The sequence below is a fragment of the Canis lupus genome, chromosome 22 (assembly GCF_011100685.1).
Source record: "Canis lupus familiaris isolate Mischka breed German Shepherd chromosome 22, alternate assembly UU_Cfam_GSD_1.0, whole genome shotgun sequence".
NCBI lineage: Eukaryota > Metazoa > Chordata > Mammalia > Carnivora > Canidae > Canis > Canis lupus.
Window position 1 is genome coordinate 30,320,712 of NC_049243.1, and position 72,089 is coordinate 30,392,800.

Sequence of the window (72,089 nt, forward strand, 5' to 3'; positions counted from 1 at the left end):
AAGTCTCTCTGATTCATGTTCTAAACTTATATCTAAAAAGTAATACATTTGAATTACTCTTGCCTTTAAGGTGATTTATTTTGAAATATTGAAATTAAAATCTGTATGGATATTGAGGAAAGCCCGAGACCCAGATGACAATTCCCATTCCAAAGTATAGAAGATCTCAGAGAAGGCCCACTTATAAATAGTCCCATGACATGAATTTTGAGCATCAGAGGAAGCAAGATGTCCTTTACAGTCAAGAGATACAATCCTGCTTTGTTCTAGACAGACAGTACATCCATTCAGGAACATTATCCCTAAACATATTAGTATTTTATTTGTAACTGATATTGCAGGAACAATTGGATAATCTCAGGCTAATTATCTAAATTAAAGCCATATAAATCCCATTGCATACTTTTAATATTTGTTCTCAGTAATATATGGATTACTTTTGTGTAAAGAATACGTTTTACTCTTCAAGAATTTAGACTGTGGGATCCCTGGGTGGCGCAGCGGTTCAGCGCCTGCTTTGGCCCGGGGCGTGATCCTGGAGACCTAGGATCAAATCCCACGTCAGGCTCCCGGTGCATGGAGCCTGGTTCTCCCTCTGCCTATGTCTCTGCCCTCTCTCTCTCTCTCTCTCTCTCTGTGACTATCATAAGTAAAAAAAAAAAGAATTTAGACTGTAATTGACTCATCATGGTATACAAAAAATATTTTTCACTGAAGTAGAGTCAAATTTCAAAGCTTTTTCAGTTTCTAATTCCAAGTTTGATAAGATAGAGGTAAGAAAGGTAGGACACAGTGTATCTGTCTTTGCCAAGAAGACAAGCATTCAGCTAAGTGCCATCACTGAAAGAGCCAGCAGCCACATACCAGATGCATGAAGCAAATTTTCTGTTCTAAAAAACTGATATTTTTATCTGCAAGGGTGGAATAGGATGAGATTTCACACATGATACTCTAATAGTACAAAAAAACAAAAAGTTCCTTTCCTTATTGTTCAAAACATATTTCATTTTGTTCCTGTGTGCCTTTTCCTCTGATGACAGGTTTAGGGGAGTGATTTAAATTTTCTAACTAAAATGAACTTATTCTCTTTTGGCTAAATATAGGGGCCAGGTCAAAGTTTAATCTCCCTCCCAGAGTCTGTCTTCCTCCTCAAGAGGACTCCCATCCCTGCCTGGTACAGAGGGAAGCTAGTGTTCTCAGGGTCTGGGATGATCAGAGATTCAGATGCTCTCCTGAATAAATTTAGCTTGTCCGCCTGCCTGGGGCGTCTTCTTGCAGCCTCTAATGCTGACCGTCCATGGCTGATATCAACTGTGAATGACTTCCTCAGTCAGGGCAAGGCAGGCTAACTGCCCCCAAAGGCATCAAGCCGCTCTCTCTGTTGGCCAGCCTGCTCCTCAGTGGCACTGCTGAATTCCTCACAGGTAGCCACTATGGCTTTGTGGGTCCACTGGGGCTATCAGCCTAATTTTATCCTCGTTGAGCTTATATAACCCCCATAGGCTAGAAGGGCACCTGTGGAGGCCACACACTCCAGTGAGAGCTGAGATTCATTCAGTGTATCCATCGTCCCAAGTTCTCTGCCCTTACCACACCACACCACGGTTGCCCTCACCTGCAGAAGCTCCAGGGGGTTCCCAAGAGGCTAGTCTCCCACTGCTTCCTATGTACCACCACCGCCACCACCACCAGCCCTGTCCCCCAGGGAGGCAGGGGGCGGGGGGCGGCGGAGTTTCTTCTCAAGGCTCACACTCAAGGCCAGGACTGAAGAAGAAATGCTGGAGACAGGGAAGAAGGGTTGTGAGGGCTGCTGCTTTGCTTAGGGGACCTGGATAAAGTCTATCCTCTTTCCTCTGACTCTGCATTCTCCACACTTCATTCTTATAAAAAAACAAAAACAAAACGAAACGAAAACCTCGTGAACACTGGCTAAGAGAGTAGAACTTGAATGTTCTCCCCAAAATAAAAAATTTAATTTAAAAAAATTAATTATTTTTATTTCTCTTTGAAAAAGACACTTCATGTTCAACCTGGACATATCTTGAGTTCTTACTAGGTATGCCTTAAAATCTCACTTCAGATCACCAACATTTACTCTTGCTATGTAAAGAAAAGCTTTTACAATTTACCAAAGTTTTGTCTTCTAACACGGTGAGGCTTTCAGAACTATTGCCTGTCTGGGCTATAAGATCCTATGTTGTCAGTTTAAAGTTGAAATGGACTTTTTTTGCCTTCCTAATTATTGTGATCCTTATCTTCCTGAGACAATAGATACCTCTGGCTGAAAGGGAAAAAACAAAAAGATCAAATTCAAGTAGGTATGAAAAGAAAAGGCACATTAATTTTTTAAATTCCCTATTGAACTGACAGTGTTTTAGGAATTTCTTATTAAAAAACAATGAGGCTAAGGACACACTCTGGGTAGGATCACCATCATCTAAAGGCTGTTTTTAGCCCTTCAGGATAAGAAATGTTTAATTGCATTAGTTTACTCAAAGACATCCAGACTTAATAAATTAATTCTCACAATTTAAATCCATAAAAAGCCCATTTGAAACCATAAAGCTAATGTTATCATTCATAATGTGATACATATCTTCTTTGTCACCCACCAGCTGCAATCTTAGGAGGCAGAGTCCACAGAGACCAAAACGATAAAGTAGATAACTATTTTTAATTCATACAACAAAATCTGATATTTTTACCTTTAGATTTGTAGTTATCTGAACACTTTTACTGTATACACAATATGCGACAAAGCAATAAAATGTAAGTAATGTTGACTAATAGGTATAACCATAGATATACCCTGAAATGTTATGGTCTATGAACCAGGAAGCTAAATCAGGTCTTAGGCATTTTTCTATTCCATTTATATAAATACAAATTACTATCAAGAAATCTGATACTCTATTTCATACTATAAATATGTTATTTAATTCGGTATTAAATAAACACTTCACGCTTGGAGATATTCATTGCAATAAAGTTAAAAAGAAACAGTATCTCAGACTATACACAATTATTTACTGGTAGATCTGGGAATACATGCTACTCTGATATTGTTTAGTATTTTCATATTTTTAATTGAATACATTTATTAAGAAATGGAAATAAGGTGAATATCTCTGCTCTTATTATTTCTGTTCAGTGTTGTACTAGATATGCTAATCTTTGCATCAGGGCATGGGGTAAAAAGGCATAAAAATGAGAAGTGAAAAAATAAAACAGTTTTTAGTCACAGATGACATGATCATTTAAATAGAAAGTCCCAAATAATCTATAAAAAAAGGTAATAACTAGAATAAGTGAATTTAGCAAGGTTGAATAATAAAGGTCAATATGCAAAAATCAAAATTTTTCATATTTTGCCAATGCATAATTAGAAATTTAAATTTTTGAAAATAGTGCCATTTATTTATTTTAGTTTTAGTTTTTTTTAAGATATATTTATTTATTCATGAGAGATACAGACTGAGAGAGAGAGGCAGAGACATAGGCAGAGGGAGAAGCAGGCTCCTCTCAGGGAGCCCGATTCGGGACTTGATACCAGATCCTGGGATCAAGCCCTGAGCCAAAGGCAGATGCTCAAGTGCTGAGCCACCCAGGGATCCCAAAAACAGTGCCATTTATAATGTGCCATTTAGCATATGAAATTCTTAAGTATAATCTAACAGAATAATTTCAAAACCTATATTCTGCAAATTATAAAAATTAATGGGAAAATTTTAGAAGAAAACATAAATGAAAATCTTTTTACATTGAGTTAGGAAAAAAGTTCTTAAAAAAGCATGTGCCATTGAAGAGAAAAAATTTGATAAACTGAATTTCACAACATTCAATTTTTCTTCTCTTTAAGAATGCTGGTAAGAAAATGAATAGATAGGTATTATTTTTTCTTTAAATGATTGGTAGAATTTCCCAGGAAGCCATCTGGCCTTGGACTTTTGTTTCTTGGGAGGTTTTTGAGGACTGCTTCAATTTCCTTGCGGGTTATTGGCCTGCTCTGGTTTTCTATTTCTTCCTGTTTCAGTTTGGTAATTTATAGGTTTCCAGGAATGCATCCATTTCTTCCAGATTGCCTAATTTGTTGGCATATAGTTGCTCATAATACAGTCTTAAAATTATTTGTATTTCCTTGGTGCTGGTTGTGACAAAGATACAGATGTAGTGAAACGAAGAGACACCTGCAACCCAATCTTCATAGTAGCAATGTCCACAATTGCCAAATTGTACAAGAGGCCGAGATATTCTTTGACAGATGAATGGATAAAGAAGATGTGGTATATATACATAATGGAATATTACTCAACCATCAGAAGGGATGAATACCTACCATTTACATCAGCGTGGATGAACTGGAGAGTATTATGCTGAGTGATATAAGTCAATCAGAGAAAGACAATTATCATATAGTTTCACATGTATATGGAATACAAGAAACAGTGAAAAGGACCATAAGGGAAGCAAGGAAATTGAGTGGGGAAAAATTAGAGAGGAAGACAAACATGAGAGATTCCTGACTCGCAGAAACAAACAAGAGGTTGCAGAAGGGGAGGTGGGTGAGGGGATAGGGTAACTGGGTGATGGCAGTAAGGAGGCACATGATGAGATGAGCATTGGGTGTTACACTATATGTTGGCAAATTGAATTTAAATAAAAAAAAAAAAGAAAATGAAAGGATAGGGGCACCTGGGTGGCTCAGTTGGTTAAGCGTCTACCTTTGGCTCAAGTCGTGATCCCAGGGCCGGCATGGAACCAGCCCCGCATTGCATTGAGCCCCCTGCTCCACAGGGAGCCTGCTTCTCCCTCTTCCTCTGCCTGCTCCTCTGCCTGCTACTCTCCCCGCTTGTGCTCTCTCTCTCTAAAATAAATAAAATCAAAAGAAAGAAAAAGAAAAGAAAGAAAGAAAGAAGAAAGAAAGAAAGGAAAGAAAGAAAGAAAGAAAGAAAGAAAGAAAGAAAGAAAGAAAGAAAGAAAGAAAGAAGAAAGAAAGAAGGAGAAAGAAAGAAAAAGAAAAGGCAAGCCACAGCCTGGGAGAAAATATTTGCAAAATACAAGTGAGGGGTAATCAAAAGTAAGATAAAAAGAGTAAGTGAATAAGGTTAACTAACAATATGGCATTTCCCATTAAATGCAAGGCTATGCAGTCATGCTTCTCTTTCCAGTTTACACTTGTATCTTTTCCTGTCATGTATTCAGGTATGCTTTGCACCACATTATTTTCAGGTGAAGGAAGTTGTGACATGGTTACTGAGAAAAGTTAGTGAGAAAGCATTATGAAGTCTGTAGAGATAAAAGTCACTAACATTTTATGGTCACCTTCCAGTCAGTAGGCATGTATTTACTTACTCACTGAACACTGTCAAACTTTCCACAAGTTCATAGCGTGGTACAATAAAACGGCATGACATATGGATCTGAATGTTTGAATCAGCACAAATAAAATGCAGAAGATACAACTGCCCAGATTAAACATGGTTCTCATGACTGTTACTTAGAAAAGCACACTCTTTGGCTCAGCGGCTGAGCATCTGCCTTTGGCTCAGGGCGTGATCCCAAAGCCCTGGGATCGAGTCCCACATTGGGCTTCCTTCATGGAGCCTGCTTTTCCCTCTGCCGATGTCTCTGCCTCTCTCTGTGTGTCTCTCATGAATAAATAAATAAAATCTTAAAAAAGAAAAAAAAGAGTCAGACTCAGAAAAGCACACTTTTCTTCAGGAAAGATCTTTAATCCTCGTTTCCCTTAGCGTATCTAAAAAGTAACTGCATAAAACAATACGTATGTGATTGTACTATTAAATTGTACTATTAAGCCTATAAAAAATGGAAATGTAATATATTTGAAAATAACGACTCAGGAGGAGGGTGGGGCAGAGCTGTATTGAAATAAGAAAATGAGAGATGCCTGGGTAGCTCAGTGGTTGAGTGTCTGCCTTTGGATCCGGTCATGATCCCAGGGTCCTGGGATTGAGTCCCACATTGGGATCCCTGCGAGGAGCCTGCTTCTCCTTCTGTCTGTGTCTCTCATGAATAAATAAAAAATTCTTTTATAAAAAAGAAAGAAAAGAAAAAAATGACACCACATGAATCCACATTAACAAATGAAAAGAACCAGAAAAAGTGAACAGGAGGTTAATTTTTTGATAAGATGAACATGTTTGCTCAGCCATTTGAGTTCAAGAGTATATAATTACAGTAAAGTTTTGGGCACTGTGTTTGTCACTGCAGATAGGATGTTCATCAAGACCAAATACCATCTCACATGTATATGAATAAACAGTTCCTTGATAATATTAAATTTCTATAACAGAGTATGTGCAGAGTGCTCTGTAGCAAGAAGGAAAGTTTTTATACTTGTTCTTTTCTAGGATAAGCATGAAATAATAATTTTCTTTTTCATAGAGGAATAAAAAATGAGTTTCCTAGGTCATGAATTTGTTTATTCACAAAGCATGTTCTCTCTAATATTGTATGTTTATTCCAAAAGAGCTCTTATACAATAAGTCCTTTCTGTTTCTTCTTTATACAAATAGATGCTCTTAGTTACAGGAGTTCATACTATTGTTAGGAGCATTTATCTAACTTGATCAATTAATTTCACTCTTTTACCAGTCTCATACTACATCCTTCTTTTCTGATCCCCATCTCAAAGTGAAGTTTTGCGTAAGCCCAGAACCACTGCTAAAAAATTAAGGCAAATGTCTTAATAGAGACGGAGTATAGTCAACTTGAATCAGAAGAATCAGGGACATAGAGAGAAGGAGACTTACCTGCTGATTTTTATTTGTTATTAGTAGTATGATTAGATCAGAGGTCAGTTTCACATATTTAACGTACTTAGTTGAATCTTATCAACTCAGCTGGCTCAAGATTGTATGAATGACCTCCAATGTTTTGATGCTGCATCTCATTGGCAACCTACTATTATATTTATTCATTCAATATTTATTAAATATGTGCTCTGTGAAGTAATGTATCCAGCAATGGGAATACAATAAATATTTATTTAATGTGTATTATGTTTATTCATTTATTTAACACAAAATTTTGAGTGTCTATTTTGTACAAGACACTGTATAAATTGCTGGCTATATACATATTGATGAAGATGACAACAGTTCTTTCTTTCATAAGACTTATTGCCTGTGAAGTTGGGAAGGATAATTAAAAGCTGTAACAGAAAATAAATCAGCATAGATGGATATTATTCTGTAATAACGACAAGTGAGCAGGTCTGCTCTCCTTTTCCTATCTCATCATCTTTAAGAAGCAGCAGGCTCTGTGTTCACTGATTGATGGGAGGTTTGAGGCAAGGCAGAAAGTAGAAGTATATTACAAGACTTTTTGGATTTTATTCCAAAAGCCTAGACCCACTGATGGTATTTAAAATTAAGTAAAGTAGATAGGGCCATCAAATTCAATAGATAGTTTTCCTAGATGGGCGAGAAGAAAATAATTCGAGGACTTTAGAATGAAGAGTAATAAATCACTATTTTATGGCAATACTCCAAGAAGTTGGTCAGACTTGGATGAAGTGGTAGTCTCCTAGATACATTAGGGTTTTCAGACTCACCATGTGCCCTGTGCATGATATAAAACATTGGAACCACCACATTTAAGGGACCACTATAAGGCTTGAATGACTACTCATTTTGTCAGGATAGATTGACATTTACAGGCTTTCTCCCTCTTTTCTCAATATCTCTCTCTCATGAGAGAGAAGGGGGAAAAAAAACTTAGTTATGACCAAGATGAAAGTTCCTACCAATTAGGTGGGATACAATAGAGGCTCAATGTCAAAATTAGGTTAATTTAAAGGAAATACAGAAAGTGAGTTTGATCGGTGAAATTATGCCACTCCTCAAGAAACCAAGATACAAATACAAAATATAAACTCTGACTGGTACTACAAAGAAGAATGACCAGGATGGGTTCAGATCATCCAACAACGGCTCCTAAAAGTGAGAAGAAATTTCTGATACAGGGAAAGTCCAAGTGAAGGATCAAACAGAGGAAAGCACAAAGAAAGATGTTTAAAGAGACCTAGCATTGGGTATTGAAGAATGAGATGTGATATGATAGTGATGGGGGAGGTAGATCCTTCAGGGCTTCAAAAGTCATGGTAAAATATTCATTAATTTAATGGAAAATCAAAGAAGGATTTAGCAATAGAGTGACTTTAACCAACTTAGATTTTTTTATAAGTCACTCTGACCAATACAACTCAACACCCAAAAAAACAAATAATCCCATTAAAAAATGGGCAGGGGGAAAAATGGGCAGAAGCCATAAACAGACATTTCTCCAAAGCAGACATACAAAGAAACAACAAGTTTTGGGGAGGATGTGGAAAAAAGGGAACCTTCTTGCACTGCTTGTGGAAATACAAACTGGTGCAGCTATTATGGAAAACAATATGGAGTTTCCTCAAAAAATCAAAAATGGAACTAACCTACAAGCCAGTAATTGCACTGCTAGCATTTACCCCCAAAATGCAAAAACATTAATACAAAAGGATACACGCTCCCCTATGTTTATTACATCATTATTTACCATAGCCATAACATGGAAGCAGCCCAAGTATCCATTGATTGATGAATGGATAAAGAGGACATAGGAGGGTGTGTGTGTGTATGCGTATAATAAAGATATTATGTTTAATGGAATTTTATATATAATGGAAATTATATATATACATAAAATGGAATATTATTCAGCTTTTTGAAAAAGGATGAAATCTTGCCACTTGCAACAACATGGATTGAGCTAAAGAGTATAATACTAAGCAAAATAAGTCAGTCAGAGAAAGACAAATGCCATAGATTTCACCCATAGGTGGAATTTAAGAAACAAAACAAATGAGCAAAGGAAAAAAGAGAGAAAGAGAAACAAACCAAGAGGCAAACCCTTTATTTTTTTACATTTTATTATTTATTTATTTATTTATTTATTTATTTATTTATTTATTTATTTATTTATGAGAGACACACACAGAAAGAGAGAGAGGCAGAGACACAGGCAGAGGGAGAAGCAGGCTCCATGCAGGGAGCCTGATGTGGGACTCGATCCCGGGACTGACTCCAGGATCATGCCCTTAGCTGAAGGCAGACGCTTAACCACTGAGCCACCCAAGACAAACCCTTTAATAGAGAACAGACTGACGGTTACAAAGAGGAGGTGAGTGGAGGTATGGGGGAATAGGTGGTAGAGATTAAAGAGTACATTTATCATGATGGGAAACATTATTTTTTTTTTTAAAAAAAGTTTCTCTGCTCAGTGACAAATGAACTGTATGGTGCAAAATTGAAAGAGGAGAGAACAGTCAGATTTTCAAAAGTCCAGGTAAGAGATGATGGCTATCCTGACTAAGGTATGGTGGAAGCAGACTGGAGAGAAGTGGGCCAATATTACATACATACATACAAACATATCTGCACACGTATAATTGGGAGTATATAAAATTGTATTACATTCAATATGAAGATGACTTAGAATCAATTGAAGAAGATAAAATTTTATATAAACCTCTAAAAAGTTATGACAGCACATGGTAAGTTCAATCTTATGCATATGTACAATACAATGTTATTAATTAAAAAGCAGGGTGTGAATGTCCAAGTCCTGTAGGGTGTCAAGAACTTTACAATTTGAACAATTTAAAATATACTGCTACTCAAAATGGATCAACTCTATCCCCAAAGAAGAAATTGACAAATTAACTAAATACTATTCCACTAATTAGAATAGTTTCTTAATTTAATCTTGTGTGTGTAGGCGTGCAAGAGTGCCAATATATATCACTTCATAACCTTCCTGTAAAAATTGGATCTCAATTCCTTCAAAAAAAACCTCCCTTTTAAAAAATGTATTGTGTGTTTATAACAATATGTATCACCTTCTAACCTTCTTGGGATCTCAACATCCTTAAACAAAATTTGCCTTTGAAGGAAAGAAATTGTGAAACTTAACTCTGAGATTAAGTTGAATATGACACTGAGTGTTTATGCTGAAACCCTCCATCAAGTACATTCTATATCAAACAAAGATTCAAAAAGAATATCTCATATAATTGTTTCTCTATCAGATATTTGATAAGCACCCACTTTGTAACTGAAAGTGTTCTAAAATTATTTCCTGAAGCAGAGAAGAGCTAGGGCAGCATTTCAGTGGATATACATAAGAAATGTTGACTTATGAGGTAGGTTCTAGACATTCAGCTATGAGTCCACATAATCTCATCTTTAGACTTGAGATACTCATGCTGCTGAAGAGGGATGCTAGATTAGGGGAACTCCTCAAGACTGTTTCCTATTCTAAGATCCATGACAATAGCAATCATTATTATAGGGCATCATCTTTAACTGAGTAGTCTTCCAAGTACTTTACATAAGTGAACTTGTTGAATCATTGCTACCTCAGAGAAAATACTATAATTTTCCCAGTGAGGAAGCTGAAGCACAGAGGAATGTACCCCAGGGCATCTCTCAGCTTTGATGTTAATCTATCCCTCTAGTCCTCAGTCTCATTTTCAACTAGAAATCTGATTTCCCCTGAAATCTTGAAAGATATTTTAATGTTTTAAACTTGTAAAATATCAAGAAAGAAGGTCTATCTCTCATTAGCTCTAAACATGCAGTCATGAATGTTGGCTTCTTCACCCTCAAATGCAAAGGACAACTCCTTGCATAGTATGTGTCCTTTTGCCCACATGGTTGCCTGAGTGCAAAAATCTTTATTTGGCCCTGTGTGCACTATACAATGAATGCAAATCTTCTTATAGGAAAAAATAATCATGCTGTGTTTTCTAGTGACAACTCCATTATAGAAATATCAGCAGGGAGTTAAATTTTTTAATTAATGATTTTATCATACTAATTCCCAGGACTTTTTTTTTTCTTTTGTACTTTTTGGTACAGAGTGAATTTTGAAAGTTTTTACAAATAAATATGTTGCTCCCAAAGTAACCACATATAAATATGCTAAAAACTATCCTGAGAGAGTCATTTATTTGAGTTTATAATCAAATGGTATATCAGTTCATACACATGAGACCATAAAACTTTGTTTTTAATGATGTTGTTCAGATATCAGTGTGCCCATCCTTTCACATGACTTTTTTCTATAATGAATAGAGTGTTAACAATGTAATCTAAAACGTATGATTGGCAATTGCACACTATTTCAAAGCTTTGGCAAATCCTCTTTTCCTGAGAATTGATATCGCAATACAGATGCGTTGAAAACATGTCTTTCCCATTCAATGATTTAAAAAAAACACATATACAATTTTATATATAATAAATATCTCATATGCATAATATTACATAAGCATACATAATTTTAAAATATTTATTAAGCATATATATTATATACTTATACTTATGTATACTTATTACATATATACTTATGTATACTTATTATATATATAACATAATATATGTAAAACACTAACCAAATTTGGATGTAGCTAAATTTCTGTCCCTGGCAATTTAAAATTTAAATTCATAATCTCTTGGATCAGACAAACATGTTGATATTTAGGAATGGTCACATAAAGGGTGGGTCATTTTATTTAGTTAATTGGAAATGTAAAGGTACATTTATATAATTCCTGGTAGGATTATAGGAAAGATTTTCCCTTTTATTCGAATTGTGTCTACTCCATTCAATTCTGCAATGCGCAGGCATGGAGAGGTATTTTTAACAAGCTTATCTGGTGACTCTTCAGACCCAACAAATTTGGAAAAATATCCATTAGGCTATTTGTCAATCCCAGTTGAGGAATTTGTTAATTATCTCTTCTACTCCATCACCAATATTTCAGATTCCTACTGCTACTCTGCAAGGTATCACTGGATGGAGGAAGGCAATGGCAGGTTATGATTTCTTAAAATTATACAGTGTCTGGTTGGAAGGTAATTTAAAGTTCATCTTATCCAACCTTAAGTGATTTCCTGATATATATATATTTTTAATTTATCCTGACCCTCTGGTTGTCACCTCCTACTCATCAATCCCAAATGTTGGTATATGAGCCAAACATGTGAAACTCATCTAATTCAATTAGAAAAAGTAATATATTTTAAAGAAAGCACTACGTTTCAACAGATTCTGCAATCACCAGCCAGTCATTTTTGGCCTACCTTGCTCACAAATATTTTTAGATTGACAAGTGACTGTAGTGATTCATGTCTAATTTACATGCTTATTCATTCCCTAAGGAATAAAATAAAGTCAGGCTAAGGCTGCAGAATTACAGATCCTTAGTTATTATCATCAGGTGTTATCCAAGAGAGCATGTTACCAAAAAAAAAAAAAAAAAAAAAAAAAAAAAAAAAAAAAACCCAAAACCAAAGAAACAACAACTGGAAATGACCAGGAGAAAATTTAATTCGTTAGTGCTATGGCTATTTAAGTAGACAGTTCACATCAGTCTTCAAAATTGCATTTCCTACCAAACATTATTGCTATTATTGATGGATTTTAGGGTAAAACTAACTCTGAATGATTTAGTCTGTGATTGAATTGCACAGTATAACTTCATTGTGTTTCAACAAAAATTTTCCTGTAATTCAGAGTCTGAGAGCCATTAAGCAGTTATGTATTGATTCTTTTTTCCCCTCAAATAATCAATTCAAAACTTGTGACCTTTATTTCTCCCAAAGACTGCAATATCCATAAAAAGATTATTTCTGTGGGCATAAGATTCTGCATGTTACAAAACGTCATCAGACATTTTTGAGGACCATCTATACTGTTGTCACTTCAGCAACAGAGGTGGTAAAGAGAACTGACTCTGATTGAAACACCAGAAACAAACAAACAAAAAACCTTGCTGAAAATCAGATGTATCAAGAAATGTTTAAATGAGAGGGAATCTACTGAATCCCACCTTTCTTTTCTGAATAGAGTAAAATAGGTTTTTTAAAAATTCTTTTTTATTGGTTGATCATTTGTCCTTGACCATGGGTGACTATAAACTGTTAGCATTGAAAGACTCACAGATTATCTAGTCTTAGTCTATGAAAAAATCATAGGCTGCCTGACATTGATAGCTCAGTCAATAAATACTTATTAAGGGGTTATTATGTGCCAACCAGTGCACAGGGCACTAGAAACAGAAATGAACAAAATAAACATATCCCTTTTATCCTCACAGGCTTCCATTCCAGGTGGAGCAGATAGATAATGAACAAGCATGTGATAAGTACCATGAAGCAAAATAAGGTCAGATAAGTAGATAGAACATTTCAGCAAATTTTGTATGAAATTAAGGTGGAGCCATATATATATATATATATTATATATATATATATATATATATATATATATATACACACACACATATATATGTATATGTGTCTGACCCTCAACTAGGACTTATGCATCTGAGGAGCAGAGACAAACTGTTAAATGTCTTTGCTCTCCTTTCCCCTTCTCTTGGGGCTTTTCATAATAGGGATCCAAAAAATTTCAACTGCTTTGAAAGTGATTTCAATGGCAGCCATGACAATCACCAACCCACAAAGCGAAGATACACCTACTAACTTCACAGGCAAGGGTAAAAATCCTACCAGGCAAGAGTAGTTTGTCAACTCTCCTACTTAGTTCAATCCATCTGAGAAATTTCATAAAACAAAACAGCAACCCACATTGACAAATTGGAGAGAAATTAATTTCATGTGGTCTTCAACAGGAGATATTAATTCACTGACATCAGTGGAGGGACAAATCTCTAGCATTTTAGTAGTCACGATTTTATGGAAACCTGCATAAAAATAATGCAGAGGAGAGTGATAACACCTACTCGTAAATGGATTCAACCTGACAAAACTATGCTATATTTTAAATTCATTCAGCAAATACTTGCTGCACACTTACTATGTGACAGACACTGGGGATGTAAACCAAAAGAGAGTCCCTGGCCTCAAAGAGTTTATTTGCTGGTGCCTTTCAGATATAATATAGTCTCTTCGTCTGTGAGGATTGGTTCTTAGGGGCCTGGCACCACTGCCACTTCACATCGTTTGAAGAAATAAAAAATACTCAGGGAAAATCCTAGTAAAAGGATGTCCCAAACTCCAGTGTTTTACTGTCCCAAATGACAGCCGTTTCCTTGACTGGGCTATTCCAACCCAAGTGTCTCTTTGGAGTCAGGGACAAAGGCATTCAGAACTGAGTCTCTTACTGAACTGAAGCTCTTAGGCAAAGGCCAAACACAGACAGACATAAACACACACATCTGGAGATACAGTGCAGCTGCCACACTGTACCCACCATAATCACTCTCATCCCAGAGTTTGCTCCACCCTCCTCCATTACTGGGTTTTCTCCGCCAGATGTCATTCCATGATGTACGGGAAGTCCTTGGACCACTGACTTCTGGATGGGCCATTAAGAGACCTCTGCTCCCGGAAAAATCGAGATGCATATGGGTGCAGAGGAAAAATAGCCATGCCATTGTTTTAACATATTCAAATTACCAAGTTTCAGTTACAGTTCTAGATAAGAATTTGAGTAAGTCATCTTATACTGAAAATCTAGCATTATCTGTATTTTCTCTGCTTTATACTGGCTCTTATATTTCTTGTAATATAAGTTAATGTAAGTCAAGGTAGTTAGGGCCGGGGGCTGGTCTCTTGTTGTTTTAGAACCTCCATGGTCTGCGGGCAAAAGTCTTTAACTCATTTGTCCTTCTTGCCCTTTGCTTTGACTATTTTACTGAGGGAACCAACATTATTTTTAGTAACTCCCAACTTGTCGCTTCATGAGTACAGATGTGTCAGGTTGCTATCTGATCTTTCCAGAGTCATGTGGCTCTTCTGTCCAGTTCTGATGGGAAATCTGACACACTCTGTGATCATGCTGTAATTTTGACAAGGGAAATCTAGCTGAACACATCATTGTCTCCATACAAATAACCTAGAATGTCTCCCTCTCTTCCATCCGTAAAAAATGGTTGTGCCAAGTTGAGGTGTAGAGCCATAAAGAGGCTGAAGCATTATGCTGTCAGCTAAAGCAATGAAAAACTTGCACTTCATCTGTTCAGGAGGCGACCTTCAGGGACACAACTATTTCTTACTATAGCATATACACTTTGATATTCTCAAAAAAACATAATTTTTATTGCTTTCTAACAATAGAAAGTATATAATATTGTTAAATAACCAGCAAACTGAAAGTCTGGGGCTAGAAGAAAAGAATTGGTGCTGAGTGTTAGGATTTAGGGTCTCAGAAAATAAATAGAGTGATATGAAAATAATCAATAGAATTATAGATTGGATAAAATGATATTTCCTCTTCTCCACAGTGGTAAAGAGTCTATAATTTCACAATCTGGCGAATGATCCTTTTTTACTGCAATAGCCACTCTAATTTGGGCATATGGGGGAATTTGGAATTATTTACTGTAGCTTTAAAAAAATCCTCACAGTATTTATCTCAGCTTTTGCTTCTCCATAACGTTTACTAAACAAAAAAATATTCTTAAAAAAAATGAAATATTTGCCTTTTATTCTTGATACAACATAGCCTTTTGTGCATACTCAAGATCACCTTGGAAAATTGGTAGATTATATTTAGTGAATCTTTGTGAAGAACGACAGACCTAAAATGTCTCAATTCTTTCATTTTTATCAGTAGAAAAGCACAATTTATTCAAGCCATTCACTTCACACAGAACCTTCTGTTTATACATCACTCACTTTAAGGGCTTTGCAATCCCTTGTTTCCAAAGTGAATATGCCTGTTTTACCTTTCTCAGATTAGAAGTCAGCAACTGAAAATTTTGTACTGGTATTTCTTATTTTGGAATACACATTTGCATTCTCCTAAAAGACTGTCATACTTATTGATTTCTCTTCAGTTAAGCTGCAAAGGTATATAATATTCTTATAAAAGAGCTTTTATTAAACCAAAAAATTACTAAATAATAAGAATGTGGTTAAAACAAATTTTGCAATGAAAAAGAAAAGTTCAGATAAATGATCTATGAAAAGAGTCTAAGACTTTAGCTATAACCTGGAAATAACCTGTTCCCTAGTCATTTACATTGGAAAGAAATGGCAAGGTGACAGGAGTATAAGATTTTTTAAAAGGAGACCTTAATGAGAGGTCTTTTGACTAGAAGCTTGACCTATGTTATTTATATTACCTCACCTTGCTTTCTCATTTTTAAAAATCCATATCTACTTAAAGGACAAAATAAAGTGAGAGCATAGATATTAACTGCTTATAACTTCTAAAGCATCCTAAACAGGCAAGTTACTTTAATTCTTCTTGTGATATTACAAAATATTTTATAAACAGAAACACAATTATTAGCTTCTATTTCTTTTTTTAAAAGATTTTATTTATTTATTCATGAGAGACACAGAGAGAGAGGCAGAGACATAGACAGAGAGGCAAGGCTCCTCACAGGTAGCTCGATGTGGGACTTGATCCCGGGACTGGGATCACGCCCTGCGCCAAAAGCAGATGCTCAACCGCTGAGCCACCCAGGCATCCCTTAGCTTCCATTTCTGAACTCAAAATGTTACCTCTCATGAAATGTGTATGTAATGTGTGTTACTCCTGGGTAGAAAGAGAGTCTTCGAATATAACTTGGTAGAAGAGATGTTTATTTAGTTTAAGGTACCAGAATCTTGCCAGTTGGAATTTAGCTGGTTCAGATATAGATCCACAATGAGACACAAACTTTAGTAAATGATGTACCAAGACACCAAGGGCTGAACTAAGAACAGAATTCACATTCTGAAAGGTAGAATCATACACGTCTTAGTATGCAATCAACAACAGCATAGGTGATTATAACTATCAGCGATCCAAAGTAATGCTCATTGACTTCCTCCCCTCGCTCTCCTTACTCACTGAAAATGAATAGGACGAGAGGAATATTTTTTATGTTCTGTGTTTCCATCTTTCTGCCTTAATGATCTTCCTGGGTCCCCCTTGCCCTTGTCCCAGTCTGCTTTGCACTGAAGCAATTGCACCCATATTTCTTTTTCCCTTAAACCAAACAGAAAAAATTCCAAGTCTCTCTGGAATTGTTCAAAGTTCAGACTTCAAAGAGCAAAATCCTCATTAACTCTATTGCTAAGGAGATTGCTTCCTCCAACAGATTCAGAAAAATGCCACTGCCACTTACTTCGATTTAGAGAATGACTTCTCTCCCAACTTGCCCTGCACTGAAACTTTATTTCTGATCACTTTGTTCGGTGTCATGTAGGCTGTTATACTGTTATACTGTGACACATGAACTTTTTTTTTTTTTAAATTCTTGCCTTTGGAAGCAAGGAAGAAAAGAATCCATATTAGTATTATCTGCCAAGGCTCTCCCTTTGAGCAAAAGAAGTATACCAAGACACTCCTAATTGCAGCAGCCTGAGGCTGTATTATTTACCTCTTCATGCCTTCTGTCCTATAGGCTACATATGTCTAATTTTTAAGAGATAGGAATTCTAATGTTTGACAAAAAAGTGGTCATCAAACCATAGAAAACAAAATTTATAATAATAATTCTTAACCCAGCTAGACTCTTAGAGGCTCGAGTTCCATAAAGAAGAAAACAATATTCTTAATATTTAGATATTCTCATACTTAAAAAATAAACATTAAAAAAATCAAAAGAAAGAGTTAAGGAAAACTTTGCTGGAGAATGCCTTTTTCTTAAACTTTCATTTTATGACCTATAACTAGCTATAACTTGCCAATTTTATAGGTATCTCTCCAATAAAGCATGTTATGTTTAGCACCAACCAAATGAAAGGCCAATATCTACTTTATAAAAATCAATGACTAAGAGCTGTTTCATTCAGCTTTAGCTCTGGTCAAGAAAACAGCATTCTACTTTGCAGATTCTGTTTCAACTTGAGGTTTTATTTTGTCTTGTCCATCTTAATGTCTTATTAAATTGTATCTATTTATCTCTTATGCTTCTTTTGTACACAATACATTGACAATTAGGCTATTTGTCATTCTTGCCCAAGACTACAAAAAGTTACGTACTAGTTAAAGGTTTTAAGAACCCTTCAAGATTAAAGCCTCGCAGAACACTCTTCTCTCCAGATTTGCATTTTACAATCCATTATTTATTATTGTTGCTTGCCCTCTCAGAACATTGTTCTTTATGTACTGCTGTGAGCAATATACATAGTCCAAACTCATTATCTTTCTCCTTTTGTCTATCCTAACCTAAACCCAAGAGAAGACTCTCATTTTTCCATACTTGAGATAATGTCTGTGTGACCAGCTGAACAGCAGACTTATTTCTAAGTACCCAACATCTGAGCCTTAAATATTTAGATGCATGTCATTCACAGCAATTCATACATAAACCATTTCTGTTTCTGATCCCTCCAGCAGCCTAGTGTCTGAATGAGTTGTCCCAGAGAGAAAATAATAAATGAAACATCAGACATACGACTTTCCCACTCTCTTCACTCAAATCAATCTTTATTGTTCTAGATACTCTCTCTCTCTGTGTATATATATATATATATATATATATATATATATATATATATTATGAAGGAGAGCTATGTGCCTTGAATCTGATTGTGTGTATACAATCAGATTCAAGGCACATAGCTCTCCTTCATAATTTTAACCACAAGGAGGACTTGCTCCGTTTTACTATTTCTAAAACTAACATGTTTCCCATCTAAGGTTCTTTTATTTATTTTAGGGAAATCATAGACAAGTAATTGTCTTTTCCAAACCATGAAATGTGTATTGCCCAACAGCCTGAAAAATAAGAAAACAGAAATAAAGGTCACAAGATAGAAAGGACGCACAAAAAAATCGATTCTAGTAACAAGGGGTGCATTATTTTAATTATTCTCCTTTACTCAGTTACTGGCCAAAATTACTGGATGTCTACCTCACTTACCAAGTTAAATAACCTTCCAAATACCATTTTGAATGGGGAATTGCTGCTATACATTTCTTTTAGCTAAAATAAGCTGTGGTTCAATTTAAAGAAAACAGTCATCGTAGAGCTGGTATGGCTGCCAAAAAGTAGAATGTTACATATAAAATTAACTTTTAGGAGAAGATTTAAGATCCTTTAAGGACAAATTTATCTGCCCAGATAGTAAGTTTAGGCAATTGATATTATGAATAAAATTATTACCCATAAAAATAAAATGTTTTGACCCCTCAATAAAAGTTATACAATCATCTGAATAGCAGATGGAACAGAGTCCAGTAAAATAAAGCTTTTTATAAATTATCTTGGCAATAAATGTCTGTCACCACTCAGTTTTTTAAAAAATAAAAAAATAAAGTTATATGTAAAATATAAAGTTATGTACAATCCAAGTAAAAATTAAAATAATTATAGTTTCTTTCTATAAAATAAGTTCAACACAAAACAAATTAGTGTACTGGACAATTAAATACCAGAGACAAAGCCAAATTAAATAAGCCAATAGAAATGAAATTGACAGCGATCTTTGATGCTCCTGTGTTATTAGTTCAGTTATTTTTTATATTCATTGTATTGAATAAAACATTATAATAGTCCATGTCTATTTTTTGCTTTGACTCTTAGAAATGTAAATAGAAATATTTGATTATACATTCATTCATAAATTCATTATACGTCTCTCTTTCTCTTTTTTCTTTTCTCTTGATATCTAACAAAATCCTGGTAGCTCTTAAAGGTGTTTAATAAATATATTGTATTTGCCCTCTAAATTAATTTCCAAGTATTGGGTATTTTCTATGAAAAAGTATAATTAATACAATCTTGGGGTTTTTTTAACTAAAACTATAACTGTTATAATCAATTGTTTTTTTAGTGCCTACCACTTACTGAGCATTTACTATGGACCAGGCACCATGCTAATCACTTTACTAATATTTGTTGCATTTAATTCCCATAGCAACTTCAGGCCATAGATAGTACTACTGAGGTACTGAAACCTAGAGAGGTTTAATGACTTAGAGGTAATAAGCTCCAGAACTAGGATTTAAACCCTTTTTTTTTTTTCTGACTCTAGATGAAGTTTAGCAACCAAGATTAGGCAAACTAAAACAGTATCTGGCAAAGGAAAGAAGACTCTAGAGAGGTTATGGAGAAGGGGTGAATTGGACAATGACTTTCTTTGGTATCCTTATGCCTCCCTTTATGCAACTCCTTCCTCCACCGAAAGAAAATCATCCAATTAGCTCCAATAACTCTGTGTAACAAAACTAACTAACCCCCAAGGGCTGCCTGGGTGGCTCAGTTGGTTAAGCATCTGCCTTAAACTCAGGTTACAATCTCAGAGTCCAGGGATCAAGCCCTACTTGGGCTCCCTGCTGAGCAGGGAGTCCACTCCTCCCTCTCCCTCTGTCTCTCCTGCCTCGCCCCCTGCTCATGCACACCCTTGCACTCTCTCTCTCTCTAAGTAAATAAAATCTTTTTATAAATAAATAAACAAACAAATAAATAAATAAATAATAGATAGATAATAAAATTTTAAAAACTACCCCCAAAACTCATTGATTTAAAACAATAAGTATTTACTTAGCTTGACTTTACAAGATAACAATTTGGGTGGAGTTGGGCAGAAAAGTTCTTCCCATGTTCACCAGGGTCATGCATGTGTTTGGTGGTCTGCTGACTGTTAGCAGGGGCAGCATGTAATGGAGCCATGTGTCTTCAGAAGGTAAACTGGTGAATACAGAGAAACAAGGTAGGGCAACATCCAAATGCAGAAGCACTCTTCAAAGTTCTCCTTTGTCCTATCTGCTATCCCATTGGATAAAGCAGGTTACAGAATCAAAGTGAAAGGGCACAACAAAACTACATGGCAAAGTGTTTGAATTCACAAGGTTGAAGAATTAGATCCATCAGTGAAATCAATATACCATAATCTACAACTTTTAATCTTACTTCTGAGACTCTTTCACCTTTGGCATTCTAAGTCTATGATTTCATAAGAACAGAGATGTATGGAAAATATAGATGATGTACCAGTATAAAAATGACCTTCTAGTACTGCCAGGACTCCGTCAGTGAAGAAGCCTTTATTATTTGCTACTCAACAGTGGCAACTGGACCAGCAGTATCAACATCTTGCAGCACATTGCTAGAAATTCAGAATCTTGGACCACACTCCAAGCCTACTGAATCATAATGTACATTTTAACAGGATATCCAGGTGACTTGTATTAATATTAAAGTTGGAAAAAACATTGCCTATTAGATTTATGAATCTGCTCTTCAATTTGTTCTCAGTTGTTTGCTAAGGAAATAAAACTAATATAATTAGAAGGATTTTTAACTGGAAGAATGGAAACCAAAAAAGGAGTTCAACTATCTAGTAATAACCTAATTTTTAAAACAGGCAAGACTTGGCATTTCACCAAAGAATATATACAAATAACCTAAAAACACATGCAAAGATGATTATTATCATTAGTCATTAGGGAAATACAAATTAAAATCATACTGAAATCCACCAGAATGGCTGAAATTAAAGAGGCTGAAGGAACTTGCAAGGATGGAAAGGACCTGGTGCTCTCAGAAAACTACCCTTGAAAGTGGTTTAGCAGTTTCTTATGAAGGTAAACTTGTACCTACCGTATGACCTGGAAATTCTACTTTGAGTACATGCCCAAAAGAAATGAAAGTATATATCCACAAAATTACATGTACAAGAATGTTCATAGTAGTTTTATTCATAATAGCTAAAATTGGAAATAACCCAAATACCCATTTACAGGAGAATAGATAAATAAAATGTGGTATAGTCATGCAATGAAATACTCCTCTGCAACAAAATGGAATGATAAACAAAACATAGGTGTATCTTCCTGACATCACATTAGATAAAGAAGCCAACTACAAGAAAAAACAGAGTGTATGATCCCATTTATCTGACATTCAAGGGCAGGGAAAATGAATCTATGGTTAGCTATAGAAATCAGAATTGTGCTTTACTGCATGGCTGTGGAAGATGTGGTATGGATTCATCATAAAAGAATAAGATCTGCCTACAATAATGATCAGCTTTTGTATCTTGCTTTGACTATTGGTTACACAGGTATGTATATTTGTCAAAATGTATTGGATTTTGCACATTTTATTATTTATAAATCAAACACCAATAAAGAAGTATGCATCTCTTCACAATTTCAAATCACATATTCCCATAGATCATCCCATTTGCAATAACCCCATGGGACCTACAGGGCAGGTATTATTAGGGACCTTACAGATAAGAACATTAAAGCTCAGAGAAGTGTCCTGAGTGTCTGTAGGCCTCTGGCCACTGTTTCATTTCTTTATGCTGCATTTCCATTCCAGCAGTAAATGGGAGCAGGGCCACAAGTACTGAAATAGAACGAGTTCATAGATTCAAAAGTGCTGAGAAGAACTTTTCTTCTGGGATAGCAGTATTTGAATACTAAGCATAGTCGTTGCATATCAAATGTAGACGAAAGTGTACACTTTCGTCTCTTGCCTGCTGTTATAGAAGATGGGGAAGCTTTCCAAAGAGGGAGATGGAGAAGACCCTAGAGAAAGGAAACTATTATTCTAGGAGAGTGGGCTTCCTTGTTTGGCTGGGCTGCTTGTTTCCCGTGGTTCATCAGAAGCAGGAGGGAGAGAAAAACATTATGGACCAGTACTGAGAGACTCAGAAGAAAATTACAAAGTCCTGTATCACAGCCAATCTGAAAAGAGATATTGAAGATATCCTTCATGGGAGCCTGGGGTCAGGCTAGCCAATGTAATTGGTGATTTCTATAGCCAAAGTGTCAGCAAGGAAACAAAAGAAATAGAATGGTGGTGGGTTCCCAGAGGTCAAGACAAGACAGGTCAGCTTTGGACAGGACAGTTTCTCTAGGCTCGTAGGCTGCTTCAGAACACCAGGTCCATTTCTGGTCCCCTGGCTGAGCATTTAGTCCCACAGCCTTGAAGCTAAGGTGGTGGTTTATTTGCTGGTGCTAATTTATATATGAAATTGGTTACTTACATATAACATACTAAACTGTCCCTTGCAAGAGAGATTGCTGATTAAACAAGAAGACATCCTTGAATATTTACCACAATTAGGTTTACACAGTAAATCTGAATATAGTTCATCTATATTGTTGTTCTGATTCTTTTAGGTGAAATCTAAATTGGAGCTGGCTTGCGAAAGCACATGTATATATACAGGGAGGTAAAGGTGTGAAGAGGTGTGTTTCATGTGGTAACTAAAGAGAGGAAATAGGGACGCCTGGGTAGCTCAGTTGTTGACCATCTGCTTTCGGCTCAGGGCATGGTTCTGGAGTCCTGGGATCGAGTCCCACATGGGGCTCCCCTCAAGGAGACTGCTTCTCCCTCTGTGTATGCCTCTGTCTCTCTCTGTATGTTCTCATGAATAAATAAATAAAATCTTAAAAAAACACTGAAGGAAAGAAATAAATTAGCTCATTGGTTCTTTATCTTGGATTCATACTAGTGTCATACCTGGAGCTTTTAACAAAATCCCATCATGCCTAGATCCCATCTCCCAGAGATTATAATTTAATTGGCCCAAGGAGATGAAGAAGTGAGGGAAGCATGACTCATAGAAGCTCCACAGGTAGGTCTAATGTGCAAGCCAGGGTTGAGAACAACTGAATCAGGCAGAGGAGAAAGGATGGTTATTCAAAAATGAGGCCCGAGTGCAAAGACTGGCACTCTAAGATGGGTTGGTGCCAACAACTCCTACAGAAAGAAGAAAAGCACTCAGACAGGTTGTCCCACTTTCAAGTCAGATGGCCAGTCAAGGGGGAAGACACCAGCTAACCCAAGGCCACGAAAGTCTCCCAAAGGAAAATAAAACATGGCCCCACAAGGGCTTTCATTGCTTCAGTCTTTGCTTATAGCATGTCTCATTGTGCTGCCACTTCTTATGGGAAATAAACATGGACACTCAGGCTATTGGTATGGAATCTTTGAGCTCATTATTGCCACACATCCCACTTCATCTTACAAAATGTAAATAGCAGCTTTTCTACTTGGAGTCACCTTGACCCAAGTTACCCAGATAAGCACCTAGTACCACACTAAACATATTCACTTTACTGATTCTTCTTCACTATGAAGTTGCATTTTCATATCCTACTAGAAATCAAAGAAATATGAATTATACTAATAAGATATTCTTAGAATCAGATTAGAGAAGATTAAAAACATAATACCCAGCACTGGCAACAATAAGGGAAAGAGGCTTTTTCATATTCTGCTGTTAGAAATCTAAATTTGTAAAACTTTCCTGGAGGACAATTTTTTTTTAATCTTGAGAAAAAACTTAAAAAGTTCAGAAAACCCTTAATCCAATGTCTCCCTCTGGAAATTTATCCTAAGGAACTAATTATGGATACATACACACATTTGTGTATCAGGATGATCATAACATTAGAACAACCTAAATATTAATAAGGGATTAAGTAATTAAATCACCAAGTCTGTTCCATAGAAAATGGAAAATGATATACAAAAGGATATTTATAGAATTAATCTATGATCAGACAAACAGTAGGTCATAAAACAGAATGTACAATAGAATCCTATTTTTTATTAAAATATATGTGTAGAAAAATGAATGGAGCTTGATAGGAAACTCTTGGCGGTGATTATCTGGGTGAAGAACTACTTTCTCCTTTTGTGCTATATCTTTCTGTTATATTTCATAACTTTAATTTTGTATTCCTTATATAATTAAGACAAATGGATAAAAACAAAAAATACTAAAAGCTCATATGACAAAATGCTAAAAGTTGAGATGCAATCTTTGCTTCTCTGTATTTTCAGAAATTACAACAAGGAATATGTGTTACTTTTATAATAAAAAGTCCCCCCAAGTAATTGTAATTGGAAATTAACTAATCTAAGACATTTCAGATTCTTCAAATAATTCAACTGTTCAGCTATTATATCTTCTTTGTTGAGCCCAAAATTATTTTTAAAAATAACTGCAAACAAAAACACCATGTATTAACACAAGCTTATTTCAGTTTAAGAGAGGAATAATCTGACCTTCCACTACTGACAGTCTGTTTGGGTTTTGAGAACTGTCCTTGCCATTATGTGTGGCTTTACAACTTCAGAGTAGAAGTCACTTGGACTTTTGTTCTGCTTGGGCGTTTCCCCTTTAAGCAAAAAGGAGCTTTGCTAACAATTTTGTCCACTATAACTTGTTCAGTCACATTTTTTTTTTTAGCCCACATTGAATTGCCCTAGTTCCTAATAATCCATACCCTATTAGGGTCAAGCAATATTCTAATTGTGTTGTGTCTGAAAATGTTCAGGTACCATTTAGTGCAGGAAATTGCATCAAAATATTCCCCTTCAAATTTCACATTCAGAAAAAGAGAAAGATATTTCAGGATTTCCAAACCTATCATCTTGAGGTGCCAAAGGCATGTCTTCTGAGAAGTGTTCATCAACTATAGTCTGAGAATATTGTTTATACAGAAAGTCAACACTCCCTCTTCACTTCTTTCTGTGGAAGAACAAGACATAATTTCCAGCAACAATTACCTGAGATCTCTGCTTCTGAACAGGAAACACGTCAGCAGCCCTCAGACTCACACGCTCTTATAAGACGTGGCATTGTAATACTGGAACCTATTTCTAAGAAAGAATCTATTAGGCATTTATCTGTATAGCCTTATTTTTGTTCTTATTCCACCCCTAATCTTGTGCAAGTTCTTTTGTCTAAAGGTTTATTCTCTGTAAAGAATTCCATGAAAATTCATCCACTCACCCATCCATCCACCCATCTATCCATCCATCAATTTAGGTTTTATTCACTTACCCCACAAGTATTATCAAACACTTCTGTATGCATAGTACTGAGGACATGATGTGGAACAAGTTTCAGTGTCTGCTCTCAGGAAGCTTGCAGAATAGTGATATCATTGTCTCTCTGCCCAGCTGTGGGTATTGGGTGGACCCAGGAGTTCTTCCTGAGATATCCTTTTATCTGGATGATGCCTAGGTTCCACTATAAAATATTTCCAATTGGGAGTGTGATTTTTTTATTTTTTAGAGACTTGATTTGTTCACTAGTTTGAGAGAGAGAGAATATGAGCAGGGGGAAAGGCAGAAGAAAAAGTTGACTCCCCACTGAACAGGAAGCCTGATATGGGGCTTCATCATCACCTGAGCCTAAGGCAGATGCTTAACTGACTGAGCCTCCCAGGCACCCCAGGAGTGTGATTTAAATGTAGACTAACACAGGTCCTAATTTAGATGAAGGGCATCTAAAACTCTGATAGACAAGCCACAATCTTTCTACCCTAGAGAACTTGAGGACAGAGTTTGAGATCATCACAGCCACTGGAAAATGCGTGTTTGTGTGTGTGTGTGTGTGTGTGTGTGTGTGGCAGATGGTGGAGGGGGGTGTGAATCCTGAAAAGGAGAGAGTCAAAAAAAGAGAATTCCAAATTTTGCTTATATATTCTGCCCAAATCACTAGCTGATCCCAGAAACATGCATGCACAAGACAGTCAAACCAAAGATAAAATAATTAAACTGATATAGAGTTTACTGCATAAGATACAAAGTTTGCAACTTTAGACCTTTCATTTAATTCCCTGCTAAAACAATGAAATCAGCACTGTTCAGAAGAATACAACAGAATCCAGAGATTCTAATACAATGTTCACTAGGTCTAGGATACTGTCCAAAATTACTAGACATATGGAAAAACAGCAAAATGTGACCCATTCTCAAGAGAATATATAAATCAACAGAGATTGACTTTAAGATGACCCAGATGCTAGAGTTAGCGAACAAGAATAGCTATTGGAGCTATGTTCAATAATGTAAAGTATGATGTAACTGAACACAAACTTGTCTTTCATAGGTATGTCAGGAAATAATCACTATCTTCTCTTAGTATATTATCAAATACTGTGTAATAACCTACTCTTTCTGGGAAATTATATTTATCTGTGTGGGCTATTATTTCCTTCTCTCACTAAAAGGCATTTCTGATCCCAATATTTCAGTCTTCTGGCCATAGGTAGGTCCAATGGTCATCATGTGATCCAGGCCAGGCCAACCTAAGTCTCTACCTATGATTTTTTATACTGAGCTTTGGAATAGAGAGTCTGAGATGAGACATTTAAAAGTTGTTGGCAGTCACCTTCCACATAAAGGGGAGAAAGTTACTCTACAGTAGAAGCAGACTGGATGAAGCTTCCTCCAAACAAAAGCAGAGTCCATAAGCACATGAAAGGAATCTTGATAGCATTTGAACTGATTCCACTTGTCCCTGAGTCCAACTGTATCCTATCCACTGGTTATATGAGCCAACAAATTTCCACATTTTTGTGTAATTTAATTCAAATTTGTATTCTAATAACCAAAAACTAAATGTTTTGTAAAATACAACCTAAAGAGCAGAAGATGGACAAAGAGAAGAAATCACAGTATCAAGATAATTGGTGCCTAGTACTTTCAGGACAAGGGGTAGCTTAAGAGAGATGCCAGAAAGCATAATGAAAGGATTTGCTTTGCACTTGCAAAAGACTTTTTCTTTCCACTTCCACTGCACTTGAGATAAAACACTGACAGAGATGGGCAGGGAACAGCAGTAGGAAGTGAAAAGTCTTTGGGAGGTTGCCAAGGAAACCACTCACTCATTCATTACTAAAGACTTACCATAGTAGAAGGAGTGTATAGGTTGCTAAGGATATAGCAATGGCAAAATAGACAGTGCCTCTCTTCATGGAATTTCAGCCTAGTGCTGTGTTACTTTTGAGAAAGAAGACTGTTACTGTGGCCCATCTTGAGCCAAGCAAGAAAGGTGTCAGCGTCACACCAAAAATTGGAAGATCCCTATGGCATGTGAAACCAGGCCATACACTAGGTAAGAAGTTGTTTGCAGTGTCCCCAAAAGAGAGATCAGCAGATAGCCATATAAACACATTGAATATCATGACACATCTTGATAAGGGGGAAGAGATATGCCTCAATGAGCAGGAACACAAGGGAGGGAAATTGGGAGGATGTTGATGGTGCTAGAAGACGTGTTTCTCCAGGTATTCAACTTTTAAGGAAGCCATCTCCACTCTCCTTTGTGCCAGGGTTGGAGAAGAGGAGTGGTCTACAGTTGTACGCGCAACATCCTTAGGGTCTGTCAAAGACACGGATTCACTTCTGAGCTCAAGGTCTCGGAGAGCACATGATCAGAACTTAGAGGTCTGAAAGCAGAATTCTGTAATGATTTGAAGGATCCTTTCTTTTTCCCCAGGATAGTTAAAAGTACTGCCTCTCACAGCCAAATTGAGCAGTTCTGTGGTTGCATTTTACAAGTAAATGAAATCTCACTGTCATCCCATGGTGTCAGCTGTCACCTAGGCCATCATCACATTCTGCCTGGCAGGCTGGGGAATGAGGTGCAGAACAACACATTTAGCTTTCACCAATGAGCACTGGCTCTTGGGCTCATCAGTCAGTCCTGGTATACTGCAAAGTGTTCTCAGGGGGGCTTTCAGCACCAATGTGTTTTCTGAAGGCACAATTCTATACGAATGGTGGAGAAAGTATCTTGATTTTATGATAAAATAAATGATCTTAAGATGCCTTAAGATCATCCAAATTGCCTATGTTGCTAACAAGCCCTGTCTCCTGTCAAGGCCATCTACCCAGGCATATGTTTAGCAGTCCTCAGAGTCTACCAACTCTAAGGTAAATTAACCTCAACAAAAAAAAAAAAACAAAACAAACAAAAAAAAAAAACCACAAAAATTATCTATCTATCCATCCAATTGTCTTATCTGTCTCTATCTTCCATGTATGTATCTATCATCAATCTATCGAGGGAGAGAGAGAAAAGAAAAATCAATATTATATAGAAATGACAGTAGGATACAGAGGAAGTCATTAAACTTTGGGGTCACTGCTATGAGCTTCAACACCAGCTTCAAACAAGGCACTTACAGAAATGTGCTCCAGATATATGTAAGCACATGAGTCACTGAAAAACAGATCTGAGCTACACAGATCAGCTATACAGGTCTTACTGCTGCACAAACAGGAAGCTATGGTTTATATAGGATGAATATTGTCCAGACATTAAATATCATGTTTTGAAAAACTTAATAGTAAAATAGGATTCTTATATAAAGTTAAGTTTAAAAAACACTCATTTGGGGTGCCTTGGAGGCTCAGTCAGTTAGGTGTCTGCCTTCAGCTCAGGTCATGATCCTGGAGTCCTTGGATCAAGCCCAGGATCAGGCTCCCTGCTCAGCAGGAGTCTGCTTTTCCCTCTCTCTCTCTTCCCAGCTTATGCTCTCTTTTTCAAATAAATAAATAAAAGCTTTTTAAAAATAACAAAAAACACTCATTTAAAAATCATGTTAATTTTGAAAGTATACACACTCATACACAACCATATACATGTGTATATACATTTTCCTATATTTGACACATATGTATAAATATTTATATACCTATATATGCACATGGATTTTGAGGATTTGTGCACCAAAATATGAATTCAGGGTTTTTTCTTCTTGGCAGATTTAGCAATAACTGATTCTTCATTTCTTCTTAACAATCTTCTACATATCTAAAATTGCATGTAATGAACACATGTTATTTCATAATCAGAAAAATATTACCTTCTTTTACCATCCGTTGGCTTTAGCTTGACAAGAAGTTTGAATTCATAATTAATTAGAAAAAGGGAAATGAAACTTCATAAAACTTTCTGGTTCATGAAACTTTCAACATGAATGAAAAATGAATACTTTCTATAACATTTCTGAAATGCTGATCTCTCTACTTTAGATTCCCACTTTATTAAGAGGGAAGGCCATGAAAATAATTCATCACCTTTTTCAAATACCTTTTTGCCTGATGCTCATTCTGAAATTTTTTGAAATAATTTAAGTTAGCAATACGAAACTCCAAAGGACAGCACACATGAGAGTAAGTTAACATCTAAAATGCAGAGCTTTGTGAATCAATAATTTGGTATTTAATCCATTCAGTTATTGTGACTCTTACTAGTTGTATCAGTACTGTACTACGGAGTCAAACAGGTAGTTTTCCTTGAAGTGAGGAAATGGACATTCATGATCACACAAATAAATGTAAACTGTGACTTTGAGAAATGTTCCTAAAGAAAAGAGGTAGCATAAGTGAGGAGGTTAGAAAGTATGGACACTGGTTGTCATTGATGGGTTATATATATACTACTGAAATGAATGACAAAACACAGTTTGGGATATAGATGGAAGCGTGGTGGCCTCTGAATGGCATCATGGGCCTCACTCTATGATCAATGATCCTCCAACAACAAAATCACCTGCTGCTCTTAAATTCATCTGGACAAACCATAAGTTCAATGTGAATGGCACTCCAGAACAATATGTACCTTATTCTACCACAAGAAAGAAGATTCAAGAGTGGGTCCCACCTGCAACACCTTATAAGTAAAGACAATGGAAATAGTTTAAAAATGTGAAATATGGGAAATATGGGGGTCTTCAGATAATTGCACTTTTACTGTTTCCTATTAACTTGATTAAAATTATTTGATTAAAAAAAATGTCAAAGGCCTGGGATTTGATCCTGTCTGCCATGTACAACTGTATGACTGGGCAAGTTACTTAACCTCTCTGTCCTCAGTTTGCTGATGTGTAAAATGGAAATTTTAAAAGTATCTATTTCATAAGATTGTTATAAATATCAATTGAGTCAATATTTAATATTATATTAAATACTATTAATTATATATACTATTAATTATAATAGTGTTTGACACATAGCAATCTCTAGCTGAATATTTCATAAATAAATAAACAAAGTAGTATACAGGTATTGAGAAGTTTAATGGGGAGACCTGACTGATGTGGTCAGCGAAGGCTTTCCTATATAACTGATAACTGAATGGCCAGAGTTATGTATGTGAAGGTCATGGAGTGTGGGAGCTGAATAAGATTAAGGTGGAATACACAGAAAAGTGAGGACAATGAAGGGCTTATTTGGCCACATTAAATATTTGGGTTTTTATTTTATTAAAGTATGACTGGAGGTTTCTGTTTGGAGGGGATAAAAATAACTATAGAGACTAAAAAACTGGAAGAGTACAACTGACAATAAGGAAGAGTCTGTTAGGAAACTATTACAATGGAAGGAAAATAAAACTCTTCCTAGTGCTAGATCAGATATTAAGGATGAGAGAAAGGGAAATGTCAAGATTAACTCTTGGGATTCTGGAACCACTGAGACAGGGACTGCTAGAGAAAAAAGAATAGACTTGGCAGATTGAGCAAGACTTTGAGATTAAATAAGTTGAGTCTGAGATGACTTTCAATTATTCAGGTAAAAATGTTAAGTAGGTAGTGAGTTATATCTGATTCTCAAGGAAATTACAAGGCTGGAATAAAATATCAAATGCTGTTGAGAAACCAACAAAGATTAACTACAAAATGTCCAAATTTAGCAACATGGAGGTCATTCTTGACCTTAGAAAGATTGTTTTCATTACACAACGGGATTAATTGAAACTAAATTAGAAAAATGTTTTATGAGATTGGACAGTGTAAAGGGATGAAAACATTGTAGATGGAAATTTTGGGGAAAAGAGGGATTACTGGCTTTGTTTTAATGGAGAAATACAAAAATGTTAAGAAACATCTATTTGAGTGGAAGATGTTAAATATGCAAAACAAAGTATAATCAATATCACAAGATTTCTAAGTAGTCAAATAAATAAATTAATATCAAAGAAAAGAGGGGAAGACCTTTATTGAAATCAACAGAGGAGGATAGGATGGATCCAGATGTAGGCTCCTAGCACATTAGCCACCTTGTGCTTATCCTACCCAATCAGCATATTAACATAATGGATCAATGTGATGTTCTGTGGGTTACTGAAACCACCCAGATTTCTTCATATCCTATTATAAGAAGAGGATGAGTTAACATAGGCATATGTAGGGCAAACTTATTAAGAAATGTTTTTCTCCAATCCATGAGAATATGAACTATTTCTGATCCTCTTTTCTATATTTTTAAGATTTATTTATTTATTTATTTATTTATTTATTTATTTATTTGAGAGAGAGAGAGAGATTACTCATGTCAGGGAGGGGAAAAGGGAGACGGAGAGAGAGTGTCTTAAGGAGACTCCATGCTGATCACGGAACCTGACACAGGGCTAGATCTCACAACCCTGAGATCATGACTTGAGCTGAAACCAAGAGTCAGTTGCAACCGACTGTGCCACCCAGGTACCTCTCCTTCTGATCCTCTTTTCTTATCAGAATACAAAAAATGCTGTCACCAAATTAATGGCCCAGGGTCATGTAACTGAGGCTTTATGGATCTCCTCTAGCAACAATGAAACATCTGGCACAGTATCTGCAAACAGGGCTACTAGTGTTTGTGTCTTCAGGGACCGATAAAGCCTGACCAGCAAACTTAGAGGAAATAAGGAAAGGATAGGGACCATAGCCCCACTAATCTCTGCCATACATTTACTACATTCTGTTCCCACAATGCATTAGCCAGCATTGGTATTTCTATTGTGGGGGCAATTTCAGAGATTTCTATTTGGCCTCCCACACTATACTACCTCTTTACCTAACAGGGAAGGACCCAGTGAAACAATTATTCCAACTATTAAGTTTGTCTATCTCAGTTATACATTAGGGAAATGACCATTGACCTGATGGTCCCATTGAAGGCTGGATTTTAGTCAGAATGCCACTCATTATCTGAACTTCATAAACCATCACTCTACAGGGAAGCCATGATGATGCTTTGAAGTGCCAACTCTGTACCAGACAGAGCATGGAAGCAGACAGATAAAGTCTCCATCTTCAAGGGGTTTATATTCTCTTTTGGAGAGAGATGTAGATTTTTTTCTTTTAAATGTAAGAAAGTTCTTCGCAACCAAAAGATTGTCCCTTCAAGAGAGTATTTTTCTCAAAAGAATGCTAGACATCAAATTATATGTTTATGGGATCAGCAAGTTATTTAAAAATTGAGCTAGTGGACATAGGCTATCACTGCGAAGAAGTCACACAGGAAGTAGCATTTTAAAGGGAAGATACAAATGTGTTAATTGGAAGAAAAATAGAAACAATGCATGAAGATATAAAATAAAGGTGATAATTAATGGAGTGAGTCCTGCAAAAGGGATTAGATTGTGAGTGAATAAATCACTGGTTTTGAGAAGGAAAATGGACTTTCTTTTTCATTTACAAGAATTGAGAATTTATAAGAAGTAAGAACAAGGTGACAAGGGGTGCCTGGGTGGCTCAAGTCAGTTAAGCTTCAGACTCGATTTCGGCTCAGGTCATGATCTCATGGTCCTTGGATCAAGCCCTACATCCAGCTTTATGCTCAACGGAGAGTCTTCTGGAGATTCTCTCTCTCTCCCCCTCTGCCTACCCACTCACACACACACTAGCTCTTTCTCTCTCTCTAAAATAAATAAATAAATCTTAAAAAAAAAAAAAAGAACAACATGACAGGTGAAAATGCAAAAATAATGTAAGGCAGGAAATAGCTGAGAGAATCGGAGTTGAACTTTTTTTTGGATGGTGTTATTCATCTTGGTGAAGATGAAAGGGGCTATAGATGGGTCTTTAGGTGTGAAGAGAAGGGCAAAAAAAATATATGGAATCTCATCTCTGAGGACCATGACTCCAAATCATAGCAATTGGTTCACAGGCTTTGCTGAGAGCTCATCAAAGGTTATGTGCCATGAATTTTTAGAGCACCTAATCAGCGTGAGTTTCTCCAGCAAACCAAGAGCAGAGAACATCGGAAATTCAGGTTGTAAAGCAAACTAAAATGAAAGTAAATAAACAAACACATAAAAAAATAGATGGCAAATATGATGGAAAGTCAGGGCATTTGATATACAAAAGTGTTATAGAAATGGATGATGACATGGTCCCATTTAGGCAGAGAATTCAGAATCTAGGAGAGAAGTCACGGTCAATTCATGATAACGTGACAGGCCAATGCAGAATAAGACAATTGGGAAGGTAGGAAATAAGAAGATTGTAGACAGAAAGGAATTGCAGACTCTGGATATGGGGTTACAGAAGCTTCTAGAAATATCATCAAGATGAGGCATTGATCCTTAATTAAAAGTATTGTATATGGTGAGGGTTTCAAAAAATACTTTCCAGTTTCAATTCACCATTTATTACAGATCTGTATGTGAAATCCTAAGGTGTTAATTAAAGCCTTTATAAACATTTGCATATAGTAATTTCACAATTCTTTGAGGAGATATGAAGAAGCACTTCATCTTTTGAACACAGTCTATTTTTGCAAGTGGTTGTTATCAATGTGAAGTTATAAAAAGGAAACTTCAGATGCCTTCTCTGTGCTGTTGGCAACAGTCTCTTGTTGGCCAGAAAAGGAGGATGATGTGATTGGATTACAGACTAGAAAATTCCTAAATGTGCCTCATGCTATATTTATGATGATTGAATTAAATTTTGTTACCCCCAGGGTTTGGTGATCAACTTGGAGAACAAACAAAAACTAAAGAAACAGAAAAGAACATTTTCTCCTCATGTTCTGCTTCTTAGTAGAGAAAATGAATTCCTAAGAGCTGTATTGTTTTGACTGGAAGAAACAACTCTGGCAAGGCAGCAGGTGGTTATCGTTTTGAAACAAAAAAATAACTGAAAATTCCCATACCTTAAAGTTCAAAATGTTCTTTTGAACTTAGTCTGATTGAGTATTAATGTCTCCTGAGTATTGATGTCTGTGGGTGAGCTCTGAAATGCTAATGACAATGAGTGACTTCATGGCTCTGGATCACATATTCAAAGTCCTAAATACAGAAGAAAAAAAAAGAGTAACTGAAGCCCTCTCTTAGCCTATGAGAGACACATTTCTGAAAGTAACATCCCCTGCCCACCCCCCTCCTTGGAAATACCAAATACAACATCTGGTTATATCAATTCCCTAAGAGCAATTTTACATCACCTGAGCAGCAAACACATACACTGAGGTCTCTCCAGAATCATCTACCTGTTACAGATGAATTACAGAATCTCAGACTGACTACATCCCTAGTCCAATTTGGTCACATCTCTACAGATACGGTATTTGGTTAATTTGTTTTTTTCTACAATGGGAAATCCCTTTTCTTCTCCTTTTCTGGAATGCAGAGAGGAAAAATTCATAGTCTTAATATGGTTTGGAAGTTCCGCAAAATACTTGATAGTCTGCTTTGATAGGTATAAAATGGAAGTAGATGGATTAAGTCCTCCAAATTACATAACACCAGGACACATCATTCTTGCAGAACACCATACTGTGTCCCAAGTGGTGTCATTCACATTACATTCTGTGTTGTGCAACATGGTGGCCCTGTGGAGAGCAGATGACAAATGAGTTTATCAGGTAAGTGTGCATGAGCAAATATTTGTGGGCAGAACAGGTTGTCTCTTCATGATAGCAGATAATAGTAGGCTAACACTTACATAGCACTGACTTTTGCCCAGCATTCTTCTACTCTTTATTATCTCATTTTACACATGAGGAAACTGAGTTAAAGAGAGAGAAGGTTCCTTACCCTCAGTCACAGTGCTCGTAAGTGGCAGAGCCAAGATTTGAAAGTAGTCAGAGAAAGTAGTCTGCCTCCAGAATCTGGGCTTGTCTGCTTTTCAGATAGAGAAAATAATAACCAGGACAACAACATAGTTAGTGAGATCTGCAATGAAAGAAATATTTGGGAGAGCACTTGATTTATTATCCAAGCCGAGTCTTTCAAAAGCAAGCACTGGATATATTTTCTAGTAACTCATAAAAATATAAAACAAAGTGAATTGACAGTGGCATCTGAGAGAGCAAATTCAATCATGTAGCAATTACTCCCTTCCTCTTAATATCATATCAAATCTTGCACACACACAAAAAATAAAGAAACCAGCTTTCTTTAGAGAGAGCATACTCTGCTCTCCATTTTTCCCTTTTTTAATGGAATTTAGTGAAAGAAAAGCATGAGCTTTCTTTTTCCATATGTTTACCTTTAATATAACAAGGTGAAAATAAATGATGAAAATGAAATACATGAAAATCTATATTTATAAAAAACAAAATATCCTAAAAGGAAGAGAATCACTGCTGCAGTTATTTTTCTATTGGTTTTATTCAGGTGCTTCCTGATTGTACTGTTTTGATTTTTTTTTTTTACTTATATAATAATGTCTAATTAAAGTAAAATTTTCAGGAATATGAGAGAACTTTTCAAAGTGTGTTATATAGAATTTTAAAAATATAATTTAGTATTATCAAACACAGAAACTGTTATCCTGGAGTTAAAACAAAGCACTGCTGATTTAAATGTGGCAGGCAACCATATCATATAGTTTTTTTTCTGCAAGATGTAACTTCTACTTGACAATGTTCATACATCATTCTCAGATTCTGACAGATAACATGATTGTAAATATTTTACAACCAAGCTAGTAAAGTATGCCAAGGTTCACATAAAAGAAACTCTGGCAATTGGTAAAAGGCTTCTCAATAAAATGGAACACCCTTACACCTCAAACAGCTCTGTTAAAGATTGAGAGATAAAGACATTTGGATAGAAATTACTTGGCAAAGTCAAAAGTAGCATTCAGCTTGGTTCTGCACCTAAAAATGAAAGTCACAAACATGAATGAGTAAAGACCTTATCTTTGGAGAACAAAGATGAAAGTTCCATACTAAAAGTTTTAAGAATTAAAAAATGGGGGGGGGGTTCCCATCTTGGTTTGAAAGTGCCCAAAGCAAATGCATTACAGAAAATTAAAATTGTTCCTAGAAAATTTCTTTAGATTTTCTGGAATTTGAACAAAACCATGTTCTTGGAAAGCTGAAAAAAAAAACATGATTGTTTCTATTGATCAGGAAGGAAAGCTGAGCCCGCAAGCAATTTATTTTGCCATCGTCATGAGAGCACAGGAATATTGCACTTGAGAGTATCGAAAACAACATGCAGATTCTTTAGGAGGGAGTGATAGCATTCTCCATTTGTGAGGAAGAGTATGCCCTGACCTGCAGCTGGGTTCCCTACCCCAAACAGCTGGGAGAATTTTTAGTTAAGACTGGATAGTCAATCTGAGAAGAAAAATAAAGGGGAGGGGGGGAGAGGAAGTGTGTGTGTGTGTGTGTGTGTGTGTGTGTGTGTATCTTTCTATTTGTCTAGCTGAGCCCAGGAGAATGAGAGATACATGACTTAATAAAGGGATGTAATATCAATAAGAGCTTTTCCTTATCCTTTGTTCTAGCTGGATTTGAAGGTCGGTGGGATTTTACCAACAAACGCTGCCTATGCGAATCCATGGCAGAAAACAAAATTAGCAACAAGGCACAAACAAAATAGGAAATGAAGGGGTGGGCAGCTCTTGCTCCTTTTCCCTAGGCCGCTTCCCTCCTCCCAGCCTGAGCCTCCCTGCCTGAATCTTGTGGACCCACAGCAGATGTTAGGGCTTTGTTCTTTTACTTTTAAATAACAAAAAGCCACCGCTGATCTCATCTGGAGGAAAAGAGGACTTGACTATAAGGTTCCTCATTTGAAAAATTGAAGCTGGGTACAAACTATTCCTTCTCCTTCCTCTGGCTCTCTTCATTCCTGGTCCACCATGCACATCAGTTCTCTTTTATGCCTGCCACCTATTTGGATCTTTTCTGCTCCTTTATAATTTCAGTTTGTTCATGGCTTTGGCCAGTCACAGTCCTCCTCCATGACATCCTCTCAAAAAAGAAAGCTCTATTTTACCTCGATTTCAGATTCCCAAGATAGAGATTGCAGTTGGCTCCACTCATTCTTTTGTGTCTGGTCATGGTTCACAAATATTTGGTTACTGTTAGGCCTTGAATTGTGTCCCCTAAAAAGGTATATTGACACCCTTACCCTCCTAGTACTTGTGAATGTGACCTCATTTGGAGATATGGTCCCTGCTGATGTGATCAAATTAAGATGCAGTCACTGAGGTGGGTCCTTCCTCCATGATGGCTGGTGTCCTCAGAAGAAGAGGAAAATTTGGACCCAGTCTCTCTGGGGCAGACAGCCCAGAGAGACTGAGCCAGAGTTTGGGGTAACACTTCCATAAAGGAAAGGATGCTGGGGCTACCAGAAGCTGGATGAGATTAGGAAGGATTCTCCCTTACAGGCTCCCTGCTGACACCTTATTTTTGGACCTCCAGCCTCCAGAACTGTGAGAGAACATATTTCTGTTATTGGAAGCCACTCAGTTTGTGGTATTTCTTTATAGCAGCCCTAGGAAACTAATGCAGTCCCCTTAGTCAATTGTCCAACTTTGATCCAAATAATTGGAAGGTGCCATATGCCCGAAGTATGATACTTTTGCACTTTAGCTGAGCTTGTGGGAAGATTTCTTTTTTCTTTTTTTGCCCTTACACATTGTAGGAGTAAATAGCCGATGTCCATATCTCTTGTCAAGAATGTATCTGGTGACTATTACTAATAAAAATCTTCTCAAAAAGCTGGGGCAGGGGAGGGATCTGTTCTTTTTTGTCAGAGCTGCATGATTTATTCTCCAATTTCTGGGAAAAGGAAAAAATTTTCAAAGGGAAGAAAAACCAGTTATTTCCTCTAAAACTGAAACTAACGAAGTTCTTTGAAAATGTCTTTTTTTCTTCCTTTAGCCCAGTTCTCATATTTTTCAAGAGAGAGAATCTAAATATAGGCAAGATTCCATTCTTAACGTTGACCATCATTCTTTATTTTTTTAATGCTTCTGCTCTCGTTGGAATCATGGAAGATACTACACCGTGAAATAAAGCCCAAGAAAGAAACAGCCGCGATGTGCTATCTATCATATCTCAGTTAGTCCCTATTACTTTTTTGTATTGAAATGTAACTGATATATGGCAGTGTGTAAGTTTAAGGTATACAATGTGTTGATTTGATACATTTATACCTTGCAATATGATTCCCATGGAAGCATTAACTAGCACCTCTATCCTACCATGGGGCTGCCAACATGGCAGTAGAGCAATCAGGAAAGTGCAGATGTGGGGCAATGGATAAGAGGAACATGATCACATGATCATCCTGAAATAACTCTATGAAAGGCCAGATAGTAAAGGTTGTTGGCTTTGCAGGCTGTGCAGTCTCTGCAACAAATATTAGCACAAATCTACTGTATATAACAAGCAAATGAGTGAGCATAGCCCCCATTACAGTAAAACTCTACAAATGTAGGGATAGGGATTGGATTTGATCTGCAGGCCATGGTTTGCCAAGTCCAGTCTAGAGGATGAGTGCAAACACCTGTAGTTTCTGATGAGATTCTTCATTTGTCAACACCCAGCATGGAAGCGTATGACATTGTATCTAGGAGGACACTGCCTGTAAGTGACTTTTTCCCTGTTTCTCCAAAAATGGGTGTCAGCCACAGCCAGTTACATTTTACACATACAGCCAATGATAGCGGTTTCTAGGAATTACCCAAAGGAGTCTAGAGCTCCTTGGAGATGTGTGAGGACCTTCCTCTGCCACTTGGGACAACTGAGAAACCCTCTGAATTTCAGTGTCTTTCAGCAGTCACACTTTACCATTTGTTGACATATTGCCATACAAATATTCTTTCTCAGAAACAATAGTAGCATGGTAAGCAAAAGGAATCCTTACACAAGTATACTTAGATGCAGAAACCAGTACAGGTCTACAGCCTCACAGCAGCTGATAAACACAGTCTGATGTTCCCATTGAACAAATGCTTAATGACAGTAGAACTCATATGAATGCCTCTTTATGTCCTTTGTATCCCGTTCTATAAGGGCAGGACACAATATATACTATCACTGGCCACAGAGAGACATAACATGATGCCATCCTGGCCAATTCTCAGAGCCATTCACATGATCTATAAAAATCACAATGGCCTTGAACCCATCATGTGCTCAGAACGTTACCAATTGCAACAATTCCTGTGTAGGGTCATATCGGCACTAAATGTCAGACTTTCAGAAATTTCATGAGCCAAAATTTGACATCACATGGTATTTTAAAATCAGCCATGTTGGGAATATTTATTTCACAAACATCAGCAAATACTACAAATCGGGATCTTTTTTTTTTTTTCATAGAAACTGATGTTAAACATTTTCCAGAACACAGTGATCCTGCTCCTGCCTTACTATACCAGCCAAAATGTCCTTATGTTTTAATCACATATTCCATCTTGAAATCTCCAGCCACCTGACCACCAGCTTCCAGCATCTCAATCCCTTCCATTTTGGAATCTACCTGTTTAATCATCCTCCTCTTGCCACAGAACAAGAGAGAAAGGAAATTGGCTGTTATTCCTCCCAGCGACAACACATCTGGTCCACACATCAAAGAATCCATCTCATAATCACTCACGATACTCCTAAAGCAGTTAACAGCTGCTATCACCACAATCATTCTGTAATCCAACCCCACCACCCATAAATCCTCCGAAAGGATGGATAAAATACTTTTAAAAGATTAAATTTAAATGTGAGCAATTAATGAAACAAAGGTAACATTGTATGTCAACTATACTTCAATAAAAGAAATAAATACCAGTGGGCATTTGAAAATATTGAGTGACAAATATTTTAATTTCAGATTAAGTCAAAAGGAGCACATCTCCCATAAGAAATACAGTGCAAGACTAATTCCTCAGACAAGCTGCTTCTGCAAAGTTGAAAAGAAAGAGCAGCTGTGAATTTTGGCTTCAATCCAGCTTGATAAGTTAGAGATGGTCTGCGGCTGTTCATGGAAATTTTAATGTTCACAACTCCACTCTTTAAGATCTATAACAGGGATTGTTTATCCCTTGCGGTTTGCAATTGATTTCTCTCCCACAGAAGGGGAAATAAGCCTTGTTCTAACAGTAAACCCTTCTAGACTGCAATAATAACATAAGATGATGAATCCTATTCTTTCATTATTTTTATGACTGCTCTCCTCCTGCCCTCTCCCCTATGTTTTCTGTGCCTAATGAGACAGAAAAAAATACTGATAAAAAAGGGCTGATTTATCAATAGATTATTCCTGAAATTTACACATAAAATGTATTCTGACTAAAAAAATCACACTCAATCATCGGCCATAATGTATCCATTTCTACCATTAGAAATTTGTTCCTTTGGCTTAAAAAATTACTATATTAAACTATCCACACTTCAATATGAGTCAAATTATACAAAACTGGAAAAACTTACATTTTTCACACTACAATCTTTGGGTGCCATGTTAACGAGACGCTGGACTGCATTAAAGAAATACATAAATGAGCTTAGACTTGACCAAGAGAGATCTTGATGAAGGATCCTTTGAAGTGTGTCTCTTTTTTTAGAGAGAGAGAGATTTTCTTTCCTTCCTCTTTTATTTCTTTCTTTCAGAGAGAGAAAGCATGAGCAGAGGGAGAAACGGAGAGGGAGAGGGAGATAATATCCAGCAGACTCTGGGCTGAGCACCAAGCCCAGTGTGGGGCTCAATCTCCTGACCCTGAGATCATGTCTTGAGCCAAACCAAGAGTTAGATGCTGCTTAACTGACTGTGCCACCCAGGAACCCTGAAGTGTCTGAACATAGTACCAGCACACATTTATCTCCATGTTGCAAGATAAGATGTTAGGTAATATGCCCAAGATCACAGCACCAGCAGTAAATACTAGAGCTAAGAGTTGAGCCAAGATCTAATTTCAAGATTCTAGTCTTTTTCATATATTGTGTTGCTCAGGGGGGTAGAAATGAGAGACCGACCTCTGGTAATATGCAACAATTTCAGCATTATGGCATGTTTTTGTCCTGAATGACAGCTATCATAGTCTGTGAAAGTACTTAGCAAAAATCTTTGGCCAAAACATGATCTAAGGATTTCATTTTCTGTTCCTTAAAACCCATATATTAGGGATTAACAGGAAGGTGACATTGAGAAGTTTCATTTACTAGCACCTGCATTAGCTTTCTGTGGCTGCTTTAAGAGAATATCACAAACCGTATGGCTTAAAACAACAGCAATTTATTTTCTCACAGCTCTGATGACAGAAGTTCAAAATCAAGGTGTCAGCAGGGCCATGCTCTCTCTAGAGGCTCTAGTGAGGAGTCTTTTCCTGGACTCTTTCAGCTTCTGGCAGATGTGGGCATTCCTTGACTTGTAGCCACATCTCTGTCTCCACGTAGCCTTCTCCTCTGTTTGTCTGTATTACTTTTCTTAGCCTCTCTGTTATAAAGATATTTGTGATGACACTGAGGGACCATCCAGATAATCCAGAGTAATTGCCTTATCTCAAAATCCTTAACCTAAATACATTCTGCAAATACCCTTTTTCCAATTAAGACCAAATATAATTTCCAAGGATTGGTACTTATTCTCTTTAGGTCATCATTATTCAACTTACTATAATATCATACTTGGTGAAACCTATTTTTCACTCATATACAGGAGAACTATATATAGTGGTAGTTAGATTATCAATCTATCTTTGCTTCTCTGGACATAATAGGCAAGATACTACTCTTTATCCCTTTTCTTCCCCTATATCCTGACTTACTGTCCTTACTCCCTGTTATTCCCCACACCACCTTCAACCTCCACCAATTGGACCATGGATCTGTTTCTGGAGGACAGGTGAGGCATTGGCTGTAAGTAACACTGTCCTTAAACCTTGGCTACTAGGACCCTTGCCGTGGGTCCAGTACTTTGGAGGACCTTACTCTGGCCTTGCTATGGCGGTACCCCTCCCTACAAAGAGTCCATGGTTCAAGAAGAAGTGCCTACCTAGAGCTCTTGCCACCCCCCCTCCCACTCAAGATCACATTCTGGGAACCTGCAATCTCAAAATTCCCTGCCCAAGGAGCCCCTATGTCTTCCCTCCCAAAGATGGATTGCACTGCCATTATGGACACTCCCAGCCCTAAGAGATGCCCAAGATGAAGCTATTTCATGTGTGAATTCGATTGGATGAAGAGACTGGGACATGCACTCCACTCCAGGCCAGAGCCAAGTGGGAAGTAAAGGTGGGAGAACTATGGGCTAAGAGCATCTATTCATTCTCTGACCCAAAGCCCTGAAAATGTCCAAAGTGGACCTGGTGGTGAGAATGGGGATTAAGGCATGGCTAAGAATGTCTCTTGGCTTTGTCATGGTGAGGTAGGAGACCAGAGAATCCCAGGTCACTGTGGATAGCCAAGCAACTCCTCTGCGGGCTTCATATCTACCAAACACTAAAAACATATAATGCTTGCTTTAATATGTTAATGGCCTTAATAGTGTTCATACTTTTTGACACAATGATTTTACTTCCTAAAATTTAGCCCTTGAGAATATTTCAAAATACAAAAAAGGCATTATATACAGATGCTCATCCCCCCCACCCCATGTTTTAAGATAATAAAAAGGAAGCATCCCAAATGCTCAGTACAGACAGGTGGCTAAATAAACTGTGGTATATTGAAATCAATGGAACAGAGCTTATAAAAATGTTTACAGATTGTTTTATGACATGGGAAATCTTTATAACTTTGAATAAAAAGTAAAAGATATATGATACAAAATTGTAACTATAAAATGGTTCCACCTGTGTAAAAACTAATTCTAGGGAAAAAAATGACTTCAAGGAAATAACCAAAATATTAATTATGCACAGAAAGGAGAGTTCTGGATTCTTTTTACTATACTTCATAATTAACAAATTGTCTTCAGTAACACACATTACTTTTATAACCAGATTTTAAGAAGCAACACTAAAAATAAAACTTCTAGACCACTTACACATGGTGTTAATCAGTTTCTTCCCAAAACCACACAAGATGACAGTTAAGAGATATTTTTTTAAGGATATAAAAAGAATAAGAAAGGGGACAACAGCAAAACAACTTTGGAAACTAGGAAGCTGGTGAATAAGAAGTCACTGCTGATATAAAGCTAAGAAAAGTGACCTTGCTACCAGCAGCATGGGGAAGTCAGACTGATCCATAGAAAAGCTTGGGAATTGGAAGAACCTTATTATATAAAAGCTGAAATACAAATGGGCTATAAAAACTGGAGGATCAATGGAAAATCTGCACAGAATTTATTTAGAACCCCAGAAGTCTCTCCCACTCCAACAGAAAACAGCTTCACTCTCTAAAAAAAAGAGTGAATCAGAGGGATTCTGAGCTGAACACATAGGCAGAAGTGAGGGTGAGTGTGTTGGATTGAGAATAAGGATATTAAGTAAATGGTGAAATCCTTGCTTGCTTGCTTCCTCCAGATTGCTGTTAGATAGGCTTACACTTCTCAGATAGGAAACTGACCAAACCAAGAGAAAAGACACATGTACTACGGGGGGGGGGGGAGGAAAGGGGATCCCTCAGTAAAAAAAATAAATAAACAAAACCATCCATTGGTAAGCCTTTCACACATGCATGGTTATCTGTGAGGTTTATTGCCTCACTCTAAAAAATGAGTGGGATCCAAAGATTATAAGTCATTTGAGAAGTTTCTAACATTCAAGAGAGAAGTTAAGACATCTAAAAAGTAAAAACTCAGGGAAAACAAAAATATTACAGTACACAGAAACTTGAAAACACTAATTTGAAACCTTCAGATAGGTAAAATAGTATCCTTAATCCACAAAAGCAAACACAAGGTCAGATTTCAATTTTTTGGATGGCTGAGTATTTTTCCATTGTGTGTGTGTGTGTGTGTGTGTATATATGCCACTTCTTCTTTATCCATTTATCTGTCGATGGACATCTGAGTCTTTCCATAGTTTGGCTATTGTGGACATTGCTGCTGTAGAAATTGTGGTGCAGGTGCCCCCTTCAGATCACTACATTTGGATCTTTGGGTAACTTCCTAGAAGTGCAACTCAGCCATCAAATAAAAAAGAAAGAAAGAAAGAAAGAAAGAAAGAAAGAAAGAAAGAAAGAAAGAAAGAAAGAAAAAGAAATCTTGCCATTTGCAACAGTGTGGATGGAACTAGAGGCTATTATACTGAGCGAAGCAAGTCAATCAGAGAAAGACAATCTCACTCATATGTGGAATTTAAGAAACAAAACAGAGGATCATAGGGAAAGGAAGGGAAAAATAAAACAAGATGTAATCAGAGAGGTAACAAACCATAGGAGACTCTTAACTATAGGAAACAAACTGAGGGTTGCTGGAGGGGAGGTGGAGGGATGGGTGATGGACATTAAAGAGGGCACATGATGTGTTGAGCACTGAGTGTTAATATGCAACTGATGAATCACTGAACTCTACCTCTGAAACTAATAATATGTTATATGCTAATTAATTGAATTTTAATTTAAAAATTAAGAAGAAGAAAGAGAAATAAAATAAAGTTAAATAAATAAGTTTATCCTTAAAAAAACCCACATGGCTATATAAATCTAAGAATATTAAGGGGACAAAAGGTCTTTGCACTTTACAAATAATATGAGAGCAAAATGAAAATCTCAAACGAAAATGTTTAGAAGCAAAGTTAACCATTGCAGGATGAGTGGTAGAGCTGATCCTTAAACTTAACTTCCCAGGATTCCTCTCCCTTCCTTCCATCAATGCTTGCCCCCATTGTGTTCTCATGGGTGGCGGCTATAGCTTACAGACCTCATCTGTAGCATTCTAAGTCTCCCTTAGAACTGTTTTATCAAAGTATTCTCACTTCATGAGCAATAAAACTTTTTTTGCCAGATTCTACCATTTATCTGGAAATAGAAAAAAAGGTTTCCCCTGCCCCCTGTTTCTCTCGTCATTCTTAAATGCATTCTATGCAATAATTTTATAATACCAATTGCCCACTGGCTGTTTTTTATTTTTCCAGGCAGCCCACACAAAATGGACTCTCCTTTATAGCCTTTGGAAATAGTAAACTTGAATTAGAAAGAGGTATTGACGTGCTCCCAGAGGTGATCCATAGCTCCGGCAGTAACTTCCACAAATATCAGCCAGTGCCATCCGAGGATGCAGCCCCAACTTGAACCATTTGCTCAGCCCTACAACCTCCAAGATCATTCATTACCCACTCCTTCAGCACATTTGCGCTGTATTTGTAGGTGCTGACAACACAAGCCTGTCTCCTTTTATTTCGTTGTTTGAGACTTTCACAGCAGCCAAGGTTCAGATTTAATCATTTGATTCTGATGCACTTTCTTTAACAAATTGTAGCAGCATTAAAGTACAGTATGACAGGTCTGGGACTGTGACAACCCCGTTGATCAGAGTTATTCACACAGCCAATGATCCATCTTGGTGAAAAGTTAAATTCCTGGCTTTATAAAGCTTTTAGACTTTTAATTTAGTGGTAACGAAAGCTTTCACTTGTTTTTGTTGTCATCTGATATGCACTAGAGTTCTAGGAAAACCAAGTAAACAATATTCAGACTGGTTTCTAGTTGCACTGAATCAGAAGCATTATGTAAAACAAAAGTCCATTCAAATAGATGTGTTTTAAAAAACTGCTCTGAGAAAGCTCAATACCTGGACTAGTAAAACAAGTGCATTTGAGGAAGTCATTCACACCAGGAAGGGTCTAATCAATTAGAATTTGCCAAAAATGAAAGCTTTTAGTCTGCCCAAACTACACACTCATACTTTTCAAGTTACAAACTATGTCCTTTGGAACATATAAGTTTATAAGAGCTATAATATTTATCTGATAGACTTCTCAAAATAATTTTGCATATCATCATTTCATTTGATCCCATGTGATACCCTGGTGAATATATCTAGCAGCTCTTATCTTCAATTTATAGATGGTGAAATCACTTGTTATAATGAGTGAAAACGGGCTTCCTTCAAATAAATGTTCCTCCTTTGCATATACCAATGCTTCTAGCAGTAGTTACAAATTAGTTGGAGCTCAATAAATGTTCTGGGGGAAGAGAAACACAAAACTTAAGAAATTATTGATTCTCAGTTATATCTTAAGGGATTTCAAAGGAAAATGTTTGCAAGAATAACACACATGGTAAAGTACTGATGCAGCAAGGGTGTTGATTGCCTAGCTTCCTGAAAGACAGAAAAGGTCTCTTGACTCATCCTCTTAACCTAAGTCATCCCTGGGATGATATGTCAGTCTGGCTTGCTGTATCTTTTACAATATCCCTAGCTCAGAAATCAACAAGGTAAATAAGGTAAAACCTAACTAACATCAGACTACTTGGGGAATGGCTATTAAAGAAAGTTAGTTTGACTATTTTGAATTATACAAAGCAACTCAAAGAATGCCAACAATATCACTTTAGGGGAGAAATAAGTAAAATTTATCATTAGCAAATAAAGTGGTCCTTATTATAAAGGTTGCTTTGTGTCATAGCCCTGTGACAGAGGTGGCCACATTGTTTGGTGATCATCTGTGTCCAAATATAACCCCCTCCACCTCCCACCCCCAGGTTAGGGTCTGGATCATCTTGGTACTGCCAGAACCTATCTGACCCAAGTATTATAGGGACTCAATGAACGTTTGATGAGCAAGTTAATTAATGAATAAATACACTGCTACTGAATGGTTGTTGGATGCATCTTGGCAAAGAAAAAAGCATAGTCTGTAAAGTCAGAAAAATTCAGGTTCACATTCCAGCTCATTCAAACAGAAGCTGCATGATCTTAACTTTCTCAACCGCTTTGAGTCTCCCTTGTCTCAACTGTAAAAGGAGCATAACAGTGGGAAATAATGCCTACCATATAAGGCTGCTTTGACAAAGAAATGAGGGAATGATGTAAGCATTTTATCTGTTTTCCCTGACACCTTGGATGCACTATAAATTCACTTTAACTATGAATTTTTTTTTTTTTTACCAAGCAAGCTAAACTTCAGATCTCAAAAGAGCATAGCTCTGAATAATCAAGTTCTAAAACAGAGTTCAACTAATTCACTGTCCTCTTTCAATACACAAGACAGGGAGTGATTAATTAAAAGTGTATACCAGTTAAAGTGTATACCAATTAAAATAACAAAATGAATAAAGCATATGTTACCACCCACCAAAACACCTCTGTGAATACAGCTTTGATGCTAGATTATTAATTTTATTGAGAGTGAATATTCATTTGACTACTGTAAGATTAATAAATTTGTCTCAGTAAATTTGTTGGAATTGGGACTCCATGGTGATTTAGTGACAGCAATTTCTACATAAAAAAGTATGGTTCATGAAATAACCTGGAAACCAAGATTAAGGCCAAACACGATTGAAAGAAATGAAAAAATATTTCCCAAACCTCTGTGGGAATTCCCTACTTCCATTGCTGCAGAGGATAAAAACCTAGCCTGATGTGATTTCTAATTCCCTGTAAGGCTTTCTACAATGCAAATGTCACGGTGAAAAATTTGGCAATTGCTTTCAGGAAGGTAAGTTGCCCAGATCACTAGAAAATGTTTTGACATTTAAGTGACCCTTCCATTCTGTTTTACGAAAGAAGTTCCAATTAAGCTCAAAGCTCTCCTCTTATTTACTATCCTGGCTCTAGAAATGAAGGCCATGAAAAGTTGAATGCTATTTTCGCTGTGGGAGCATGGCTGAGCGCTCTGGGAGAGAGAGCAAGAACCCTCAGCCACCTCCCAAGAAGACAAGAACTGATGAAAATTGCCCTTTGTCCTGAAATTTATCACCATTTCCCCACAGGATTGTTTTTTGTTGTTGTTTCCCCTTGGCTGTGGCCCAAGACAGATGCTCAATTCAGTGGGTAGTGCATGGGGAACAGTCTAATGTTGGAAGGTTCTGGTCCTGATTTTGCTGCAAATTTATCATGTGGTACTGAATAAGCCTCCTCACCCCTCAGAACCTCTGTTTTCTTATCTATTAAATGAGGGGGTTACACCAGATAATTTCTGAGGCCCCTTCCCGCTCCAATTATGGTCAGGAGTGCTGGAAGAAGGTAGAGCTTGTGTAACAATGGGACACCGCAAGACAATCTGCCATCTCCTGCTTCCAGCAGAAAGCCAAATGTTAAAGGGGAACAACCAAAGTGATCGGAAGCTGAAGGGGGGACTCCACAGTTACTCAGCTGAAGGGTCCAGAAATGAGACACAGAGCTCAGCAGGTACAGGCGAGCTCTGGCAATCTAGGGAGTTTGATTTTCATACTTACCTGAAATAATACTGGACAAAAGACACCCTGTTTTCTCTCTAGTTCTAATTAGTATTCTTTCCTTGCAGGTTGCGGGAATCATACCAAAGTAGCTTGATGAGAGAGGAGGAAATGGTTATATGAATAAAATCTAGCACTAGGGAAAAACTGGAATGGTGAATCCTTCAGGAACCCAGGAAGCGCTCTCTTGCTTACTGTCTCTTGTCACTGCTTCCTTCTACATATCTGGTTCTTCCCTTTGTCCCCACCACAGCTCCCCTCTTCCTCCTCCTGTTCTTCTTCCTCCTCCTTCCCCTCCCCCTTCTCCTTTTTCTCCTCCCCTTATCCTTCCCAGTAGGCTTTCTCTACTTCCCAAATAGACAAATATCAACCACCATCCTTGACTTTAGGTGTTACAGTTCTACTCACATCTACAGAAAAACTGGCCTCACTGAACCCATTTCCAATTTCCCTGGACAGAGGTGCTGAATGAATCAGGCCTCTCTATGCCTTGTCCAACTGTAGCCAAAAACTGTTGGCAGGGATCAGGGTGGGGGGCACTCTGGGAGCCATGTGAATAGATGATTCTAAAACTTCAACTGTAGGGTCTAATCTTATTAAGCCCTCCTCAGATATAAAGCAAACTTAGATCACTGGATTCCATTTGCCCATTTGAAATTGGTTATATGAATGTTCAACCTCACTTACCTTCGCGATGGAGCTAATGGTCAAAGCAGTTTTTTAACTGTTGAGATTGATATTATTTTTTTAAGCAGTTCTATGCAATTAAGTAAAATCATATTTAAAATGAGATCTCTTGGGACGCCTGGGTGGCTCAGGGGTTGAGCATCTGCCTTTGGCTAAGGGTGTGATCCCAGAGTCCCAGGATGGAGTCCCACAACAGGCTTCCTTCATGGAGCCTGCTTCTCCCTCTGCCTGCCTCTCTGCTTCTCTTTCCCTGTGTCTCATGAGTAAATAAATAAATAATCTTTAAAAAATAAATAAAATAAAATGAGATCTCTTTAAATGACTTTCAAAACCTCACTTAATGGAGTTGCTGTTACTTGGTTCACATAATTCTGAATATTGAATTCCAAAGATGATTTTCTCTGGAATTTCTTGAAATAATTTACCTAGTCAATATGAAACATTAGGCTTGAGTACCCTGATAGGTTATATTTATAGCTTGCATTATATAGAAATTCCAAATTGATGTCAGAACTCTGAGGATAGCTTCAGGAATTGCAAGAAGGAAGAAAGAAATGGCCATTGATATTGGAACATTTCTTTCCTCAGGGAGCATCGAAGAAATGATTGTTAGTTCCTATGAGAGAGTTATAGAGCCTTTCCTTTCTTAGCTACCAAAACATATCAATTTATTTCTACTTACTCATTTACTCACCCAGCAAGTAGTTATTTGTTGTCTACTCTGCAAAAATAATAATTCTCTAGATTCTTTTTTCTACATGTAACCAGATTGGTCATTTGTTACCAAGAGAAAAATGTGTTCCACTATGCCCAATTATGAGTCACTTAAGAGTCATTAAACATCTACCATAAATACATTTTCACAGTTTCCTACTTTCTTTATTCCTGGGTAGAAAAGCACATGTAAGAAAAAATTCAAATGATAGAGAAAGAAATAAAGCAGTAGCTAAAAGTCTCCTGTAATCACATCCCTTCCCTCTGTTAAATTCTCATAGATTTTTTTCCTATGCACACTGATACAAAGTATATATGCATGTCATTAACAAACATATAAATGCACATAAGACACATATACACATTTTTATAATAGAATCAAAATACATATTTATTCTGCAGCTAGCTTTGGTCACTTGTCAGTGGCCAAATACAAATATTTGCTCTTAGCTACCTCAACCTTTTAGAGGCAACATAATAATCCATTATTTGAATACAGCAAATATCTTTCCAGCTATCTCCTAATTGTACTCATTGTAGGTTATTTCCACTTTTTTTTTTCTATACAAACATTGCTACCATAAACATTCTTATCTGCATATCTTTGTTCGCTTGAGTCAGCATTTCCAAAGAATGAAATCCTAGAAATGGAATCACTACATCAAAGAGCATACACAGTTACCATTTAAGTAATAGCTGCCAAATTGCTTTCCAGAGAGCTTTTACCAAATTACAACCTCACCTAGAATTCACAGCAATGCCTGTTCTCTACACCCAGGCCAGGGCTAAGTATCTAATAAATCACTGCTACTTGTCTAAATGAAGAAAGGTTATTTCAATGTTTTAATTTGCATTTCTTAGCAACACGTATTTACCTACATTTTTTGGGTTTCTTCTGACACTACCGATTTATTTTTCTTTGCTCACTTTCTGTTGGATTAGTCTTTTTACACGGATTCGAGTGAGCTTTAGATACAGTTGTTGTTAACTCTGTGTTGTCTGCACATTCATTGTCTTTTGTATAACCTTTCTGTGGTTTTGATTGCCTTTCACAGGTCTATGATCCAAGACTAATACAAAAAGTTAAGTACTTGATATAATCAAGAGTATCCTTTTTCCCCTTTGTTTCCTGGTTTCCGCTTCATATCTTCTTGTATTAGCTTTCTATGCTGTTTTAACAAATCACCACAAATTGTGGTTTAAGGCAACACACAACTATTAGCATGGGGTTCTAGAGCTCAGTCTTACACTCAAGGTGTTGACCGGGCTGCATTCCTTCCATAGGTTCTAAGGAAGAATTCATTTCCTCTCCTTTCCCAGCTTCTAGAGGCTGCCTGCATTCTTTGGCTCACCACCCTAAGCTCCTTCGTCTTTAAATCTAGTGGTGTAGCATTTTCAAATCTCTCTCTTCCTCACCCATTTCTTTCATCATATCTCCCATCTCTATATCAGATGCTGACCTTCCTGCTTCCCTCTGATTAAGACCCTTGAGATTACATTGCACCCACCAGATAACCTAGAATACTCTATGCATCTCAGTTAATTAAATATCCTTACTTTAATTAATCTGCAAAATCCTCTGGTTAGCAAGGTAACATGTTAACAGGCTCCAAAAAGTAGGACATGGACAACTTTTATTGTGGGCTTTTATTCCATCTACCATACTCCTTGATCAAAGGGTTATAAACATTACTCCCTGTATTATCTTCTACTATGTTGTGATTTTGATTTTTTTTATAATTAGAAAAATCTAGGGTCTATTTCAGTATAATATGGACATTTATTTAAACCTCATAAAAGAGGCACCTGGCTGGCTTAGTCAGTAAATCATGTGACTTTTTTTTTTTTAAGATGTATTTATTTATTCATGAGAGACACAGAGAGAAAGGCAGAGACATAGGCAGAGAGAGAAGCAGGCTCACTGCAGGAAGCCTGATGGGGGACTCCACCCTGGACCCAGGATCAGCCCCTGAGCCAAAGGCAGATGTTCAACCACTGAGCCACCAAGGCATCCTGAGCATGTGACTCTTGATGTGACGGTCGTGAGTTTAAGCTTCACATCGGGCATAGAGCATACTTTAAAAAAATAAAAAAATAAGCAAACTTCATAAAAAATATACAAATAAACTTGCCTCTCTTCTACTTCTAGTGCTTTTCTTCTTTCTTCTATTTAACCTCTAAGCTTGCTGAAGTCTCACACATTGGACAACAAATAAATGAAAAGCTCTCTTGACCCTGTAACTTTCTAGATACTGCTCCCCAGTTTTGCTTCCCAACTGAGTTGCTCTGGGCACTAGCCTGAGCTGCTGCTGGTAACGTGGTCTCAGTTTGTGCCCATGGGAACAAGGCTTCTTTCATCTCACATCTTCTTTCACTGGAGTTCCCAAGTACCTTCCTGCCCCCCAGTCTCATTCCCCATCCTCATTGCTGCTGCCAGAATGTTCTTCCCCAACTTCCAGCCAACTATGTCACTTCCTGGCTGAAAGGCCATCAAAATTTCTCCATTGTCTGCAGGATGCAATGCAAACTCGATGGTGAGGTGTACCTGACTCTGCAGATTTGGACCAAAGAAGACCTCTCCAGGCATCCCTCTGCTAACCGCTTGCATTTTCATCATACTGAACAATATGCAGTTCTGAAGATTCCCAATGTCTTCTTTTACTTCAAGTTCCTGAGTCATGTGGTCCTCCACCTGCAATATCCTGCCCTTCCCCATATCTGCCAGTAAAGGGTCACTATCTCCCAAGATGCAACTCCAGAGATGCATCATCTGCAGAGTCTTCCCTGACTAGCCTCCCTCCCTCCCAACCCACATCTCATAGACCAGACTTTTTATTACCTTTTGAGTTCCTTTCTTATTCTCTGTAGCTTACAGAAACTAGGGAGATAGCACAGGGATGGTTTGGGGTAGCTTCTACAATCTCTCAAAATGAGTGTGCTTCTCCACCCTAAGCCAATCAATATAAACACACAATTACAGAAACACAAGGTGCTTGCTATTGCAAGTGACTTCTCCAGATAAGTTCAAAGGAATGTGTTCAAAGGAACAGGTTCCTCTCCCTAAACCCCTCTATATCTATCAGGCATGAGGGCAGGAAATAGATCTTACTTGATGCACATAAATGAGAAGGAACTGATTATAAGAATTAAGTGCTTACAAAATAGTTGGGAGGGTTGTAGGAGAAGGAACCAAGGGGTGTCCTTGGAACTACTGGATTCAAGAACAGTCTACCATAGGAATCAGGTAGACATGGCCATCAACCCAACTGCTGTAGGCACTGCAACTGTCTTATGAATCCCACAATGGAAGTGACAGGCAGATTGATTTCAGTTGCTGTGACTGTGGCACAACATTCACCACTCTAAGCCAAGCTTATTGATAGATGGCTTTGGCCTCTCCTCTCCTTTCCAAGTCTCACGGAGAATATTAGCTGCAAGAGAGTCTGAGAAAAGTTAGACTTAAGCTTTGCAGCCTTTTGCAACATAAGACAGGATACAGAAAGAGGTGAGAGTGTTTAGAGGTGGGTATGTTTAAAGCCAACCGACCATCCCTATAAATATTTCAGAGCCACCACTACTCTGTACACATCCGAGTACTTGGAATATTCTGAGCTTGTTTAGTGCCTGCCTCCCCCTCAAAGACCCCAAGGATGGGGACAGTGTCAGCTTCATCTCTATCTCAAGGCACCTCATGACTAATTAGCAAGCAATGCACAAAACAGAGAATTAATATACATGCATAGAGGGCCAGACGATCTTGTGTACCTATCCCTTCTTGCCTCACTGCACACCCCTTGTCTTACTGATCTTTAAGATCCATGCACAAAGAAAAAGAAGAAATCAATCTATCTCAAGAGCCCAGATTTTGGAGTTAGAAAGGTCTGTGTACAAGTCTAGGTTGTATGATTTTGAGAAATGTATCCTCTCTGAGCTCAGTTTCCATACCTTTCCTTCTTTGAGGGCTTGCTAGAAATGTTGAAGGAGGCAGTGCAGAAAAGCATGTGACAGATGTGGAGCAAGGATGGGGTTTTTTGCCCCCTGCCACTGAGTTCCACCCTGTCTACGTCTCTTCACCCATCTCCTGTATCTGCAGTTGGGAGGATAGGAACTAAAAATAACAATATGAAAGACACTACATGGAAGACCAATTTAAACTTTTTTCTGCTGGAACTAATCATCTTAATTATTTTGTCCCTTTAGAGTCTTTTATCTGAATATTTCAAAGGGTGTTACAAGCACAAATTATGATACATAATTGATAACTAGAATAGCTGAGGCTTAGGGGTTGAGTGATTTGTCAGTTGTCTTGTGATCCTCATAAAACCAGCAGCCCACTGGGTTTTTTGTTAGGCTTTTTTTTTTTCATCTTCTTTTCTTCTCCTTCTCCTTTTGCTTTCTGCTTCTGGAGTGAGGAGGAGGGAGGAGGGGAGGAGGAGGAGATGCGGAGGGAGGAGGAGGAGGAGGAGGAGGAGGAGGAGGAGGAGGAGGAGGAGGAGGAGGAGGAGGAGATGGGCGGAGGAGGAGGAGGAGGAGGAGGAGGAGGAGGAGGAGGAGAGAGGAGCGAAGCAGAGGCGGAAAAAGAAGCAGAAAGGCGAAGAAAACATAGTTTGGTGATTTTCTTTTCTCTTCTCTTCTTCTTCTTCTTCTTATGCTTCTTCTTCTCTTTTCTTTCTTCTTCTTCTTCTTCTTCTTCTTCTTCTTCTTTCTTCTTCTTCTTCTTTCTTCTTCTTCTTCTCGTAGTAGTAGTAGTAGTAGTATTTAGTTGCTGCCATTTAAAAACTGATTACCTACAAAATCCTTTTTAAAGATGGCTTGTTGTTGAGTGTTCTGACCAAAATGACATATTTAGGGGGCAGAGAAGAGTAAGAATTGGGGAGACAGGGACTGGATGATCAGATTACTTTTCTGCTTCTAACCTGGTTAAAATTAGGAAACATTTTGTATTTTATCATATAGTTCATTTTTGCTCCAGATTCCTGAAGCTTCCATCTTGAGCAGATTAACATGGTTTGGGCGGCCAGAGAACCAGTTTGATCCCCAACCCTACCTTTCATTAGCTCTGGGACTGGCCTGAATAAGTAGGTAAGATCAGCAATCTTCAAGTTTTGATGTCTCCTATTTGAATTGGTTGAACTGATCAGATGTCCATTCCAGCTCAGGGCTCTGTGAGACTCTGTGCACAACTCTGAGGCCCGTGGACAGTGAGGAACCAGTAGTACTTTTCATCAGTGGCATACAAGAAGCCAAAAATACAGTCTCTTTGCCTTCCTTTCTGAGTAGAAGCAGCAGCAGGCAGCAAAGAAAAGTGAATCATAATTTGTCCTTGCCAGGGCCGGGACAAAGAAACCATCAAGCTGAGAGCTATTGAGTGGTACAGAGGCCAAGCAATGCTGAGGGGAGACACTGAGAAGCCAGCTTACAGCCCTGATGCTGAGGTATTCACTCATAGCCTGGCAGGCACCGAAACCATTGAGCTATTGGTGATTCTATTTAGTGATGCAATCTGCAGTTCTTCACTCTAATAAAATTCCAAATACTTGAAATGGGATTTTTATGCAGAAGCCTTCCATATAATGACTTGGGCCCTTCTATGAGTACATCTAAACTGTGTAGGCATGCAAACTAAGGAAAAATTGTGGGGGAGGGAAGAAATCAGAACGTGATTACAAAAAAAAAAAAAAAAGAACGTGATTACACTAAAAAAGAGACCTTTGAAAATAGGTAATCCAACTTTTATCCACTCTTATCCCCCTTCCTTTTTATGGATAATAAAAATGAGAATGAGAAGAGAAATTAATGATTTGCTCAAGGTCATCCAGCTTATCAGGATCTGAGTTAATGTAAGCCATCTGATTCCTAGATCAAATCCCACTAACGTATAGGTTATATTTGCATATGCCTTTGTGAATTACATTTGGCTACTTCTGGATTCAATTGGAATCAGAAAAAAAGAAAAGCTGTAAAAAAAAAAAGAGAGGGAGAGAGAGAGAGAGAGCTAAGAAAAACAACCTCAGTGTGCCACTCCAAAATATATATTTAGATGGGACTTAACCCAGTCTATCTGGTCTAAACTTCCCTTAGGAGGTCCAGGCTGGAAGCACCAGGGGCCCCAGGGACTCCTATTGTGACATCTTCATTGGTCCCATTGTCTCCTTTGGTCTTTCAATCCGCTATTTTCCAGAAGTCTCTCTTAGATTTCAAGCTCTGCCCCTGGAGTTTCTCATCCTGTAGAGCAGTCCAGCTGGGGAAATCAGACACTTCTTAGTCAGATTTGGTTTAGTAATAATATTTTAAAAAATAAAAATGAAAATCCCAGTGGCTTCCTCAATAAGTATTTATTTCTCACCTGAGTCTACAGGTCAGCAGGAACTCTATCTCTGTTCCGTGTGTGTTCTCATTCTGGGACATGACACAGGCTGAGAGGATAGCCCCTATCAAGGTCCAGTTCTCATGGCAACTGCAAGAGCAACAGGCTGAACCAAACCATGCAGCATAACAGAAGTTGCTGTTTGAATGGGTATAAATAATGTCCACCCACATTCCATCAGCCAAAGAGAGTCACATGGCTCATCCTGAGTATGGAACATAAAAGCACCCATAAGGGACATAAAAGTCCCATGAAAGTTTGGGACTCTAGAGTCATGGCAAGGGCGAAGATGTATCATATTCTTGCAGAAGGAGAAGTAGGCAGTTGGAAACAATAGTGAAACATACCACAGCATAAAAATGCTGGTAGGTGAATGATGCTTTCTTAAAACATAAAAAAAAGCAACAGCTATACCTGGAACAGATCAATTAAAGAAAGTGAAAAACATAAAAACTTGCTCCAAGGCCTTTGCAGGGTGAATAAGAGTTTTCCAGTCTTAAAAGATTGAAAAAGCATTCTATATAGGAAAAACACCATGAACATTAGCATGAATGCATTAAATAACATATTATATTTAGAAAACTAATGAATCACATTTGTTTTCCTTTCATCCTAGCTAGATAACAAAATTCTTTAGAGTATAAAACACATGCATGTACACACACTTAAGATTCAAGGAGAATCACAGGAGAAAGGTGAAGTTTGGGAGATGGCATTATTTACCTGATTCCCTAAAACTTTCTCAAACCCCTGAGACATGACATAGTGGCTAAGGATTTATAACACAAGTAATGGGAGGGAAGGTATAGCTTAGTCCAAACTTGGCACTAAAGGTTCTGAAAGACAAGGAAAGAAACTGTCTTTCACATGGGTGACTATGTTCAGAATATAAAAACAAACCACAAGAAGGTTCCATTCTAGGTAAAATGGAGTAACACTCACCACCCTGTCTCTCCCACTGAATACAGCTATAAAATCTGGACAGAATGCAAGGAGCAGCTATTTAAAGGCTTTGAAAAGTAGCAGGTATATTAGGAAAGCAGACCAAAATCCAAAGTATTGCTAAACTGTGTGGTGAGTTTGCCATTGTTTTTCTCCAGTAGCTCCACCCAGGACTTGAAGGAAATGCTGGAAGAGGCAGGTATCAATGAAGATAGAGAAAGCTCCAAAAGAAGCCACTAGTTCAGCTCAGTGTGTGGGAAAGAAGTCTACCGGCACCACCAGCAGCAGTCTCTGGAAGAGCACACATCTAAAATTCTGTAGAAAGAAATTTCTTCCCTGATTGGAAGAGATGTGGTCCCAAAAGAAAGGGGTAAATCTCTGTTGCTTTTTTTCTCCTCTTGTCCTTCCACCTCTTGGCCTCAGACATAAATGCAGTCATGGAAGTATGTGGCAGTGAGTGGTAAAGAAAGTCCTAAGCTCCTTGGCTGAAAGATTGAAAAAAATATCTCCTAAGAAGTGGAAAGCACCAGGGAGGTCATTGAGAGGGAAAAACTTGGGAAACTGATTCCATAAGGTAATTTATGACCCCAAGACTCACTTTGAGCTGGACATGGGTGGATCTAATCCTGAACAGCATGGTAAAGACTTTAAGAACAGAACCAAGATAGAGACCACCACCCATGACCCAGAATTGGCCACTGGTGATGCACATGTGAGATATGAATAGCACTGAAAAGGCTTTATAAATGGAAGAGTATTTAACCACATCCTACAGAAGATTGGTGAAAATGTGCAGCCTAGACCCAACTGGGCTGACTGCCTGCTAAAACAAAAATGCCAACACTTTCCCTTGGATTTAAGCAATATGTACAGTTTCACAATATTCAAAATGTCCAGGATGCAACCCAAATCTACTCAATATATGAAGAACCAAGAAAATCACAACTCACATGAGAAAATAAACAGATGTCACCACCAAGGTGACATACATGCTGAAATTATCTGACAAAGACTTGAAAGCAGCTACTATAAAAAAAAAATGCACCAATAAAAATTCCTAACATAGTTGAAACAGAGAGTTAGAAAGATTTGGCAAAGAAATGGAAGATTGAAAAAAGAATCAGATAGGAATTTTAGAATTGAAAAAATATAGTATCTAAAATAAAAGTTACCATATGGGCTTAATAGCAAAATGGAGATGACAGAGGGAAGATTGAATGAATTTGAAAATAGATCAGGAAATTATCCAGTTTGAACAACGCAAAGGAAACCTGTTTTTTTTTTTTTAAATGAATCCTAAAGGACTTATGGGATAATATCAAAAGTTCTCACATTCATGTCATAAGAAGTCCAGAATAAAAGGAAAGGACATAATGTAGAAAAAATTTTTTAAAAAACAATGGATGAAAAATTTCTAAATTTTATGAAATACATAAAGTATGGTGAACCCCAAATAGGATAAATAGAAATAAACTCATGCCCACATACATTATAACGAAACTGCTGAACACTAAACACAAAGAAGATATCTTAAAAGCATCCAGAGAAAAATGATGCATTGCTTATATGAGAATAATGATTTTAATTACTATGTATTTCTCATTAGAAACCATGGAGGCTGAAAGATGGGAACACATTTATAGATTATTCCTCCTGGTAACAGCAGAATACACATTACTTTTAAATGCCCAGAGATATAGCAAGATAGACCATATCCTGGATCATTATTAAATCTTCAATAAATTTAAAATAATTTAGTTCACTCTAGAGTCCTTCAGAAAAAATCTCAACATTCACATGGCTGCACCAGTGAATTCTATTAAACATTTAAAAAAGAAATAACATCAATTCTAAACAATCTTTTTCAGGTAACAGAAGAGAAGAAAACACTTACAAATCATTTTATAAGGCAGCATTACTCTCATGCCAAAAGCAAAAGACTGAACAAGAAGGACAATCACGAACACAAAATTCCTCACCCAAATATCAGCAAGTCAAATCCAGCAATATATAAAAAGTATGACACATCACAACAATTGCAAAGCTGATTTAACATTTGAAAATCAGTCAATGTATCTACAATATTTTAATTCTCTATTGAAGGAAAAGCACATGTTCATATCAACTGATACAGAGAAGACATTTGACAAAATTCAGCACCCATCATGATAAAAACTAAGCACCTAGGAACAGAAGAGAACTTCCTCAGACTGATAAAGAACATCAAGAAACTCACAGCTAACACTATCCTAAAAAGCAAAAAGTCTAAATACTTCCCTCCTAAGATAAGGAATAACACAGAAAGTCCATCTTACCACTTCTATCAAAATTGCACTGGAATTCATAGGACAATAAGGTAAGAACGAAAACTAAAATGCTTACACCCTGGAAAGAGAGAGAGAAAATTCTATTGATAGATGGCATGACTGTCTGCATAGAAAATCCCAATGAATCTACAATAAATTTCCTAAGACAAATATATGAGTTTACTATATAGGCTGTAGGATACAAAATCAACACACTGAAATCAATCATATTGATATTAGTAATAAGCAATTAGAAAATGAAATCTCTTAGAAATACCATTTATAATAGATCCACAAATATGAAATATTTAGGCATAAATCTAACCAAACATATATAGAATGTGTATACTGAAAATTACAAAATGCTGGTGAAATATATCAAAGAAAACCTTGATAAATAGTCATATCATGTTTGTGAACTTGAGAATGCCATTATCTTTAAGATGCCAATTCTCTCTAAACTAGATTTAACAGAATTTTAATCAAAATTTTTGCAGGATTTTTGGTAGATACAGACTAGCTAATTCTAAAATTTATATGAAAGGCAAAGGAACTAAAATAGTTGATGCAATTTTTAAAACTAAGAATAAAGTTAGAGTAATCCCACCACCCTATTTTAAGCCTTACTATAAAGTTATAGTACCAAGACAGTGTAATATTGGGAAAAGGGTAGACATAAAGATCAATAGAACAGAGGATCCCTGGGTGGCTCAGCGGTTTGGCGCCTGCCTTTGGCCCAGGGTGTGATCCTGGAGTCCCGAGATCAAGTCCCGTGTCGGGCTCCCGGCATGGAGCCTGCTTCTCTCTCTACCTCTCTCTCTTTCTCTCTCTTTCTGTGTCTATCATAAATAAATAAATCTTTTAAAAAAATCAATAGAACAAAATAGAGAGTTCATAAGATCACACAAACATGGAGAGTTCATTTTTGACATATGCAAATGTTACTCAATGGAAGAATGATAGCCTTTTCAACAAACAGTACAGAGCAATTGGTCATTCACAGGGAAAAAAATAAATTTTAACCAAAACTTTATCCCTTATGCAAAAATTAACTCAAAATAGATTTCAGACTTTAATATAGAGTCAAAACTATAAAACTTTCCGGCATAAATTAGAAAATTTATGATGTGGGGATCCCTGGGTGGCTCCAGGGCATGATCCTGGAGTCCTGGGATCAAGTCCCACATCAGGCTCCCTGCATGGGGCCTGCTTCTCCCTCTGCCTGTGTCTCTGCCTCTCTCTCTATGTTTCAAATAAATAAATAAATAAATAAATAAATAAATAAATAAATAAGAAAATTTATAATGTTTTCTATGGCAAAAGCAAAAGGAACAAAAATTTTCAGATATAATAAGGAAAAAAAATAGTAAATTGGACCAAATCAGAAATAAGAGTGTTTGCTCCATGCAAGAAGCTATTAACACAAGGAAAGACAAGTCACAGACTGGGAGAAAATATTTGCAAATCACATTTCCAACAAAGAACTTTCATCCAAAATATGTCAAGAACTTTGAAGACTCAATAGTAGGAAAATACAAAACCCAGGGTTTTTAAAAATGGGCAAAAGATTTGAGCACCTCATAAAGGAGGATATACAGAAGGCAAACAGCACCTGAGACCCTGGATGTTGTTAGCCATTACAGAGCCACTGATGAGAACAATAAGATATCAGAACACATCTATTAGAATGTCCAAAACCAAACTTACCAACAATGTGAGGGGCTCTGCAGGGTAACGGGAACTCTCAGAGACATTGCTGGTGGGAATGCAAAACAGGGCAACCACTCTAGAAAACAGTTTATTAGAAAGGTAAATATACCCTTACTAGATGGTGCCCGTATTCTCACTCCTAGCTATTTCCTCCAAGAAACAAAAATATGTCCACACAAAGAAATGCTTCATAAATGGTCACAGCAGCTTAATATATAACAGCTAAAAACTGGAAACAACTCAGACGTCCTTCAATGGGTGAGGAGATAAACAATGTCACATCCATATCATAGAATAAGAAAGAAAGAAATTAGTGACACACACAACAACCTGGATGATCCCAAAGGTATGCTGAGTGAAAGAAGACAGTCTCGAAAGGTTCCATATTGTGTGATTCTATTTATATGACAGTGTCCAAAAGACAAAACTGTAGTCACTGAGAATAGATCAGTGATTGAAGATTAGGGAGATGGGGGGAGATATGGCCTTAAAATGAAAACCCAAGGGAGTTTTGGCAGGGGAAGGGCGTGGTGTGTAATAAAACTGTTCTGTATCCTATAGTGGTGACACTTACCTGAAAATAGACAGATGTTAAAATTTTACTGTACATTTACTGACTGTACATTCTACTGACTGTACACCCCCAGAAGAAAATTTACTGTGTGTTAATTTTAAAAACAAAATGTAAAAATATTGGTAAAATGCCTCTCATCTTAGTACTGAGTCCTGTGTGAAATTTTCCTTATCATCCTAATAAATGTAGTGTAACGAACAGTAATGAATACCAAATATCCTAAGGGTGAACCTATATAGTTATTCAATCATTAGTTTATTCATTCATTTGTTCATTAACTCAACAAATTCTTACTGAGCACCTACTACTTTTGTCGACATCGCCAGTCACAGGATTTAGCAATGTGTATTTTAAGACCTTAGTTTGAAACATCTGCCAGTGCAGGCTAAGGGCACAAGGACAAAACACAAATTGTAAAGGCAATCCTACGTGAGCTGAAATAATACAGCCCAAGTACTCAGCTACCCTTTACTCTAACTTAAATTTAGGATGCATTTTAGAAGATGTAGAGGAATAAATGGGTTGTAATATGTAAGTATTGGTTCTCTAAACCGAGCTTTTAATAAAGTGAGTGCCAGAGAGTTTGAAATAATATCCCTGCTAAGTACCTGGAGTGTATTATTCTATCATTTCAGTTAAATCCAGAGCCACTTGATTTTTGAGTCAGCCCAGCTGGGGGTGGAACCACTTACTAAAGCTGAGAAGTCTGATAAGTGTTCCAGCCCTTAGAGAAAGCCACTCTGCCTCAACCCAGAGAGGTTGGGGGAAGTAGAGATGGGAAAGGTCATGAAAATTCTCCATAAAGGGACTCAGAAAGTATAACCTTGAACCATATAAATTTTAGATATATCCCACAGAACTTACTGTATGAAACGTTGAACTATATTTCAGCTCAGTATTATGAACTGACCACCAAAAATTATTACTTGGGATTTGGGCTTTAAAATAGTTATTTTGTAATTTGTATGAACTGAATTTTGTGCACCACCACCCCTCACACACACACACACACACACACACACACACACACACATATTCATATGTTGAAGTCCTACCACCCAGTGTGATGGTATTTAGAGATGGGTTTTAGGGAAATAATTAGATTTAGATGAGGTTCTGAAGACAGGTCCCCCATGATGAGATTAGTGCCCTTATAAGAGAAGACAACTAAAGTTTCCCCCTCCCCGCCCCCCACCTCTCTCTTTCTGTCATTTGAGGACACAGTGAGAAAGAAGCCAGGAAGTGAGCTCTCACCAGAATCTGACCATGTTGACACCTTGATCTCAGACTTCCAGTCACCAGAATTTCAAGATATAAATCTGTTTAATCCACTCACTCTGTGGTATTTTGTTGTGGCAACCTGAGCTGACTCACATACCACTCCTAGGTCATGACAAGAGTAAAAATCATTATAATTGCTAAAATATACTGAGTGCTCAAGACACGACATATCATTTCACTCAATCCTCACAACAGCCTTATAAATTAAGTTACTGCCATCATCCCCATTTCACAAATAGTGGAATATCTCTCCAAAGTCACCCAGCTAGTCCTAGCAGGTACTAGTGGGGTGTAGACTAGATGCTAGAAAGAGCTCCAAGGTCTAGCTCTTGTTTACCTACTGCAAACTGACATAAGAACCATCCAAAATCTTTACTATCGACCCTGCATTAAGGTGCAAGTTCTAAATAAGTGTCAATAACTGTGTGGGAGCGCTCTCTATAGAGATCACAGTTAATCCATAAAACTATTCCTATCAACACAAGCCACAAATACCCTTCTATGATTCCCAGATTCTCTCAGATAATAAAGTGTATAACTAAAAGAGGTTAATGGTGGAATACAGTATACTTAAATCTTTCCTCTAGTTGAATAACTAAACTTTGTGAATGCCCTCCAGCCAAAATCAATGAGGAACACATCTATATTTAACCAAGTTAGACTTCTTGCTTTCTGTAGTACAGGAGACCACACACGTAAGAAACCATGTACATCTCAGTAAGAGGATCTCAGAAGGAATTTATACCAGGTATCAGGCTTGGGTTAGGTGACTTTGGGGAAGTTTCAAGGAGTAAAGCTTTGCTCTGGATTGGATATTTTCAGGAAGCAGGAGGAATTCTGTATTTCTAGAATCATATCTTAGATAGGAAAGGAGCACATAAGTCAGGCTAGAGCTGTGATTGGTAAAGAAGCAGCGGTTACCCATAGCAGACAGGGTAAGGGAGTGTTTGGTATTTTTATGGTTTGCACAATGACCTTGTTTTGCTTGGGTGTAGACAAGATTGCAGCATGACCTTGTTTTATGTCTCACTTCTGCATATTCACAAAAACAACCTCATTTGATGGTTCTCCGGGGCGGGGGTGGGGGCAAGTTCTTGTTCAACAGGACAGCACCAAGGCCTGGCTGTGAGGTCAGCTCCTAGCAACAGCAATGCCCTGCTGACAGTGCCAAGCCAGTTCTTAGCTGGCAGGGGCTGCTTTTCTCTTCTTCAACTTAAGCCTTTCCTTATGCTCTCATAAAATATAGGTCTGGGGAAATGAAGTTTACAATATATCAATTAGGTAATTGGCGTTGAGTTGCCTTTCAGATGGAGTGTCTAAGAAACTAATTAGCATATAATTATAAGGAATAGTGTTGTCCTTTACAAAAATGAGATAGATCATTCTCTAAATCAACAAGCTATATATTACATAGTAGTGGGGGCCCTTTCAAAAATAACAAAATCCCTTTTAGCATTCTTCCTTGGCACAGAGATCACAAAATCACTTTTCATGTTATCCAAATGCATCTAAATGTTTTCTCAGTGTCCACTGAGTCCTCCCAAGACAAAAAAGGAGAGATCATGGAGGCCAAGGAAACATTTATATTTTAGTAGAAGGGCCTCCCCGGTGGCAAATACAGTGGAAAGAGTGTGGGTTTTGGAGTAAGATTATCTCTGTCTAAGCAGTGGCTAGACCACATTTCATGCATGACCTTGAGCTTATCCCTTAGACTTTCTGTAAAACACATATAATAATTATATCTGCCATCACAGGTTAAAGATAATTGAGATTAAAAAATAAGAAAACACTCTATAATCTCTATAAGCATTCTAAATACTGGTCATGTTGTTACAACCTGCATAAAATACTCTGCTATTGATTTTAAATGAATCACTCATATCTTAGAAATAAGGATAATGAGGGCTGCCTGAGTGGCTCAGTCATTTAAGCATCCAATTCTTGATACCAGTTCAAGTCATGATCTCAGGGTCTTGAGACAGAGCCCTGTGTGGGACTCCGCACTCAGCTGAGAGTCTGCTGAAGATTCTCTCTCCCTCTTCCTCTGCCCTCTCCCTATCCCACTTGTGCTCTTTCTCTCTTTCTCTCTCTCTCCCCCTCAAACAAATATATAAATCTTCTTTTAAAAGGATAATGATGTAAAAAATAAATTGATCATATTAGGGTTTCCCATTAAATTAGGCATAGAACATTTTTGGTTTCTAAAAATCCTCTAAAATGCACAGCAAGTTTATATAAGATATTTACCTCAGAAAAGTTAAAAAGATTCTCTGAGAGTCATCTCATCTACTATCTAACTGGCTCAAAGCCATTAATGTGAAATAAATGACCCACTGTATCATATTGATTTATTATTTCATCTTGTAAAAAATATTCCAGTCCTTAGGGCTCTGAGGGCATGTAATTTTCAAAGAAGAATAAATAGTGAGACTAAATCAAAATTAAAGGCACAGAAAATGGCTACATTCTGTGAAAGCAGGTTACATAAGTAGTTCAATCAATGTGCATGCCTAAACAGAGAATTGGAAGTAGGAGTCTCTCTCTTGGCTCTTAAGGGGCAAAATCTTAAGAAATAAAAGAAACAGCTCAATGGATAAAAAATAGGTTTGAAAGAACATGTGATGAGCAAGGGTCTAAATGAAATTCATTAGGCTTTCTTGAGGAGGCAAAAATAGAACACATGGAGATAACACATGGTGGAGCATGGGATAAGAGGTCCCACCGTGAAGAGACTGTGCAGATTGAAGTCAAGTCAGGATGAAAACATGGCCCAGCCTCCACCCAGCAGTCCAGGCCACTGCTGACACCCAGAAGCATCATGGGTGCAGAGTCAGAGCCCATAAACCAGCCAGTTTTATGGAGACTTCCCAGTGCCTGTACCAAAGAGCTATATTAGCTATCCTCCCCACTGATGTTTAGGAAGGACTTTCCTTTGACAGCAGTGAGCATGATCAATGGCCATTGACTAGCCAGCATAAGTGACATCCATCAAATTCTCAAGGCTCTGCTTGGTCTCTATCAACCTGACTTCTATGGAAAATCCCCTTGTCCCAAGGAATTCACAAGCTCTGGGTCTGTATGGGGATATGAAGTATGACTTCTGGTGAAGTGGTCAGCGTGTGAGAGAAACTCCACATTAGCTGACACTGAAAAGACCCAACCTAAGATCCCTCTCTCTGGGCAAATATTTATCCAGAATTAATGAAGGGGGGGGAAAAAAACCAGAATTCCCATTCTCCTCAAATATCCTTAAGGATCTCAAACTTCTAAGATGGCCACTAGACCAAGAGATTACCACACCGGCTTGGTCATTTATAATCCTTACTGAGCAACTTTATGAAAAAATCATATGGTATTTGAAAAAAGTGGAGCATAATGGAATAGCCTTTCAATCAGCATTATCAACAATTTTTGTGGACAGGTACACATTTAATGCACTACCCCATGCTTTCTCTACCATTCCTCACTGTGCATCATCAAAACAGTTTAGAAACTTGATCCTGCTCCAGAGTGAGCAGTAAGTAGTCAATACCAAAAATGGAAATCTCTTCACCCATAAAAGCATCAGGAAGCCCTTCTGAGCCAACAGCTCATGGCATTTCCCAGGAAATGGCCATCAATTAAGGAATAGGCATGTGAATCAAATCAGGTCAAAGAGCCATCAGGGGTAAATTTTCAGAGAGAGAGACACACACAGGTAAAAATGCTTTCTCTTTCTGCCAAAATTGTTGAGAAAGCAGTTAGCTTCATTTGCTACTGGCAGTATCTTTATGACTGTCAGGGTTCAGCTTTAGCGTGGAGCTTATATGGGGAACGGCAGACAAAATGAAAAATATCTGGATCCTTAATTGCACCCTAGGCGGTTGGATCAAAGTATTCTGATGCCAGCCCTGCTTCCATTAAGTTCCCCTATACATTTCCTCAACGTTTAAGCCAGTTAAATTTCTGTTATTTGTGACCAAAAGCAACCTAACTGATGCATATGGCTATGATGCTAGTTTAAGGAAATACTATATTTGTGGTTCTAGAGGGCTAAGACATTCCATAGACATAGAGTCAATTTTCACCTGAAAACATATCCAGTTCTGGCATTCTCCCAGGTAATAACTTATCCCTCAGATTAGAAACCAAAAAGAGAGATGCCTGGTGGCTCTGTGGTTGAGTGTCTGCCTTTGGCTCAGGGCATGATCCCGGAGTCCTGGGATCAAGTTCCATATCCCAAGTCCTGGGATCAAGGCCTCCCTGCAGAAGCCTGCTTCTCCCTCTGCCTATGTCTCTGCCTCTCTCTGTGTCTCTCATGAATAAATAAATAAAATATTAAAAAAATAAAAAGAAAGGAAATCAAAAAGAATTAGAAGGCCTCAAGAGAGGATCAGAGTTAAAACACCCTTTCATGACCCGGCAGCAAAGGCACCAAGTAAATAAAGGCATTTTCTGGAAACAGAAGTGAAACGCAATTGGGAAGCTGGGAAATGAGGAATCTGGCCAAGGTGTTCTTTTTTGGAGTAATGGTCAGGTCAGGCACAGCAGGAAAACCCTAAAACGGTATATACTGGTTGTAATTTTCTGCCCATAGCTTCTGTATTTTATATCTTTGTTTACTGTTAGTACTTTAAAAAGTCTTTTTGAAAGCTCAAGTCTATCTCTGCTGTTATACAAGAAAATCAAAGTCCTTTTAATGGATTGAGTGTATCCCTAAAGGTAATAGGAATTAAGGTGAGAAGACTTAGAGAAAGGTAGAGAGCACTGGATGCTGACTACACCCCTTTGGAGCTTCTCTTCCAGGGCTTGACCCAAGAGATCTTAGGTTTTATTTTGCTGATGAACATCACGTCTCTTTGTGGCATTGTGATGACCTTGTGGCTGTGTTGGATTGTAAATGAACCAGACTCAGCATCTAGATGGTCTGAGCAGTCACATTGGTGACAGTGTGTACTATTTTCTCACTTCAGGAACACTCAGGATAACAAGAGTTGCTGTCCAGAGTGCTCATAAAATCCTCAGGCACCATGAGCACCCATTCTGCAGGGTGAACACATTTCCTTCCCTGGGGTGCCCATGAGGCACATGCAGCTTGAAAATGGGAGATTCTCTGAATCGGTACCAGCGCATCACTTTATAGACATTAAGACCCTGCCCATCCATTTTAGAAGACCTTGCAGATTCTCATTTCAACAGAAAATCAATATATGGAAAGTAATTCATGTATCAGCACAATCAGCAGTGCACAAAGCAGAGACTAGTAAAGTAAGCATTTTTTTTTTTTTTTTTTTTTTACTATTTGGAGTAAAAAATAAGTTATGGCATTTTTTTCTCCCAATTGCTCAGCAAAAGAAAATACCATTTTAGGATGTCCACCTTTACTGGCTGGTTGTAGATATATTTGACTTTAATTGCCTTTACTGGAGCAATTTTAATCTGTTACATGAATGCACAAGGCTTACTTACTCAAAAAGCTGTAGAAACCTTTTCATCAGGAAAACAACAAAGTTCCTGAAAGAAAGCAAACCTAAGAAACAAACTACCATACAAATTACAATGTAATTAATGTTTTTTAATTTGGTTGGGTTTTTTTGCATGTCTCCAAGTAATTGCACACATTACCAGTTGCTTCTTGTGCAATTTTAAATCAGAGTGGCAAACTATTTTTAAATTCTAAATCAATTTTTAAAAATAGCTTATTGTCTTACTTTTGCAATTTATTCCAATCCCAAATATATGTTTTATTTGGGCTCTTTTAAAAATTATGTCATGCTTTGAAATATTCAATCTTTGCCCTCAAGTTTTAGTCCAGGGTTATATTTTTGTTGTTTTGAAGCTAGATATCACTCAAGAGAGACACAGGAGCACTCTCCCTTCGAATGGCTCAGCTATGTACTGTATTTGAACATTATCAATATTATATAATGTTTTTGAGTTCTTTTGAAAATAGAAAGTCCAAAACATCAAAAGGAAATCTCTTAGCTATGCACCACATGTCCCTCTTTTGGTTAAAAATGGAAAGCTAATCTTTGGAGGAGGAATTTGTAGTGACATCAGATCTCTGCTTTTGGTTATTATTATTTTCATTATTGCTCAGTAATTGGTTCATAGGGCAATAAAATATAGGATACCACGAGACCCATTTTCAGCACAGCAAGCAGTTATAGGGTTTCACCATGCAACTTGCAATAGTATTCCTGTGCAATGAGAAATACATTTCCACCCACCATGCTGAAATTGATGCTAGTACAACTGCACTCAGAGTACAGTAAATCTGACACCAATAGGCTACACCATCTCTGACTGGGCAGGTAAAGCACAAAGAGAGTAGAAGATCTGACAGAGATTAGTTACTCTGGACAAGGGATACCACCTAAGTGAAATCATTTTTAAGTTCTAATGTGGGCCTAAGAATGACTCTTCTCAATAGTCTGATTAATTATATAATTGTCAGATATGGTTTGCAAGTGTAGGCAGTTCCATTTGCATAAGGTGCAAATGAATGTGATTCAGATACTGGTATTTCTGATTTACCAATGTTGCCAAAATGGTCTGTGAATAGTGGATGAGGCAGTGTACTTCCATGATACTTCCATGGCCATGATATGACAACTAGTATATATAGTCAACAGAGTCATTGGTTACATCTCATTTCTTGAGGAAGGTACAGATTTGAAGTGTGCATTCACACATCCATTTATTTTTCCCACAAACATATAGTGGGATGGAATGTACAAGGCACTGTTCTAGGAATTGAAGATGATCATAAGAAGAGGCAGACCCTGAGCCTACTGGCCTGTGGCTGTACACAGAAGGAGGGATGACATGAGTGAGGCACCTGTCCATTCTATTTCTATAGTAATCACAGCACAACCTTCAGAGCCAGACAGACCTAGAGCACAATCTGGGTTCAAATCACAAATTCCTGCCACCTGTGTGCCTTTGGGCAAGTCAATTTCCCTAAGGCTTGGTTCTCTTATATGTAAAAAAGAGAATGGTAAGACCTTCCTTAGAGAGATTTTTAGGATTCAGATAATCTTGGAAAATATAAAACAAGTGCTCAAATATCAGTTCTTATTCAAATGACAATGGCATAATGATGATATGATGGTGGTAAGGGAGATAATTATTAGACCTTGTTGGCCACTATCTTCTATGGGTAAGGGAGACAATTATTAGACCTTCTTGGCCACTATCTTCTATGGGTAAGGAACATAATTATTAGACCTTGTTGGCCACTATCTTCTTTTTTTTTTTTTTAAATTTTTATTTATTTATGATAGTCACAGAGAGAGAAAGAGAGGCAGAGACACAGGCAGAGAGAAGCAGGCTCCATGCACCGGGAGCCCGACGTGGGAATCGATCCTGGGTCTCCAGGATCGCGCCCTGGGCCAAAGGTAGTCGCCAAACCGCTGCGCCACCCAGGGATCCCCTATCTTCTATGTATAACTTGAAGGATATCAGGAAAAGCTTAGCACTAACCACCAATGGAAATATACCCCATCTTAAAGCCTGCCCTTTAGGAATTCATGCCTTTGAATTAGGACCTTGTGTATGTTAAAACTCAAAGGCTGGGGAGAAAGAACACAGAGATATTTTCCGTCATTAACATCTTAGAATGAAGTATTCTATTATATATTAAATGAAGGACCTAATTGATAAGATTTTCATTTGTGGATAAGAGAAAGAGTCCAGAGTACAGGGCATGGTGATCATGGGTATATGGGACCTGTAGAGTCAAGAGTATAAAGACCTACCACAGGGATCCCTGGGTGGCGCAGCGGTTTGGCGCCTGCCTTTGGCCCAGGGCGCGATCCTGGAGATCCGGGATCGAATCCCACGTCGGGCTCCCGGTGCATGGAGCCTGCTTCTCCCTCTGCCTGTGTCTCTGCCTCTCTCTCTCACTGTGTGCCTATCATGAATAAATAAAAAAAAAAAAATTTAAAAAAAAATAAATAAAAAAAAAATAAAGACCTACCACATGTGGTCAAGAAATAGAAAGAGAAAGTGAAAATGGGTGGCTCAGTCAGTTAAGCATCTGCCCTTGGCTCAGGTCATGATCTCAGGGTCCTGGGATCCAGCCCAATTTTGGCCTCCCTGTTAAGCAGGGAGCCTGCTTCTCCCTCTCCTGCCTGCCACTCCCCCTGCTTGTGCTCTCTCTCCTTCTCTCTCTCGATCTATCTCTATCTCTATCTCTGTCAAATAGATAAATAAAATCTTTAAAAAAAAAAAAAAGAAAGAAAAGAAAAGAAAGAGAAAGGGAAAAGGAAAAGGAGAAATGGCAGCATGTGAGAAGATGGGAAATTTTCAAATAATGGCTAACATGTGACTATTTCAAGAACTAACATAAAGACCTTGCATGCATGTCTCACATGGTGTTCACAATAATCTTGTTAGGTACAACTATTCATACTCCCAGTTTACAACTGAGAAATTTGAAGCAAATCAATGTTAAATAACTTCCCCAAGATGTACAGGTAATGTGAGTGGCAAAGCAAA

The 72,089-nt window shown here is 37.5% G+C and overlaps 1 long non-coding RNA gene across 1 annotated transcript; it reads right to left on the reverse strand.

Annotated features, from left to right (window-relative positions):
- Positions 1-20,485: 20,485 nt before the first annotated feature.
- On the reverse strand, positions 20,486-35,834 carry LOC111091752. The gene is made up of 6 exons (XR_005376037.1): positions 35,538-35,834; positions 34,655-34,790; positions 29,431-29,549; positions 25,785-25,973; positions 25,508-25,600; positions 20,486-20,662 (listed from the first exon to the last, which is right to left on the reverse strand). It is a non-coding gene; the product is annotated as an uncharacterized LOC111091752 (long non-coding RNA).
- Between the last annotated feature and the right edge of the window lie 36,255 nt (positions 35,835-72,089).